The 71,529-nt window shown below is 48.6% G+C and overlaps 1 protein-coding gene across 2 annotated transcripts; it reads left to right on the top strand.

Annotated features, from left to right (window-relative positions):
• Positions 1 to 28,213: 28,213 nt before the first annotated feature.
• CD4 (CD4 molecule) lies at positions 28,214 to 67,299 on the top strand. Of its 2 annotated transcripts, XM_044983649.1 has the most exons (11): positions 28,214 to 28,306; positions 32,477 to 32,557; positions 50,307 to 50,431; positions 62,111 to 62,266; positions 62,372 to 62,515; positions 62,760 to 63,014; positions 63,550 to 63,906; positions 64,082 to 64,318; positions 64,411 to 64,529; positions 64,825 to 64,892; positions 66,925 to 67,299. In XM_044983649.1, the coding sequence occupies exons 3-11, from the start codon at positions 50,371 to 50,373 to the stop codon at positions 66,953 to 66,955; spliced, it is 1,428 nt and encodes a 475-aa protein (XP_044839584.1). In that variant the 5' UTR covers positions 28,214 to 28,306; positions 32,477 to 32,557; positions 50,307 to 50,370; the 3' UTR covers positions 66,956 to 67,299. The 2 variants fall into 2 exon arrangements, with proteins under 2 accessions (XP_044839584.1, XP_044839577.1); XM_044983642.1 differs by lacking the exon at positions 28,214 to 28,306 and having other exon boundaries at positions 32,430 to 32,557.
• The last annotated feature ends 4,230 nt before the right edge of the window (positions 67,300 to 71,529 follow it).

The following is a 71,529-nucleotide window of genomic DNA, read 5'->3' as shown; positions in this document are numbered from 1 at the left end:
TAATAAAAATACTGTAATAATAAATAGTAATTAATAATAAACTGTTTAATAAGCATGTCATAAAAACAAATTTTATATTTCCAAGATCACTGCTTTTATAATTTATACTCAGGTAAAGGAGAAAATCCCTGGAAATATTCATTTTTAGGAGCAGGTTCGCGAGACTTGACATTTTAGTGAAAGGGGTTCGCAGGTTGTTAAAGTTTGGGAACCACTGATATATAGGTATGATCCCTCTGTGAATCTTGATATGTTCTTGGCCTCAACAACATCTGATTACCCTAAAATATTTCCTTTTATTGATCTCAAATTTCCCAACTTTCAATGTCACTGACAGTCCCTTTGTTCTTGTGTTAGGGGCTAGGGAGAACACAGGTTCCCATTCTCCCTTCTCTAGACCAATCGTTACTGTGTAGACTTTCTTTATGTCCCCTCTTATTCTCCTCCTTTCTAAGTGTAACCCTTCTGCCAGATGGAGGCTGAGCCAGCAGCAACCAGGGCTGGGTTCAATATCTAGGGCTTCCTTTTCAACAAAACAACACAGAACCAGCTCAAGCCCCCACCCAGTGACCTGGGACAATTACACACCACCCCTGGGTGCCTCTGAGAGGCAATACTTCCCCACTCGCAAGCACAGAGTCTGAGTGAGGAAAATAAACTTTTAATGAAATGAGGGAAGTCACCTGATATTAGTTAGAGAAAATACCACAAGCAGGATTCATAATCATAAAATTGTGAGCAGGCCCACCAACAGCAATTCCAGGCCCCAGGGCAGAACAGTCAATGGGCCCCTGCTGGTGCCCAGCAAGCTGCTGGCTGCTCTTCCAGCACAGCCAGGGCTTCCACATGCCTGTCCATTGGCCTTCGCGGCCGCCGGTACCACCCTGTGCGTTCCTAGGAGCATAGGCTCCAGATTTCCTGGGGGGTGCTCGACCCCGCGCTCTGTCCTAGGCTCATGGGTGGCAGGTGAACGCACCATTGGGGAAGGCTAGCCCCCGGCCCCTCCCGCTCTGCCTGAGGGCCCATCCCTTCTGCTCCCTCGCTGGAGCCCAGAGCACACTGCCCCCACACTGTTGCTGGCTCCCCTGCACATCCTCCCGGCCCCAGTCTGGCAGGTGGTGCAGCTGGAGCACATCCAGCCCCAGCATTGGATGGGTTGGCGGGGAGGGCCCATGGCCACAGCACTGGGCAGGCGGGCGGCACAGTCGGAACATCCCCAGCACCGGGAGGATGGCGTGGTTTTGTCTATCATGGCCCCCAGCTGCTTGGCCACAGAGGGGAGCAGCAGGCAGGAGGGGGCCTGGTGGAGGGTGGGCGGGGCCTCTCCCTGCCTATGATACCTACCACCCATGCCTAAGCCCCTTCCCCCAATGCCCCATCCCACCTCTTCCCACCCTTGTTCCACTCTCTCCCCTGAGGGCGCCCCATATACAACTTGTGCCTTCCCCTAGTGGAGGGGAGGGAGCATGATCTAAAGGGCAGGTCATGTGTTCCCCCCCCCCAGCCCAGGCTCTCTCAGGCAGCCACTGCGCAGGGCTGCAGAGCAGTGTCTCAGCGGCTGGACGGGGCTCATACCACCCCTTCCACTCCCGGCATCTGGGCCATGTGTCACCCAGGCCAGGCCCACCTCTTCCCACCTCCCGCTCCTCCCCCTCCCCCCAGCGCCTCCTGCATGCCACCAAACAGCTGATGGCAGCGGGTGGGAGGCACTGGGGGTGGTACAGCCACGTCAGAGGAGCTGCCAGCACAGGGCGCTGGCTCCTGGGAGTGGCAGCCCCACATTCTGCTCCTTTTGTCGCTGCGGTTCCCAGGAGAGCCGCGCAGCAGATACTGATTTCTATCCGCAGATATCCGCATCCGTGGGTATAAATTTTTATCCGCGCAGGGCTTTACAATTCGTTCTTGAAAATGTGTCTTTCCGGTATGGTGTATCAGTAATAAAGGTCTTAATGGTAAGTTGTGCCTGATCGTACCAACTTGCACTACTGTTCACCTCTCCAGCTTTTTGCCCAGACTCATATTTGGCCAATTTTAGAAACATGTCCTAGGCTGACAGTCTCTGCTTATTTAGTTTGTCCCATGGCTCATACTGAGACAATCTTTTTAGCATAAGCTTTTTAAAAATCCTCATTTCATCTCCAGTTCCTCTGAACATAACATTTCTCTTGTCCATGGGTTTAGTAGTGGGGGAACTTTGTCCTGTGTTGCTGCTTTTACCATTTGTTGTCTCCTTGCTGCTACTGTCCTTTTTACTGATGTTCCTTGATGGGCTAGTTGTTGGAGTTCAAAAATCTCCCATGCTCTTGCTTCTAATAAAGGCAGCCGAGTGTTACATATATCTATTGGCCCTATAGCTAGCTGTAGGCTAGGAGCTAAACTCTGCACATAAAGTTGTCTTAACTCGGGTGTATCGTAAGTGATTACCCTATTTCGGTTCACCCCTAGTCTAGCCAACCAGAATAACAATTTTTTCCTCAGAAAATATTTTTCTGGCCTTTCATCGACACTCTGCTTTTCTGAATATGCCTTGCCCATTATATTATCATGTGGATAAAACAGTCAAAATACACATGAATAAATAGTAGCTGGTTCATTATTTGCATCAATTAGTACATTATAAGGAAGAGCTGCAAAATTATCATTAGACATACTTTCCCTTAGTATACCTATCACATCATCTTGAGTCAAATGTGGTGTAACAGATAATTTGGCTAGCCAGTTAAGCTGCTCTGTATCTCGGTTACAAGGGCCCATGTGCTTTCCCGTGGCTCTAGCCTGCTCTGGTGTAAGAGCTTTACTTTCATGTTTTACCAAGGCGGGGTTCCCAGTGTTTTCAAACTGGGTAACTGTGGTCACCACAGGAGCCAACGGGCATCCTTTCTGTGCAGTTTCCACCTCCCCCCAGCTTGGAGGTGCAGAGAGTAGCTGCTCTTTCCCACAACAATTTTCCTGTGGATGTTCCTCACAGCAATCCATCGTTAAGGCAGCCAGGGGATTAGTATCAACTGCCTTCATTAACCCCTGTGCTAACTATAGCTGGTCTTGCAATTGGCTGATGTGGCGTTGACACTCCACATGGGAGATGGGCATTTCCCGATTGTCCACAGCCTCCTTAATTAGCTGTCTAACCACTGCCTGAGGTTCCAGCAGTTTTTGTCTTTTTTTCCAGCAACTGCAGCTTTAGCACTCGGGTCTCTTAGCTGCTGTTCAAGCTGAGCCACCTGTAATGTTAGAATGGTCTCAGCTCAGCTGCTTGCTGTTCAGCCTGCTGGATTTGCTGCTGACACTTCTCAAGTCCCTGGTCTGCATGCTCTTTCAGCAGCACCACTTGCGAATTGAACTCACGGCCGACCATGGCCAGGCTGTAAATTAGAACTAATTTTTGCTCCTTTTTACTGGGCTTAGGCTTGCTAGTGTGGTAGTGAGCCCACAAGATGGAAAATTTGCTCAGGGAATCACCTCCTGCTAATGATTCCTGCTGCCACAGATTTCCTTCCTTCCTAAAAGAATTGACAGCATGATCCAAAGAGTATTTATTAGACTCGGGAGTCCATCTTTGCAGACTAAAAATTTGGTCTATCGTGCTGTAAGGAGTTGCTTACCCAACTCTGGAATTGAAAGGGTAACTTAAGTGAACACAGAAGGGCCCTGGTAAGAAACCGTGCCTTTATACGTGGCACCTTGGCCCGGGCTAGGCTAGCCTCATATGCTGCCTTCTGCCAAAGAAAAAGTGGCCACCCTTTTGGGGCCCGGGCCACTCCGTACCTACCCTTTACAGGGAATGGCACTAACGACACTGGATGGGGCAACCAGTAACTGCTACCTGTTACTGAAGGAGGGGCCCAGGCATCCCTGCAACCCTGGTCCCTGGTCCACAATAACAGGATTTCAACGGGTTAGGATAAAATCCCACCCTTTGCCAAAGGAAGGGAAACGGAGCCAGCTGGTTCACTTGCCCTTTGTCTAATGCAATAATATCCCAGTAAGAACTCCCTCCCCAAGTCTCAAGGACCGAAACTGCTGCTGTTCAGGTGAAATAAAATAGCCTAACAGGACCCTAAGAAGATGGCTAATCCAGTCCCCAGAGAGTCCTGCCGGGGTCGCCAGGAATGTTATCTCAAAGGGGAACCAAGATAACTCTAATTGTGTAAACAGTGTAGGTAACAGAATAGGAACAAGCCCCTTTTTCTCAGAAGAGCAGATTCACCCTCTGCCATATCTGTCACCGGTGGACTGGTGCAGATCTCCTCCCCTCTCCCTTGTGTGGTGTGTAATAAATAAAAGACTGACAAAAGATAAGGGTTAAAACCAACAGGTAAGTATTGGGGGATAAAATTACACATGAAGGAGGAGTAAATGTAAATGACTAATAGCTAATAAACAACAAAACAGCAAACCCAGTGATACAGCAGCTCTTCCCTGTGAGCATGAAGCTCAGGCCCACAAATTAAACCAAACCCACTCTGGCATTGGAGAAATATAACCCCAACTTAGAAACCCTAATTATTCTCTCCAGGGCCGCCCAGAGGATTCCGGGGGCCCGGGGTCTTCGGCGGCGGGGGGCCCTTCCATTCTTGGACCCGCCGCCGAAGTGCCCCGAAGACCTGCGGCGGGGCCCCCCCACCGCCGAATTACCGCCGAAGCGGGACCCGCCGCCGAAGCGCAGCCCGGTCTTCGGCGGTAATTCGGCGGTGGGGGGGCCCCACCGCGGGTCTTCGGGGCACTTCAGGCGGCGGGTCCTGGAACAGAAGGGCCCCCCGCCGCCGAAGACCGAGCTGAACTTCGGCGGCGGGTCCCGCTCCGTCTTCGGCGGTAATTCGCCAGCGGGGGGTCCTTCCGCTCCAGGGCGGAAGGACCCGCCGCCGGTGAAGACCGGGAGCGGCAGAAGCTCCTGCGCCCGGCCCCGCAAGAGTTTTCCGGGCCCCCCGGAGCGAGTGAGGGGCCCCACTCCAGGGGCCCCGAAAAACTCTGGTGGGGGCCACCGTGGGGCTCGGGGCCTGGGGCAAATTGCCCCTCTTGCCCCCCCCCGGGCGGCCCTGATTCTCTCACTATATTCCCAGCACTTCAGTGGCGGCAGTGGAGTCCAGGACCTCTACTCCATGGGTAATTGGAACTCATGGAGGAGGAGCGCTGAAGAGTCCCTTGATGTCTGTTGGGGCTGAAGAAGCGGACCAGGAACCCTCTGGATATTGCTGTTCTCCAGGTGCAGGACAAGTAAGGTGGAATGCATCTTCTTTTTTCTTCTCACCTCCAAATGAATGGCATGAGTGCCATGAAGACCTGAACCGCATATGCACAGTCGCTGTGATGGACTGCGCCACCAGTCTGTGATTACAGTTCTTTTAAAGAGTCTGTGGTGGGAAAACATGGTATGATCCCGGGAAAGGTGGGAAACAGTCTGACATGGTAGAATCTTGGGGATATCCCAGTGGTGGGAAAAAACAGTTCAGTCCAGTTACATCCAGATCCAGCTAACAGTGCACAGAGGGGTCACAAGATGGAGTCACAAGATGACAGTTCATCTTGGATTGCTGCAGTGTTCTTAAAAACTGATTATTGGGTCTGGTACACACATGTAACTCAATAAACCATTAACAATATAACATTTCATACCCAACATCACCCCCGAGACAACTTAGCTTCTTCAGTAGCCTCTTGTGCAGGACCTTGTCAACAGCGCCGGCTCTAGGCACCAGTGTTCCAAGCATGTGCTTGGGGCGGCACTTTCCAAGGGGTGGCACTACAGCTCCTTTTTTTTTTTTTTTTTGCTTGGGCCGCAAAAAGCTGGGTGCCGGCCCTGAGCGGAGGTGAGCTGCAGTGGTGGGGGGCGCGGGGAGGGCCTCAGGAAGTAACCCTGGGGGGGACCGAGATACCGCTCCCCCACCCCGCTCACCTCTGCTCCACTGCCGCCTGCTCCCCCAAGCGCGCCGCCGCTCTGCTGCTCCCCCCTCCCTCCCAGGCTTGCCTGGAAGGGAAGAGTAGGAGGGGAAATGCGGCATGCCTGGGGGAGGAGGCGGGGCCGGGGATTTGGGGAAGGGGTTGGAAGGGGCAGAGTTGGGGCGGGGCCAGAGGGCGCAGGAAAAATTTTTTGCTTGAGGCGGCAAAAAACTTGGAGCCGGCCCTGCTTGTCAAGGCCTTTTGAAAGTCTAAATAAATTATGTCAACTAGTTCTCCTTTAGCCCCTATTTTCCTGACATGTTCAAAAATTGTAAGAGATCAGAGAGACATGATTTTCCTTTCAGAATCCATGCTGGTTAGACCCTCTCAGTTTATGAGCATCCAGGCAATTTATTATTCTGTTGTTAATTGTCATTTCAGCCAATTTGCCAGGCACAAATGTAAGGTTCACTGGGCTGTAATTCCCCAGATCACCCGACAGCCTTTTTGACAAAATATATACAAGTAATATTTGCTGTCCTCCAGCATAGTAGCAGTTTTTAATTATTACATATTTTTCCTAGCAGTTCTGCAAATTCATACTTGAGCCTTCTGTATTCTTGGGTGTAACCATCTGAGCCTGCTTTTGATTATCATTTTTTTCCAGCAGCTCTTTTTCTGATACCTCAATCTCTGATAGTACCTCATCTTTCTTACCAGAAGAGGTCAGGTGTGGGCTAGATATCTCCCTAACATCCCCTGTGGTGAAGTCTGATGCAAAGAAATCATTACACTTCTCAGCAACCTCCTCATCATCTTTAATTGACTTCTTAAATCCCTAGTGATCCACTAAACCAACTTTCAGAGTAGCAGCCGTGTTAGTCTGTATCCACAAAAAGAACAGGAGTACTTGTGGCACCTTAGAGACTAACAAATTTATTTGAGCATAAGCTTTCATGGGCTAAAGCCCACTTCATCGGATGCGTAGACTGGAACATACAGCAAGAAGATATTTATACATACAGAGAACATGGGGCACGGGTCACTTAGTGGAGGATTCTCTGCACCTTGAGGTCTTTAAACCACGATTTGAGGACTTCAGTAACTCAGACATAGGTTAGGGGTTTGTTACAGGAGTGGGTGGGTGAGATTCTGTTGCCTGTGTTGTGCAGGAGGTCAGACTAGATGATCATAATGGTCCCTTCTGAGCTTAAGTCTATGAAAAAAAAAAGGTGTAAGTAGCCATACCAACTGTAAGAGGACAATCAACTGAGATGAGCTATCATCAGTAGGAGAAAAAAAACCTTTTGAAGTGATAATTGAGATGACCCATAGAGTTGTGAGGATATTTAACATGGGGAAATAGACCAACTGATTCTTTTGCAGGTTTCCAGCTTCTGACAGACTTAAATAATTTCTTCTTGTTTGTTTTTAAATCCTTTAGATATTTCCTCTTCCAAATCCATCTAACCCTCTTTATTTGTCTCTTACATATTGCCTCTGTATTTTATGCTCCTTTCTAGTCACTTCATTTGCGTTAAATTTCCAAATGTTGTAGGCTCTCCTGGTTGAATAGCCTCTCGACCCTTGCCAATCATAGAGGTTTGCTGCTTCCCTTCCTGGGTCCCTTTGCATTCAGAGGGCTTTCTTCTCTTTTTAGTGACATATTTATTTACTTTTTAAACTATAGCATTTTATGAAACAAAGTGAAAGTTTTTTGTCTGTGATTTACACAGCTATTTTTATAAGTGTGAAAGTAGGGTTTTTTAGTAATTTTCACATGCTTGCATAACAAAATAGCTAGAGGGATTGCATGTGTAATTTTTGTGGAACCTGTATTTTATCAGTAAAGTTTATCAGAGCTGCATGCTCTACCTCTACAAAGATAGAGTTCAGAACATCTGTGATGCTTCAGATGTGGTTCTCAGGTCCCCAGCACTGGCAGAATTTGTATTCAGCACAAGCACAACTTGGAGGCTTTGCAGCATTTGTAAATTTTGTTACTGTAACCTAAATAGAGCACAGCCACCGGGCACCATTGCTCTTTCTATCACAAGGGGCACAATCCCTTTCCACACACAAAAAAGCATCTGCAAGGTCTCTCAAGAAGTGATAATGTTTGTGGAGACAGTCACCTCATTCGCAGGTGCTCTAAAATTTGATTCTCAATAACTAAGAATGTCTGTATTTCAGCCTGTTCAAAACAGCGCCATGTGCCCTAGTTCATGTTGCAGACTAGTGCAGAGAGCAAGAGTGAAGTGTATTGCACTAACTGATTCCATTACCTTCATGGAGCTTCCAGACCTCAGATACATACTGAGAGGTTTCAGGTACTCCCTACCCCACAGTCATCGCTAGGCTGAAACAGCTGGATTGAGTGCTTTAAGCCACTTATCAGAGCTTGGCCCAAAACCACTATCTTCAAAAAGTGGAGATCCAGCACTTTTGCAAAGCCTCCTAGCTTGCAAATGGCTCACCTGATTATCCTTAAACTGCCCCCATAATCCTCCTTTGAGCTTAGTCTGCACATGCAAAATTTATGGCAAAAAGAAGCTTTTTTAAAGATAAAGTTAGAGGGTGTCAAAATCAGATTTCAAATGGAAACTGCCTTTTAGTCATGCCTATGGAATCTGTGTAACTGATGTTCCTAGTACTACAAAGGGGATGCAATGCAGATTTCTGCAGCAAGGGGACTGCATAAAGGGTGTGGATAATGGTTCTGAAACAGCCCTCAGGTTGTTGCCTCAAATGCTCCATCTGTTTTGTTCCATGTATTAAAATCTAAAACAGCAGGTGTAGTCCTTGCAGGGTTATTGACCCTGGTGTGACAGAGGAATTCTGCTATTGCCTATGTATATTCTGCTGAACTGACATTGCTTCTGGTGTTTCAGAAGACGTCACTGTCATGTTGCACTCTATATGATTTTATGAAAGTATGCTGATGAGTGTGAATATAATGTAACTAAAATATGCTTCATGCAAAAGGTCTCTTGTAAGGCATCATTACAAAGCTTATAATCTACTGGGTGTGATCATCCTATTTGTATGTATGTGTCATTCTTGTGTCTGAAACTAGAAATATGAAATACAACTCTGAGGTCCTATTGTAGTGTGGGCCATTAATGGTGGTTTGGAATCTTGATGGCGCCCATTAACCAGGACAATTGACTGTAGATGGCTCTGTTTTACTTTTAAGTCTTCCTATATGTGTGTGTGCTGGCAAGTGGGTAATGAAGTCTTTCAGTGACATGTGACCATGTCACCTGAACTGGAATCCATCCTTAACCTCGTGCTTTTCCATTTAGAAGGAGGGGTGGGAACATAAAGAGGGACAAAGGATTCCTGCCTTATGCAAAATACATATAAGTGGGTGGAACAGAACAAAGGGGGCTGCAATCATGAGAAATCCCCTAGCTACCACCTGAGCTGGAACAAGGACTGTACCAAGGAAAAGGATTGTGCCCGACTAGGAAGGCATCCAGTCTGTGATAGAAGCTTATTGAAACATCTCTGAGGGTGAGATTTTATCTGTATTCAGTTTTATTACTGTACTAGGCTTAAACTTGCGTGTTTTATTTTATTTTGCTTTGTAATTCACTTTGTTCTGTCTGCTATTACTTGGAACCACTTAAATCCTACTTTCTGTATTTAATAAAATCACTTTTTACTTATTAATTAACCCAGAGTGTGTATTAATACCTGGGGGGCCCCAAAACAACTATGCATATGACCTCTCGAGGTCCCTTCCAGTCCTAGAGTCCATGCATATCTCTCTATCAGTGTTATAGAGGGCGAACAATTTATGAGTTTGCCCTGTATAAGCTTTATACCGGGTAAAACAGATTTATTTGGGGTTTGGATCCCATTGGGAGTTGGGCATCTGAGTGTTAAATACAGGAACACTTCTTAAGTCGCTTTCAGTTAAGTCTGAAGCTTTGGGGCACTTGGTTCAGACCCTGGGTCTGTGTTGGAGCAGACTGGAGTGTCTGGCTCAGCAAGACAGGGTGCTGGAGTCCCAAACTGTCAGGGAAAGCAGTAGTCTTGGCGCATCAGTTGGCAGCCCCAAGGGGGTTTCTGTGATCTAAGCCACCTCAGTCACATTTCACCTCTCCAAAACTTTTGCATTGTGCACCTATGAGACAGTTGCGACACCCCACCAGAGTAGTGGCTCTGGATGGGAGAAGAGAAAGTAAGGTATCCCATTTACATATGAAAACTGCAAATGATAGAAAGTGCTAAATTAGTGGAAGTTTTATTAGTGCCTACTTTTTATTATTATTGAGATGTTTTCTCTTTCCCCACCCCCATGTCTTTGTCGTTCTCCTTCCATTGACACACACAGTCTCTCCTACTGACTCATCACTCCATTTTGTTAATTGCTGTACAGACATGCATGACGCCATGTAAAGAAGAGCATACCAAATCCAGCAGTGTCATAATGGGAGATGAGGAATTGGAGGTATTACTGAAGTATTCATACCGTCAGAGGTTCAGAGCTGGAGCCCACACCCTGTACAGTGGATTATGCCTGTCAGGGACTTCTTTTACACAGTAGGTTGCAGGACTGCTACTAGCATATCGGGCTCTTGTACAGGATATGGATTGGTTACAGCCTGTCCAACCCAGAGAGATACACCAGACATATGTTTAATACAAAAATCCTTTAATACATTACAGGGAATGACCATTGTGAGTTTTAAAAAGGTATGAGGAGTCCGGTGGCACCTTAAAGACTAACATTTATTTGGGCATTAGCTTTCGTGGGTAACCCCCCCGCAAATAAAGCTGTTAGTCCTTAAGGTCCCACCAGACTCCTCATTACTAACGGGGCTACCCCTTTGGTACTTAAAAAGGTATGTTACACATACCAAGTGGCTGAACAGTATAATACAGTTTAGCATTCCATTACTGTACAGTGTCCATAACATATTTAGGGGTTCATGCATCTGTCCAAGGAAAGGCACAGTCTGACACATTCTTGCAGTATCATGTCAGACAAGGAGTGATTTGCCATAACACCTCAGGGAATTCCCCACATTAACTCCATGGGGAACAGGCAAGGGGAATCCTGGCTATACCCCTAATTTGATCTCCTAGCTGTTTTCAGGTTCTGCTTCTCCCGGCCTGAGGTTATACTGCCACCTAGTGTCAGCACTCACAGACTACGTAGGGAAATAGAAAAAAAGATGTTCAGAGAGAGAGATGAAGGGAGTAAGGGACTGAGCAAAAGCCAGTAAGGAAAAGAGGGACTAGAACAAGAAGATACACACATAGCAACAGCTCCCCTTGTGGAGGTTGCGTGAGCCATGTGCTGCTTGCCCCTGATGGGGATTTTGTTTTTTTGCTCTGGAAACACCAATTCAAAGGCAAATACTGCAGATTCCTCTCACTCCAGCCCCTCAGAACGCCAGTAGCAATTTGGTCCCCAATATCCACTGACCACTAGATCAATGAGGAGTGCAGCTGAGTCTAGCAGAAATCACGGACAGAGCACACGTCTCTGGGCATGAAAATGAATGTGCTGCAATGAAGGATGTATAGTATAAGTGTAATTTCTAGCTAACCCCACTGGGGGCAGGATATCCTAGCCTCTTGGAAACCCTGAAGGCTAGCAAACTTGGGGAGACAGCTTCAGCACCCCACCTGGGACACTAAGCTTAAGCCTGGGCTCCTCAGTCCCAAAGGCTTCATGTCATAGACTCCAAGGCCAGAAGGGACCATCATGATCATCTAGCCGGATCTCCTGTAGAACACAGGCCATAGAACTGCCCCAAAATAATTCCCAGTGCAGATGATTATTTTTGTTTTCTTTCACACCATTGATACAAATGTTAAATATTGTATGGCCAAGAACTTATCCCTTAGGGCAGGGGTCCCCAACCTTTTCAGGACCACGGACCGGTCGGGAGCGCTCGTCCCGCGGCTGAGCTGGACCGCCCGCAGGCACGCCTGCGGCAGCTCAACCAGAGCCGGTGGACCTCCCGCAGGCGTGCCTGCGGGCGGTCCAGCTGAGCCGCGCGACCAGCGAACCGTCCGCAGTCATCCCTGCGGGAGGTCCACCGGAGCCCCGGGAGCAGCGGACCTCCCGCAGGCATGACTGCGGAGGGAGCGCTCGTCCCGCGGCTCGGGTAGACCTCCCGCAGGCACGCCTGCGGGAGGTCCACTGGGTCGGTTCGCGGCCCAGTTTCTAAGAGGCCGCGGCCCGGTACCGGGCCGCGGACCGGGGGTTGGGGACCCCTGCCTTAGGGACACCACTAGAGAGCCACCCACTCGATGATGATTTACCATTTACAGTTAAATTTTGGGACCTCTCAGTTAGCCAGTTTTTAATCCATTTAATGTGTCATTTTATTTTGTATCATTTTTGTGATACCAAATCAAATGCTTTACAGAAATACAATGGCTGTCCTGGAGTGGGGGGAGGGATAATTCCTCTCTATGTTGTCCTGGAGAAACCCACCTGGGATAATGCACTCAGCTCTGAGCCTTCAGTCTCAGCCCAGGTCTACACTATCGCAATAAATCGATCTAAGTTATGCTATGGGCTGAAGTCAATGTAGGTAGATCCACTTACAGCAATGTCTACAGTGCGCTGCGTCGACAGGAGATGCTCTCCCACCAACTTACCTGATGACTCTTCTCGGAGAGTATAGAAATCCACAGGCAAGTGCTCTGCCATCAATTTAGCATGTCTTCACCAGACCCGCTAAATCGATGCTGCTGCATCAATTGCAGCAGCCAATTTAGATCCATAGTGAAGACATGGCATCAGAAAGTGGCAAACTGAGGGACCTTAGAGAAGAGCCACAGAAACACTCAGGGGACCAAAGGGGTTGGGTTCTGAGGGCAGAGTCAAGGAGTGTCTGAACTGAGCAAGTTCTACCCCCCACATGGCTACTGACATCATGTGTTATAGGGGATTGTGCCTTTAAGGGCTGAACTTCCCAGACAGGCAGTCGGGGCGGGGAGCTATGAAGTGCTAGTTATGCCCAGGACAGCGAGTTGGAACCAGACACGTAATAAAGCAGAGCTTTTGTGAGCACCTTAAATACTGAGTGATGACTGAACACTTCACATAGCATCTCTTCCAAAGATACCCTGGCACAGTTCCGATCCTGCTGTAGAAATGTCAATATCTACGAGCAGATCACTCAGAGCATGGGGGAGAAGGGCTACAAGCGGGGCTGGATTTACATCTTACGCGCCCCTAGGCACAGCATCTTCAGAACACCCTCCCACCGACAGCTGATCTTTGTGTTTTCTGTAAAAAAATTAAATGAAAAGAAATATAAACACAGCCGCTCGGGGAAGGCATGAGACCCTCCGCCACACACAGCACTCCTAGCCCGAGCCAGGGTGCAGCCCACCCCTCACAGGCAAGGTGCAAGCGGGGGACTGTACCTCTCCCTGGGTGAGCAGTCCTCAGGTGAGCAGTCCTCGGGTGTCTTCCATCCCTCCTGCAGCCCGACACGGCAGCCGCGCTCCGGCTCTGCCAGTGCAAGTGAATGGGGCACCCGCCACACTCTCCCCTCTCCCTCTCCAGCATGGGGAGGAGGCAGCGGGTGGCCGAGATTGGGAATGGGCTGCGATGCTCCCAGCACCTTCAGCAGCCGCCCTGACCTGACATGGGTCACAGCTCCTGCAGGTAGGCTGAATCAGATGCTCCATTCCAGCCCCACACATTGGGCGGCTACCAACCTGCGCCAGAAGCCCACCTCTCTGCTGGAGAGCTCTATGTATTAACTTTCAACCCACCTTTAACTTTTAGGTGCCCTTAGAGAGCTGGCGACCCTAGGCACGTGCCTATTGTGCCTAATTGGAAATCCAGTCCTGGCTACAAGACAGATTAGCAGCAGTGCCACATGAAAACCAAGGAGCTGCAGCAGGCGTATCTAGGTTGCCAACTTTGTAATATTTAAAAATCGGACACTCCAGCAGAAGTGCCGGAACCTCCCTCACCCCGCATCTCCTCCCGAGGCCCCGCCTCTGCCCCCAAGCCCCTGCCCCTGCCCACCTTTTTTCCCCCAAGGCCCCAGCCCCCATTAGTTCATAGAATCATAGAAGATTAGGGTTGGAAGAGACCTCAGGAGGTCATCTAGTCCAACCCCCTGCTCAAAGCAGGACCAACTCCAACTAAATCATCCCAGCCAGGGCTTTGTCAAGCTGGGCCTTAAAAACCTCTAAGGATGAAGATTCCACCACCTCCAGAGGTAACCCATTCCAGTGCTTCACCACCATCCTAGTGAAATAGTTTTTCCTAATATCCAACTGTGGCAAATTGCCGGTACTGTTATGCTGGGTCTCACGCTTTCTCTTTTTTGGGGAAGGTTCAGGGCGCCATTGCTTGCCTCTGAACCGGTATTTTTAATTACCCCACTAGTGTCCTTGAGGAGGGGAGTGGAGAGGGAGGGACCTGGGCCCGCCTTCTTCTCCAGGTCCCAATCCAGGGGCCCTGAGGTTAGTGGTGAACCACTTGTACTGGTGGTTCCTTCCCCTGGGTTACTTCCCTCTCCTGCCCTTCAGCTTGTGGAGGGGCTTCTTGCCTTCCTTCTACACAAGCCAGGTGCCCATTACCTAGGGTTTTTGGACTTCTCAGCCCACCGCAGCACTCTTCCAAACTTTCCTTTTGTCTCTCTTCAAAACTGTTCTCTGCTTCAACTCCTTCAAACCACTCTCTGCTCCAACCAAACCTTCCTGCTCCAACAACCCACACTGTCTGACCTGAAGCAGGGGTTTATATCATGTGACTCACTGCTGGTACTCTAATTGGCTTCAGGTGCTCTAATTGGCTTCAGGTGCTCTAGTTAATCTATAGCAAACCTTCCACCCCTTGCAGGGAATAAGGCTCCCTGCTAACACTCTCCTGCTGCCCTCTGGCCATGCTGTATCACACCAGCCTAGACCTTCCCCAGTGCAGCTTGAGACCATTGCTTCTTGTTCTGTCATCTGTCACCACTGAGAACAGCCGAGCTCCATCCTCTTTGGAACCCCACTCCAGGTAGTTGATGGCTGCTATCAAATCCGCCCTCACTCTTCTTTTCTGCAGACTAAATAAGCCCAGTTCTCTCAGCATCTCCTCATAAGTCATGTGCCCCAGTCCCCTAGTCATTTTTGTTGCCCTCTGCTGGACTCTCTCCAATTTGTCCACATCCCTTCTGTAGTTGTGGGCCCAAAACTGGACGCAATACTCCAGAGGTGGCCTCACCAGTGCCGAATAGAGGGGAATAATCACTTCCCTCGATCTGCTGGCAACGCACCTCCTAATGCAGCACAATATGCTGTTAGCCTTCTCGGCAACAAGGGCACAATGCTGACTCATATCCAGCTTCTCATCCACTGTAATCCCCAGGTCCTTTTCTGCAGAACTGTTGCTTAGCCAGTCAATCCCCAACCTGGGATTCTTCCATCCTAAGTGCAGGACTCTGCACTTCTCCTTTTTGAACGTCATCAGATTTATTTTATCCCAATCCTCCAATTTTTCTAGGCCATTTTGGACCCCATCCCTACCCTCCAGCATATGTACCTCTCCCACCACCCATTGCTGAGGGTGCAATCCATCTGATCATCCAGATCATCAATGAATATGTTGAACAAAACTGGCCCCAGGACAGACCTCTGAGGCACTCCACTTGATACTGGCTGCCAACCAGACATGGAGCTGTTGATCACTACCTGTTAAGCCCAACAATCTAGCCAGGTTTCTATCCACCTTATAGTCCATTCATCCAATCCATATTTCTTTAACTTGCTGGCAAGTATACTGTGGGAGACTGAATCAAAAGCTTTGCTAAAGTCAAGATACATCATGTCCACTGTATCAGAGGGGTAGCCGTGTTACTCTGGTTCTGTAGAAGCAGCAAAGAATCCTGTGGCACCTTATAGACTAACAGACGTTTTGCAGCATGAGCTTTCGTGGGTGATGCATCCGAAGAAGTGGGTATTCACCCACGAAAGCTCATGCTGCAAAACGTCTGTTAGTCTATAAGGTGCCACAGCATCATGTCCACTGCTTTCCCCACATCCACAGAGCCTGTTATCTCATCATAGAAGGCAATCAGGTTGGTCAGGCATGACTTGCCCTTGGTGAATCCATGTTGACTGTTCCTGATCACCTTCCTCTCCTCCAAGTACTTCAAAATGGAGTCCTTGAGGACCTGCTCCATGATTTTTCCAGGGACTGAGGTCTGTAGTTCCCCGGATTCTCCTTCTTCCCTTTTTTAAAGATAGGCACTAGATTTGCCTTTTTCTACTTGTCCGGGGCCTCCCCCGATCACCACGAGTTTTCAAAGATAATGGCCAATGGCTCTGCAATCCCATCAGTCAATTCCCACAGCACCCTCAGATGCATTAGATCCAGACCCATGGACTTGTGCACAGGGCGGCTCCAGGCACCAGCCCAGCAAGCAGCTACTTGGGGCGGCCAGCAGTAAGGGGCAGCACGTCCGGGTCTTCGGTGGCAATTTGGTGGTGAGTGTCTCGGTCCCTCTCAGAGTGAAGGACCAGCCGCCAAAATTACCGCCGAAGACTAAAGCAGTGGCGGTAGAGCTGCAGATCGTGATCACGGCTTTTTTTTTTTTCCTTTTTGCTGCTTGGGGCAGCAAAAACCCTGGAGCCGGCCCTGCTTGTGCACGCCCAGCTTTTCTAAATAGTCCTTAACCTGTTCTTTCATCACTGAGGGCTGCTCACCTCCTCCCCATGCTGTGTTGCCCAGTGCAGCAGTCTGGGAGCTGACCTTGTCTGTGAAGACCAAGGCGAAAAAATCATTGAGTACTTCAGCTTTTTCCACATCATCTGGCACTAGGTTGCCTCCCCCATTCAGTAAGGGTCCCACACTTTCCCTGACCTTCTTCTTGTTGCTAACATACCTGTAGAAACCCTTCTTGTTACCCTTCACATCCCTTGCTAGCTGCAACTCCAATTGTGCTTTGGCTTTCCTGATTACACGCTTGCATGCTCAAGCAATATTTTTATACTCATCCTTAGTCATCTGTCCAAGTTTCCACTTCTTGTAAGCTTCCTTTTTGAACTGAAGCTCAAAGAAGATTTCTCTGTTAAGCCAAGCTGGTCGCCTGCCATATTTGCTACTCTTTCTGCACATTGAGATGGTTTGTTCCTGCACCCTCAATAAGGCTTCTTTAAAATACAGCCAGCTTTCCTGGACTCCTTTCTCCCTCATACTAGCCTCCCAGGGGATCCTGCTCATCAGTTTGCTGAGGGAGTCAAAGTCTGCTTTTCTAAAGTCCAGGGTCTGTATTCTGCTGCTCTCCTTTCTTCCTTTTGTCAGGATCCTGAAACTGACCATCTCATGGTCACTGCTGCCCAGGTTGCTACCCACTTACCCTACCACTTCTTCCCTGTTTGTGAGCAGCAGGTCAAGAGGAGCATGGCCCCTAGTTGGTTCCTCCAACACTTGCACCAGGAAGTTGTCCCCAACACTCTCCAAAAACTTCATGGATTGTCTGTGCACTGCTGTATTGCTCTCCCAGTAGATGTCAGGGTGATTGAAGTCCGCCATGAGAACCAGGGCCTGTGAACTGGAAACTTCTGTTAGTTGTCTGAAGAAAGTCTCGTCTATCTCATCCTCCTGGTCCAGTGGTCTATAGCAGATGCCCATCATGACATCACACTTGTTGCTCTCGCTTCTAAACTTAACCCAAAGACTCTCAACAGGTTTTTCTCCAGTTTCATACCGGAGCTCTGAGCGATCATACTGCTCCTTTACATACAGTGCAACTCCTCCACCTTTTCTTCCCCGCCTGTCCTTCCTGAACAGTTTATACCCGTCCATGACAGTGCTCCAGTCATGTGCGTTACCTCACTAAGTCTCTGTTATTCAATCACATCATAGTTCTTTGACTGTGCCAGGACTTTCAATCCTTCATGATACACTGAGTATTGTTGTTACAGTAATGTGATAGGTTGTAATTTCATGTATATAGTTATGAGGCTGAAATTGTGTCCTCATGGCTTAAAACAAGCCCAGGCAATAACTCTCCAAGAGCAGAGGGGCAGTTCACACCTCATCAGGGCATGTATGGGACAAATTGAGCTCAGCCTCACAGGAACAAAGGACGCTGGCCCAGGCAACAACAAAGAATCTGTTGGAATCTCAATTGACTCACCTCCTTCCTTTGGTCAGTTTGGGACTATGATGAGGTAATGCTCACCTGACTCAGAAGTGGGGGAGGCAAAGCCAAGAGGGAAGAGAGAACATGATAAAAGTGAGAGATGTTTGCTACGCTCTTCCTCTCTCTTCCACCTCCATCTACAGACATCGCCACTTTGTGACTGAAGCACTGACCAAAGGGGAGAGCCTGGCTGAAGGGCAACCAGCCAGCCTGTAGTGAGAAGCATCTAAGTTTGTAAGGGCACTGAAAGTGTTCAGATCAGCTTAGAATGCAGTTTTGCCTTTATTTCATTTGACCAAATCTGACTTGTTGTGCTTTGACTTATAATCACCTAAAATCTACCTCTGTAGTTAATAAATTTGTTTGTTTATTCTACCTGAAGCAGTGCATTTGGTTTGAAGCATGTCAGAGACTCCCCTTGGGATAACAAGCCTGGTGGATATAAATTTTTTTATTCAAATGATGAACTCATATAAGCTTGCCGTGTCCAGCATTCATAACTGGATACTGCAAGACAGAGGTTTCTAGGGTTGTATCTGGGATCGGAGATATTGGCTAGTGTCATTTGGTTCCACAATCCAAGGAGCAGCTCACATGCCAGAGGCTGTGTGTGAACAGCCCAGGAGTGGGGGTTCTCACAGCAGAGCAGGGTTAGCCTGGTCCCCAGAGTTGAGGATTGGAGTGACCTAGCAGATCACTGGTCTGGATAACACCAGGGGAATGTCACAGTGGCATAGTGAGCAGGGTGTATATGCAGCTTGTTACTCCAAGTGAAGTTCACACTTTAAGCACTGATATTTGTGGTTTTAAGTGCAGTGGCTAAGAAGAGTCAGGAGGAGGTCACAGTTTTGTTATTTTCTGTTTGCTTATTTTGGGAAAGGGAAGTAGGAACAGAAAAGCAGGAAAATGAGTAAAAGCAGTGAAGTGGTTGCAAAGTTGGAGCTTTTTAGGCTGCAGGTTGCAGAAAAGGAGAGGGAGCACCAGAGATTATTGCAACTGAAAGAACTGGAGATAAAAGAAAACGAGAGAGAGAGAAGAAAGAAAAAAAAAGAGAGAGAGAAAAACAGCTAGACCTGCTAGAGAAGCAGAACCTGAGGCCCCTGACCCCAAAGACGCCCATCACTCCGAAAATCCACGAGTGGGAACATTTATGTCTTGCATACAGTGAAGACAACGATATTGCTGCATATCTGACTACCTTTGAAAGACTGTGTGTAATACGTGAAATCCCTGATGATAAAAGAGTTCCTACCCTGATTGCAAAATTAACTGGTAAAGCTTGAAATGTATTCAATGGAATGCGTATTGAAGTTGCTTTAGACTATTGTAAATTTAAAGATACTCTCTTGCGAAGTTTTCAGATTACCCCTGAAACATATAGAGTTAAATTTAGGAATCTGAAGAGGGATATTGGTATGATTAATGGGGAATATGTAAACAAAATGAAAGATTTTCTTGGGAAGGTGGGTGAAGGGCAAAAGTGTTACAAACTTTGAGGAAATGTTGGATCTTGTTGCTCAAGAGCATTTCCTAGGCATATGTAAGGCCGAAGTAAAGCAGTGTCTATGGGATAAAGATGTAAAGACTGTGGATGAGATGGCTTTTTTAGCTGATGCCTTCGAACAGACTCAGGCATCTACTGAGGGCAGGTCACAGAAAGAGAGGTTTAAAACTGGTGGGAAGGGAGGATCCCATTTTACACCTGGGAAGAGAGAAGGAAGTTGGGAGTCTAAACATTCTCTTACCCAAAAACATCCCTCTACTGCTAACCCTCATCCCAAATCTCCTGTAAAAGCAGAAGAGCCCAAAAGGTGCTATCAGTGTAATTCCACTGATCACCTGAGGAATAAATGCCCTGTGCTAGGAGGAAGCAGGCAACCAATAGCTCATGTTAGTTCTGCTGTCCTCAACACAGAAACCCCCAAAGAAATTGAAACCTATCATATTGGTTTTGTGAGATTAGCCTCTGCAGAACCAGACATGGAGCATGTTAAGGTTGTTGAAATTAATGGCAGGGAGCATAGGCACCGACTCCGTGGGTGCTGTGGGGCTGCAGCACCCATGGGGAAAAATTAGCAGGTGCTCCGCACCCACTGGCAGCCAAGCTCCCTTGAGTGTGCCGCGTCCCCGATCCTCCCCCTTCCAGCGCTTCCTGCCCATCTCCTAACAGCTGTTTGGCAGTGCTTATGACTTTCCGGGAGGGAGAGGGAGGAGTGGGGATGCGGCGCGCTCGGGGGAGGAGGTGGTAAAGAGACGGGTCGGGGTGGGGACTTGGGAGAAGGGGGTTGAATTGGGGCAGGGCAAGGGTGGTGCAGGGGTGGGGCCAGGGGCGGGGGGGCGGTGTCAAGCACCCACGGGGCTGAGGGGAAGTTGGCACCTATGGCAGGGAGTACTTGGGGCAGAGGGATACAGGGGCCCAGATCTCTCTGGCTAAGCAGAGTGTGATCCCAAAGGCCAGTATGTTACCTGGCCAAAGGGCAGAGATTGTGGGGATGGGCAAAAGCAGATTCCTCGTACCACTAGCTAAAATCCAGGTGGTTTTGGAAAGTGTTTTGGCTGTGGGGGTAATGGAACACCTCCTAGTCAACCTGCTTCTTGGTAATGATTTTTCTGTGTAGCTCAGGTTAAAGTATTTGCCTGCAGCAGGAGGGAGCTTTATGCTGGGACCCCCGAGGGAAGGAAAGGGTAAGGGTCTCAGGAACTGCTGGGAGAATGGGAGAGAGTCTCCTTGATTCTTCAGCAGCAGGGGGAAGCCACATGCTTCCAGGTGGGAGGGTGGTTGAGACCAATTCCTGCACTGCAGCTGGAGGCAACACCACATCAGGAAGAGATGATAGTGTAATGCCTGCCAGGGGGAGAACTATCCAGGTTATTAGCTGCCAGCAGGTTGCAGCTGAACCAGAGGCAAAACCAGCTCTAGGGAGCATAGAGCAATGTGTGCCAGAGGAGAGCCCAGAGAAGGGGCAGGGAATCTCAGAAACCACTGAGGTGGGTGAGGATTCCTGTGACTCTGTAACACAGGGAAGCAGGGTGCTTCCAAATATGAGAGGGGCTGAGACTAGCTGCCCTCAGGCGCAGGGGCAGGAGAGGTGTTGTCAGTGATTAAGGAAACTGTCCCAGTTATTAACTGGCAGTTTTGGAGATGAACAAGAGACAGAACTGTTCCTAGGGAGCACAGAGAAATGTGTCTTAGGAGGGGGCCCAGAGGAGGAGATCGGGGAAGGAATAGTGGGGATGCAGGAATGTCTCCTCACTAGTCAGTTGGGGCAGGATGTCCAGGACACTAGGAGGATGGCTAGGTCAGCATCTGTGCACCCAGGCACTCAGTCTGTGACCCAGGTTCTGAGAAGGAACTGTGTAACTGACCTCCTGAAGGAGAGCAGTCACACAGCTGACTTCTCAGGGACAGAGAAAGGGGTGGCAGACGGTACCCCAATCCAGGTCCCAATTTTTCAGGATACAATTTCTGATAAGTTTTTGGAAAGTAACTGTGTCTCTTTACATCAAGATGCAGCTCCAACGCCTGTGACAGGAGGGGAGTTGAGACCAGGAAATTGCCGGGTGGTAGTTTGTGAGAACACAAATGAACCAACTGACAGAGAAGGGGGTATTTCCCCCCAGGCTGGTGAGACACAGAGAGCAGTTATGGGAAAGCTGCTGGGAATCTGATCAAGGGGTAAATACACCTATCCCAGAGAGCACAGAGCACAGCCCTCTATGGGGCAGGGAAGGACTCAGTGCTGGGAGGGGGAAATACAGGATAACCCCAAAAAGGGAGCTGGATTTTCTGCATATGTACAGTCCTGGGGTTGGGAGACCGCTCCCCAAAGGGCCAGCCAATGTGCAGGGTCCCCCTGAACACCTATCTTGCCAGTCCCTGAAGCACCAAAATTCCAGAAACATGATTAAATTAAGAGCCCACACAGAGGGGAACACTGGAGGGAAAGAAAAGCCAGTGACTGATTACATGGGAGAGAGTCAAAGGACACCAGGGGTAATGAACAAACTAACCTCAAACTACCCTATCTGAACAGAGGGTGTGGTATCATAAAGATACTTGTAAACACCTGTGACCATCTGTGACCAAAATTTTTGGTATTAATGTTGAGTTTTGGGGATAAGAATTTTGACACAGATGTGTCAAACCTTATGATAATGCTACTTTTCAATTAATACCTGTAAACACGTTTAAAGCTTATCACTGCAGAGAAACCATAAAAACCTGGTTTGTTGTGTGTGAATGGGTTAACTGAGGCACACCGCTTCATGGCCTTAATGGCTGGATGCCAAGAGAATATAACACAAACTGCCTTCAAGATATTCAGTGACTAACCCTCTTGCAGTAAACTAAGGTGGGAAGTGTGACGTTGTACCTTGAGGGAACACCTTGCACCACCATGTTCATCCTTCTAATATGATTATGTAGTATCCAATGCAGTTTGTGATGCCAGGTGTCCTCAGAAGGCTCATGATGCACTAAGCATTGTTGTTATAGTAATGTTATAAGTTGTAATTTCATGTATATAGTTATGAGGCAGAAAATGTGTCCTCACGGCTTAAAACAAGCCCAGGCAAAAAATCCCCAAGAGCAGAGGGGCAGTTCACACCTCATCAGGGCAGGTATGGGACAAACCCAGCCCAGCGTCACAGGAACAAGGGACACTTGCCTAGGCAGGAACAAAGGATCTGCTGGACTCTGGAGTGAGTCACCTCCCTTCCTTTGGTCAGTTTGGGAGTGCAATGAGGTAATGCTCACCTGACTCTGAAGTGGGGGGGGGACAAAGCCAAGAGAGAAGAAAGGACATGATAAAAGGGAGAAACATTGGCCATGCTCTTCCTCCTCCATCTACAGACATCACCACTACATGACTGAAGCGCTGACCAAAGGGGAGAGCCTGGCTGAAGGGCAACCAGCCAGCCTGTGGTGTGAAGCATCTAAGTTTGTAAGGGCACTGAAAGTGTTAAGATCAGCTTAGAATGTGTTTTGCTTTTATTTCACTTGACAAAACCTGACTTGTTGTGCTTTGACTTATAATCACTTAAAATCTACCTTTGTAGTTAATACATTTGTTTTATTCTACCAGAAGCAGTGCGTTTGGTTTGAAGCATGTCAGAGACTCCCCTTGGGATAACAAGCCTGGTGCATATCAATTTCTTTGGCCTGGTCTACACTACGGGGTTAGGTTGAATTTAGCCACGTTAGGTCAATTTTAAAATGACTGCATCCACACAACCAACCCCGTTTCGTCGACCTCTTAAAATTGACTTCTGTACTCCTCCCCGACGAGGGGAATATCCCTAAAATCAACTTTGCTGGGTCAAATTTGGGATAGTGTGGGCGCAAATCAATGGTATTAGCCTCTGGGAGCTATCCTAGAGTGCTCCATTGTGACCGCTCTGGACAGCACTTTGAACTCCGATGCACTAGCCAGGTACACAGGAAAAGCCCCAGAAACTTTTGAATTTCATTTCCTGTTTGATCAGCGTGGCAAACTCAGCAGCACTCAGTAGCACAGGTGACCATGCAGTCCCTCCAGAATTGTAGAGCGTAGAATGTTTCTACACTCCCCCTATCATCTCCGTCCCTGAGGTTATCGCAGAATAGAAGGCGGAAAAAACGCACTCACAATGACATGTTTTCCGAGCTCATGCAGTCCTCCCGCACTGATAGGGCCCAGCTTAATGCATGGAGGCATTCAGTGACAGAGGCCAGGAAAGAATTAAGTGAGCACGAAGAGCAGAGGCAGGATGCAATGCTGAGGCTAATGGGGGAGCAAACGACATGATGAAGCATCTGTTGAGGGAGCAAACAGACATGATGAAGCGTCTGTTGGAGCTGCAGGAAAGCCAACAAGAGCACAGACCCCTGCTGCATCCACTGTATAAATGTCTACCTCCTCCCCATGTTTCATAGCCTCCTCACCCAGACACCCAAGAATGCGGGGGGCTCTGGGCACCCAGCCAATCCATTCCAGAGAATGGTCCAAGCAACAGAAGGCTGTCATTCAAACAGTTTGATTTTTAGTGTGGCTACAATAAGCAATATGGCCTTGTCCTTCCCGCCTCCCCCACCCCACCCAGGCTACCTTGTCCATTATCTCTCTTTTATTTAATTAATAAAGAAAGAATGCATGGTTTCCAAACAATAGTTACTTTATTTTGAAGTGGGGAGGGTGGTTGGCTTATAAGGAATTAAAATCAACAAAGGGGGCGGCTTTGCGTCAAGGAGAAGCACACACAACTGTCACACCGAAGCCTGGCCAGTCATGAAACTGGTTTTCAAAGCCACTCTGATGCGCAGTGCACCTTGCTGTGCTCTTCTAATTGCCCTGGTGTCTGGCTGCTCAAAATCGGACGGCAAGTGATTTGCATCAACCACCCACCCCACCATAAATGTCTCCCCCTTACTCTCACAGATATTATGGAGCAACAAGCAGCAATAACAATGAGAATGTTGGTTGTGCTGAGGTCTGACCAACAGCACCAGCGAGCTTTTAAACGTCCAAAGGCACATTCTACCACCATTCTGCACTTGCTCGGCCTATCGTTGAACTGCTCCTTACTACTGTCCAGGATTCGTGAACAGATCCCCCAAACAGGAGAGCAGGAGAGCAGAGTTGCAGCAGAAGCAGTGGATGAGGACGGTTAGCAGTCCTACTGCACTGTCTGCTGCCAGCAGCACCCAGGTGAACCAGAACAGATCCCCCGACCTCGTCGCTGGGGAGCAGGAGAGTAGAGTTGCAGTGGAAGCAGTGGAGCCATACACCATGCCCTGGAGGTTGCTAGGAGCCGGGCAGGGAAGATGTTCCCAGAACCCCTGGCCAAGCTACATGTCTGACGAGGACAGTTAGCAGTCCTACTGCACCATCTGCTGCAAAGGCAAGGAGCTGCTGCTGTCGAGCAATGCCAGCTGCTGCAGGTGTTTCTGTGTCGAATGCTTGGAGGTCCAGGTAGGGCAAGGTACCTCGGCCAAGGCAAAAGAGCAAGAGCCTTGGAGCTGTTACCCGTGTCAACCACAGAAGTGCTATGGGATGTTACAGCGCAGAGCAGACTGGAATGTACGGCTGCAAGACTTCTTCATCAGCGACAAAGGACAGGAATATGATGCACCTAAAATCCCAGAGTCACTACCCTTGATAACAGAATGTCAATGATTGCATTGGCTACTTGGATCACAGCAGGACCCACAGTAGACTTGCCCACAACAACAGCGCTGTTTTTTCCCCATCAGGCATTGGGAGCTTAACCCAGAATTCCAATGGGCAGCGGGGACTGCAGGAACTGTGGGATAGCTACCCACAGTGCACCGCTCCGTAAGTCAATGCTAGACATGGTAGTGAGGATGCACTCCGCCGACTTAATGCGCTTAGTGTGGAAATATGCAATTGACTGTATAAAGTCGATTTCTAAAAATCGTCTTCTATAAAATCGACCTAATTTCATAGTGTAGACATACCCTCAGTTAAATTGACAAACTTATATAAGCTTGTAGCGTCCAGTGGGCATAACTGGATACTGCAAGACAGAGGTTCCTAGGGTTGTGTCTGGGACCAGACATATTTGCTGGTGTCATTCGGTTGCACAATCCAAGGAGCAGCTTACATGCCAGAGGCTGTGCGTGAACAGCCCAGGACTGGGGGTTCTCACAGCAGAGCAGGGTAAGGCTGGCTCCCAGAGTTGAGAATTGGAGTGACCTAGCAGATCACCAGTCTTGATAACACCAGGGGAACATCACAGAGGGGACTCCAGCTGAGTAGAGGCTGGCATGGGTGATCTCCCAGCTTCCCCCGCCTGCAGTAACCAGATTTTGGGTGTCCTGGCCTATAGAATCTGACTGGACATGGTCAGGTCCTCTTTTTGAGCAGACTTTCCAGTCAAAAAATGGCCACTTTAGACATACCAGTCTAACAAGTGCGCTAACAGTCACTCTAGTGTGGAGCCGCCAGGGCTGGCTCCAGGCACCAACAAAGGAAGCAGGTGCCTGGGGAAGCCAATGGAAAGGGGTGGCAGTGCGGCTGCTGTCAGGGTGGCAAGTCCGGAGCGGCGGCGGCCACGGCACTTTGGTGGCAGCTCAATCGGCCGACTCCGGATCGGCGGCCGGTCCTCCACTCGCTGTCTTGCTCCTCAGCGGCACTTCGGCGGCAGCTTGATTGGGTTCTTTTTTTTTCCCCCCCACTGCTTGGGGCAGCTAAAAAGCTGGAACCGGCACTGGGAGCCGCAGACCTGCTGCTTTTGCAAAGGGCTGCATGCCATCCTTGGCCAAAAGCCCATCACCCCCAAGAGCCCCGGGGGTACTTTGCGGGATCTGTAGTTACAGGCTTAAGGAGTGAACAGTGAGGAGGAGGTGTTGGACTAGAAGAGGAGGGCAGGTGACCAAGGGATTGGCCAGCAAGCTAGGACCCATTTTTTACTCCAGAGCAGTCGAGCTAGTCCCTATAATCCAGCATGGATGAGACTGATGCAGGGGAAGGAACCTCTGGTAAGTACACTGTTTTGCTTTGGCATTGTCACAGGTAAATACAAGGTGGAACAGATTGTTTTTCATAAGTAGTTAACATCTTGTCAGAGAGTATTCAAGTTGGAAGTGTCTTGTTAACACTTCTGCAGTCACAGTACCCACTATGCAGCTGTATGGCTGAGGGAGGCCTTAAAAGGGCATTTTAATAGTCTGGCACACGAATGTGGTATGAACATTTGGTCGGAGAAAAACTTAGTTCTCACTTTTTGGTTGGATGCAGCAGAGTCAGATACTTTATTTTCTCTTACAATTGTATAGAGGGAGGGAGTGCCCTAGGACACAGGGTTGCCCCAGTCCCAGGCAGGTCTCTTCACAGGTAAACAATTACAGCAGCATTTATACTTTTTGTTACATACAATAATAAGCAACAGCTGCATATTGTTTATACATAGGCCATCTTGATATCTTATTTTTCTCACTTCTATAGAGACGCCAGTCTACATTCCTCTTTATCGACACAAGGTCGCAACAACTTCTCCCATAGTTCTTTCCCACTCGCCTCACACAATCCTCGCTTCTACAAATCTCGTGATAGTAGGGTTACAGCGAGCCTAACTCTTGCTAACAGAGACTGTCATGCATTGAAATCCCTGTCAGTTCTTGCTCTACTTCCACAACTTCATGGACCAGCATTCGTGCATGTTATTCCCTCTCGCTGTGAATTTTGTAAAACTTGATGTAAACTATTAAATAGGGGTGGGCTGCTGGCCCCTGCTATGAATTCTGTACTATTTTGAGTAACCTAAAGACATTCTGAGTTTCCACAAATAGAATTTTATGGTATGCAAACAAACAGGGCAACAAAAGTAAAGTGCAAACAAATATACACATTAAAAACAGTGCATCAGCATGAACCATACTCTGAAACCCCAAGTTCAAAACAAGAGTGAACAGCAATTGTCTGAGCCTGCGGTTTCACAGATTGGAGTAAGTGTAGCTCTAGTTCAAAATTGTGACCAGTGCTAGCACTGTCGCAGGGACTGGGGGATTGTGAGACAGCTGCTGGAGACTGTTAGAGTTGGCACAGGTCATGCACTGTCTGTGCTTGCACTGCATCAACCTAAGTAGGTCAGCCCTGGCTCTGTGTTGCTCAGGGAGGTGGTTTTATTGCATCACTGTAACAGGACACGTACATCAGCGCCAGGCAAAATTCTGGTGTATACACGTGCACAACTGGGTCAGTGCAAGTCAACTTAGGCCGACCTAACTGGGCCTATGCATGGTTCCCGTGAACCATATGTGACACAGTGGCTCTGGGTCTTGTTCCCTCCAGTTGCTGATGCACAGAAAGAAAAGCCTCCTACTGCTCCCAGAGTTATTCTTTTAGCTCAAGTGACAAAGGCTTGTAGTTAGGAACTCAAGACACCCCTAGTTTCCACCCCCACTGATGAACCTGGGGAGTTTTACAAGGCACTGTCTGGGGAATGCCGTGGGTAAGGAGGTCTCTGAGGTAGCTTATTATTATAGGCTTTCCTACATCCATGTCTGGTAAGAGCACCTCACAAACATGAGTGAATCTAGCCTGACAACACCCCTGTGAGGTAGGGAAGTATTATTATCCCATTGTGTAGCTGGGGAAACTGAGGTACAGGGGGAGGAAGTGACTTGTCCCAAGGTCATACAGGAATATCGGTGGCAGAGCTCTTAGCTTTCTAGAGTTTCAGTCCAGTGCCTTAACACAGCCACCTTTCCCGCTGCCTTACCCCACAGCTAAGTAAGTCTCAGGCCAGTGAAATTGGGACCAGGAATTTGAAGACTGCTTTGGAATGAATGGAGAGCTCAGGTGGGACATGTTTGCCTTGGCTGTAGCTGCTAATAAGGTTAGGTTTCTGGTTTTCAAAGCCCTACCTTGATCTCCCTGTGTCCACAATCAAGGGTTAAGGTGGTAGAGTTTCTTGTTTACCTGTTAAAAGGCCTCTCTTCCCCAGGGGCTGTTGCTGGGGTCCCCTCAGAGGTTCAGAAAAAAACCAAGCCCCGATAAGAGTGACCAGATTTTCTTTGTGATTCCAAATGATCATGAAGTCATCCTGATATAAAATATGATTCCTAAGACAGGGCTTGCCCTACACTGATCTCTGTGTGATCCTACATGGGTTTGAACTGGGGCTGGTTCCTCTGGAAGTTTAACATCAGTGGGAGGAAGTAATGAAAGTCTCATTAGTAAAGGCAGCAAAGAATCCTGTGGCACCTTATAGACTAACAGACGTTTTGCAGCATGAGCTTTCGTGGGTGAATACCCACTTCTTCGGATGCAAGACTTGCATCCGAAGAAGTGGGTATTCACCCACGAAAGCTCATGCTGCAAAACGTCTGTTAGTCTATAAGGTGCCACAGGATTCTTTGCTGCTTCTACAGAACCAGACTAACACGGCTACCCCTCTGATACTCATTAGTAAAGGGCTCCTTAAAGGCGTATGTTTGTCTGTGTCTGGCAGCTGAAATGCCCCTCCAAGAGCTACAACAGGTGTCAACTGTTCTACCGCAGAGAGAAATCTTCTGGTCTTTGAAGTTGTTGACATTTTGTTGCTCAAAGGTGTAATTTTTGAGCTACTATTGTTGACAGGGTTTTCTTCCTCCTCATTATGGCTTGTGGGCATCCCCCTAGTCTCCATTATATCTCTGGGCATTCATTCAGTTCCCAATTAAATCTCTGGGAAACTGGGTTCTTCTCTTGCCGTTAAAGAATTAGGTCGGGGTGGCCAACCTGTGGCTCCGGAGCCACATGCGGCTCTTCAGAAGTTAATATGCGGCTCTTTGTATAGGCACCAACTCCAGGGCTGGAGCTACAGGCGCCAACTTTCCAGTGTGCCGGGGGATGCTCACTGCTCAACCCCTGGCTCTGCCACAGGCCCTGCCCCCACTCCACCCCTTCCCGCCCCCTCCCCTGAGCCTGCCGTGCTCTCGCTCTTTCTCCTCCCCCTTCCCCCCGAGCTTCCTGCATGCCACAAAACAGCTGATTGGAGGTGTGGGGAAGGAGGCAGAGGCACTGATCAGCAGGGCTGCCGGTAGGTGGGAGGCACTGGGAGCTGATGGGGGGCTGCTGATGTAGTACGGTGGCTCTTTGGCAATGTACATTGGTAAATTCTGGCTCCTTCTCAGGCTCAGGTTGAAGTAGGTCATTCCTCCAGTCTCCAGTGAATTCTAGGAGCATTCTGTCTCCCCATTAAAGTCTATGAACAATCCTCTCTCTCCACTAAAGTGTTTAGGAATTTGCTACTCAGAAATGTACGTTTCAAAAACACAATTGTTGACTGGGTTAGAACAAGGAGGGCTGGGATCAAGGGGTTAATGCAACACTGACTAGGAGCCAGGACTCCTGGGTTCCATATCTTCCTCTGGGAGGGAAGTGGGGCTTAGGCACTAGTTGGCTAGAGCCAGGGGGACTTGGAATCAGGATCCTTGGCTTTTGTTCCTCACTTTGCTATTGACTCATCGTGTGACCTCAGATGAATCACATGCCCTGTCTATGCCTCAGGTTCCTCAATAATGGCAAATACTCCCAAGAGAGTTGGGAGCAATTTTGCATGACATTAAAAAAAGTTTAATAATTTATGAGAAAGATGTGAAATTCATCAAAGAAACCTTTTGACTAATATTATTCACCTAGCTCTGTTTCTGATGTTTAATCAATGTTTGTAAATGGCTTTGAGGTGCTCAGATGAAAGTGTTACAGACAGTCCACCCTGGGCTGCGAGCCCAATTCCATGGGTTCTCACATGCTGAATAGGGTCTGGTGAGTATCTGGATAGGAGATTTCCTAGGAAAACCCTGCCAAATGAACAGATGAGGAAAAGCTCCCTACTGACTCACCTCACCACAGTACCCCTAGGTCACTGCTCTCAGTGCCCCTGCACAGAGCAGGAGGGTGCTGTGCTGCTGGGAGTGGAGTGAGTGACTCAGTAGGGAGCTCTTCCCTTTTAATCTGTCTAGGTCTGCCCGCCTCCCCCCAGCTTCCCCACATACACTGCGTTGGGGGGGGGGGGCGGGGGAGGTATCTTGTTTCACCCAACAGTGAGTTCCATAGGCTTGATCCAGCTGCTGTGACTGTTCTGGCTCCTGCGCATACAACTCTTTCCCTGTTTGTGAACAGCTTTATTTGTCCAGAAACCTGTATGAGTGAGCAGATGAGCCGCTGCATATTGGACCCTCTCAGTCCTGTCCCCAGTGCGTCAGCCTAGCAGTGGCATGCCACACACTGTATTTCAGACATGGCTCTGTGACATGCTGTGGGTGACATGACGAACGTCACCACTGTAACTTGCTGTCCCCACTCCTCCAGAAGCACCCAAAACCTGGCTCTGTCACCCCCTGAGATGGGGGATGAGTGGCTGTGTGGAGGAGATGGAGTGGGTGGCAGAGAGATGAAATCTCAGCTATGTCTGGGGGCTCAGTGGGTTTCCGCTCTGTTGGCTGAGGCTGAGATTCAGAGAAAGAGACCAACAGAGTGTGGGTGGGAAACCACAAAAGCCCCCTCCTCCCCCCGAGGGGAAATTGCTGAAATTCAGCAGCAGCAGAGACTCTTATCTACCTTAGCATCCTGAGGGCATTGATACATGCAGTGTACCCCTCTTCTCCTTGCTCACCCCTAATCCCAGCCACGCCCTCTAGAGATTTACCCCCCTCCCGCTCAGGATCCTCTTCTGCCTGCTCACCCCTAATCCCAAACCTTTAGGCCTAGTGATCAAAAATAATTTCCATCTGACAGCTGTTCAGTACCTATGTGAAATGGGTTTGTGGTTTCTCAGCCCAGTTCCTAGCGGATAGGACAGGAACTGTGCCTACCAGCAGAATGGGCAGTAATTGGTTTCCTCTTTAGCAGCATCACAAGTGAAGCCAAGGAGGCTAAGATTTTGTCAAAGGTATTTTTAGTAAAAGTCACGGGCAGGATATGGGCAGTAAACAATAAATCATGGAAGCCCAATCCCCGCTGCCCGGGGCTGAAGCCCAAGCCCCACCAGCCAGGGCTGACAGCCCAATCCCCGCTGCCCAGGGCTGAAACCAGAGCCCCACCAGCCAGGGCTGACAGCCCAATCCCCGCTTCCCAGGGCTGAAACCAGAGCCCCACCAGCCAGGGCTGACAGCCCAATCCCCGCTGCCCAGGGCTGAAACCAGAGCCCCACCGGCCAGGGCTGACAGCCCAATCCCCGCTGCCCAGGGCTGAAGCCTGAGGCCCACTGCCCAGGGCTGACAGCTCAATTTCCGCTGCCCAGGGCTAAAACCAGAGCCCCACCAGCCAGGGCTGACAGCCCAATCCCCGCCACATGGTGCTGGAGTCACAGAGGACACGTAATCTGTGACCAACTTGGAGCCTTATGAATGGGCCATGGAGTGTCCTCAGCCCCTAGGATTTCCTGTGTCTGGGTGGGGGCACATTGGTGGGGGACAGTTCATGGGGGAATTGCTGCAGAAGGCTTGCCCTGCCGCTGCCCAGGCTGTACTCACTCAGGGAGGGGGGGGGGGACGACACAGGGTTTGTATAGATCAGGAACCGCGGTTGTGATTATTAACCCCGACTTAACCTTGACATATTCCAAATCTACAAACCCACAGAGAATCCCCTGGGCCTGCTACCACACAACCCCATAAACGCACACGCACCCTGAAACCATGCAGGTTTCCACTCACTGACCTTTCAAAGCCCCTGCCCAGTCATGGCATCCTATACACGCGTGTACAGCCAGCAGGCCCTCGCGGCTTTGCATAGTCGCTTCCGCGTAAGACAAGCACTGTTTTCAATAACCCCCTTCTATAGTCAACTTTTCCCTCGATACCAAGAATTGTGTTGAAATGCTTATGAGAAACCACCATTCAAATAAGAAGGAAGTGCATGGACCCTGAGCAGAACTTGAACCGTCATCAAGCCCTTGTTGGAACTGTTGTATGAGAGGAGGAGCCAGAAAGGCCAACATCTGAGCAGCTTTCTGAAAATCATCATTTTTCTCTGCTGTGTCAGTTGTTGTTTCTCTGAGATCATGTACACCTGGTGACGAACACAGCACGCAAGAGAGGCAGAGAGAAAGAGCGAGAAAAAGTGGTAAGGAAAATATTTTACTAAATATTGATCATTCTTTCTTTCAATGTGACCAGAACAAGGAAATCTATTTTTTCGTACTTTTCTTATTTTTGGCCCATTTTACTGATAACATTCTACTGTCCCAAAGAGCATGCAGTACTGGCCAGGGACAAGTGCTGCTTTTGCTGCTCTTATGGTCTATTTTCTAGGCTGACAAAAGCATTTAGAACTGAACTGTTGCCGACACCCATCTTTGCCCTGCTCGCCAAAAAATATTTTCTCCTGAAAAAACTGCCCAGGCTCTGGGATAGTGGCACAGGAGCTGCTCAAGATCTCGGCTGGCACAAAGCATGGTGTTACTGCAGCCAGGATCTACAATGGAGTCATTTGTTCATTAGAAGTTTTCTCTTTCCCTTTCTGTTCTTTTCCCTCTGTATTTATACATGTCTTTGCTCTGATTTTCATCCTGTTTTTTCACTGGATCCATCTCTCTTTACTCCATTTATGTTTCTAGAACTTTCTTTTTATATAGCTATCGAGTTCATTTTATTTTTCCTGTTTTGTTAAGACAGCTCTCACAGTAGTACAATACCTCTCCCTCTTTCCACTCCTTTTTTCACCCGAGGTTGCTGCTGTTCCTCTGCTCCCTTTTCTGTCTCTCTCTCCAAAGTAGCATGAATATCTGAGTCTAACTTTTGATGCAACACTGTCCACACAGATTCAGAATTAGATTGGATGGGATTGTGGGTCACTAAGAGATGGCCTGAGAAATTTGGTTATGTAAAACAGTAGAAAGAAAGAAAGAAAGACCACATTGGGTCAGAGCAATGGTCCATCTAGACCAGTATCCTGTCTCTGATGGTGACCCATGCCAGATACTTCAGAGGGAATGAACAGAACAGGGAAATCATCAAGTGATCTATCCCCCGCTGTCCACTCTCAGCTCCTGCCAGTTGGAGGGTTAAGGACACCCGGGGCATGGGGGAAAAGAAAGCAAGCAAAAGATGAAGATGTAGTGAGAGAGGGAGGGAGAGATACACACTCAACCCATATTGACCAAGATGTCTAGTAAAACCCAGATACACTGGGAGGTCCCAAGATGAGTCCTCTACAAGACCCTGACATTGACTTCCCCCTCACTCACAATATTACACATGAACTTTTTTCCATATTGCCCTGGGCAGTAAGGGCAGCATGTGTGTGGTTGGGGGGCAGGGGGAAGGGGGCAGTGGTTCTCCCTGTTACCAGCCACCTGTTGTCATCATCCCCAAACACCCTCCAAGGAGTGGAATTTTATCATCAAACCAAAGTGCAGGACAATGAGATGGCAGCTCCCGGCCAGATGTCTGTGTGTGCGTGTGTTGTATGTCCATTTCATAAATTTTAAGGCCAGAAGGCACCATTGTGATCATCTAGTCTGTCCGCCTGTATTATACAGGCCATAGAGGGTCTCAGTGATTCTACGACAAGTCCAATAACTTGTGGTTGAGCTAATTCAGGTCTTCTGGAATGACACCCAGTCTTCATTTAAAATGCCTAAGTGACGGGAAATTTACCACGTCCTTTGATAAATTGTTCCACTGTTAAAAACTTGGATTTTATGTTCAGCTTGAATTTTTCTCACTTGAGCTTCCAGCCACTGGGTCTTGTTAAGCCTTTGCTTGCTACAAAGAAGGTAGTTATAGACTGAGTTCAAGTTGCCTCTTTGATAAGCTAAATAGATCGAGCTCCTTATGTCTCTCACTGTAAGGCAGATTTTTCAGATCTTGAATAATTTTATGTAGCTCTTCTCTGCACACTCTCCAATTATTCAACATCCTTTTAGAAATATGGACATGAGCACTGGATGCCGTATTTCATTATCGGTCTCACCATTGCCATATACACAGGTGGAATCACCTCCCCCCTGCTTCTACGGACTAGTCCCTTCTTTATGCATCCAAAAATCCCATTAGCCCTTTTTGCAACAGCATCACACTGGGGTCTCATGTTCATAAATGCCAAAATCCCAGAAAATGTCAAATGGAAACCGCCTTGTGCACTGGCCACAGCTAGTATGTTTCTTAGATCTTTTTTTAGAACATCATTCTCTTTATTACTGTAGGTATCATAGCTGTCTGTCTAATAATCCACCTGTCTCTACCATGCACTCCTCATTGTGGGAATGGATGGCCGGGTCTGTCGTTGGAGAGCACTTCACAAGGGCAATATCCGATTACTTGCTCGGGCTTCAAATATCTTCAGCTCAGTATTCATAGTTTGCAAGTGGGCAGGAATTAAACTGGGGCTGGGGGATTGTTTTGGGAGCCAAGGAGAGATAAAATTCAGGAGAAAGGACTGAGTCTGAGCTAAGAGAAAGTCACACAGGAGCCGTCCCCAGGCTGAAGTGTTTGTGAACCTGGGGAGCCATGTCTCCAAAGGAAGGGCCTGGACTCCAATATTCAGGACACTGGAGGATAGAAGCCCTATAGAACTGATGGCGGGAGCAGAGGTGGGACAGGCTCTTGGCCCCAAGTGGGTAAAGAGATGGGATTCGGAGGGGCTTCTCCAGCTCAGATTTCATGGACTTTTTATAGCTGCAATTTGATGTACGTTTTAAAATTGTTTGGAGGGATTTTAGCACTGACCTGAGGGACTTATTTAGCATCCCTTCTGTGTAACCCCAGCCAAAGGCAGAGAGAGCTCCCCCTGCCACACGTAGATGCACAGCACCCCTCAGCAGTGTACCTGACCCTCTCCTGGGGGGTCCCATCTCTGGCTGAGTGGGAGCTTCAGTCTCCATAGCCCGCTCCGTCCTGGCCATGAGGACATTCAAGTCAGAGCAGCTCCGTGGGGTAACAACTCCTCTCAGTGGTGGAGTGGCAATCAGAGGCATCGTGGTGGGAGATCAAAGCAGGGTCAGCACCTGTAGCTTGTGTCTGTGTGAGAACTGGGCCCTCAGGCCCACAGATAACGGGGGCGTGCTGAAAGTGCCTGAATCCTGTCTCTCTTTGCTCTCTGGCTCTGTCAGACTCCTTCGTCTTGCTCTTCTTCTTACACTGCCCTTGCCCATTGTTACAGTTGTACAAATTTGTTGCTTTTATGAAAACTTTCAAAGCATTTATCATTTAATAAAACAGCTTCTTCCTGGCCTGCTCAGCTTAAAGCCTGGTCTACATGAGGAAATTAGGTCAATCTCAGAAAAATCCACATCCCTGAGTAACACGGTAAATCTGTAGACAGCACTAGGTCGATGGGAGAATTCTCCTGTTGACCTAGCTACCGCCTCTCAGAAAGGTGGATTTTCTACGCAGGTAGAAGAAGCCCTCCTATTGGCATGGGTCATTTTTTCACTGTAGCACTACAGTGGCGCAGCTGCAGCTGTGCTGCTGCAATGTTTTAAGTGTAGACAAGCCTCTACTTTAGCTTTCTAGATCATTTGAGAGAGATAACAAGAGATTAATCTGATGAAGGAGCTAAACATTCTGAGCCCCAAATTCAAATCAAACTGAAGTGAAGTTTAGAAACAAGAAGCTGTAGGATGCTTCGGTTCCTGTTCTGGGACAAAATAGCCAAGAGTAGGGGAAACCCAGTGCTTGGGGAGGGGCTGGGGATGGAAATCTTTCTGCAGAGGACTGGTGGCCTGCGCCATCTCTTAAGAAACAAGCTGCCTCCAGATCAAAAACACAGCCACAAGCAAGAGCGAGAACAAAACAAGGAAACCGCACAGCCTGAAAGAAAGAAAGAAAGAGGAACACACGCACACACAGATGTCTTGTTTGCACTAGGGACCTTTTCTAATGATTTCCCATTGTTACTAACTCCAGTGCTAGCTGTGCTGGGAACCCTAGACTGATGGGCCACCATCTGCCATTACCATTTGCAGTGCCATGTCATCAAACCTTCCTGAGAGCCAGTTTAAGGGACATAGTGCTGATCTAATCAACAGCTGCTGGAGCAGACAGCTGTCTATACTGGGGTACCTAAGGGTACTATCCCAGTCAAGGCTGGAGAGAGTGAGAAAAGCTCCCAGACCAGAGCTGGTGGCAGACATTGTTTGGCATCTGTTGACACTTCCCATGGCCTCTTTTCTCCACTGATTGTTTCTTGGCAGTATTTGACCTGCTCTGTGAGCTATGGAAACTAACACAGCCAGATGTTTTGGGGGAGGGGAGGAAAAGGGAACTCAGTGCTGGGGGAGGAAGCAGCTTGGCAGCCCCTAGAGACTAACTCCTGTATCTCCAGAGGGTGTATAGCCCAGGCAGGAGCAGAGCAAACTCCCTCTGACACAAACACAGCACCTGCCCACTGTGCTTCACCCTGCCCTGATGTGCTCCTGAGGGGATTCCAGTCTCCTGACCTGTTCAGTCCATGGTTTCTCTGCTGAGGCTGCCATCAAGTGGCCAGTTAGACCCTACAGTGCTCATAGAATCATAGGATTGGAAGGGATCTTGAGAGGTCATCTACTCCCGTCCCCTGAACTCATGGCAGGACTCAGTGTATCTAGACCATCCCTGACAGGTATTTGTCTAACCTGCTCCTAAAAATCTCCGATGATGGAGATTCCACAACCTCCTTAGGCAACTTATTGCAGTGCTTAACCACCCTTGCTGCAATCTAAGCCCATTGCTTCTTGTCCTATCCTCAGGACAATTTACCTCCCTCCTCCTTGTAACAACATTTTATGTACTTGAAAACTCTTATCATGTCCCCCCCGCCAGTCTTCTCTTCTCCAGACTAAACAAACCCAGTTTTTTCAATCTTCCCTCATAGGTCATGTTTTCTAGACCTTTAATCATTTTTGTTGCTCTTTGGACTTTCACCAGTTTGTTCACATATTTCCTGAAATGTGGCTCCCAGAACTGGACATAATACTCCAGCTGAGGCCTAAAGTTTGCTTTTTTTGCAACAGTGTTATACTGGCAACTCATATTTAGCTTGTGATCCACTGTAACCCCCAGATTCCTTTCCACAATACTCCTTCTTAGGCCAGTGGTCCCCAGTGCAGTGCCCACGGGTGCCATGGCACCCGCCGGGGCATCTATGTGTGCCCGCGTACTGGCCGGCGGACAGGCATCTGCCGAAATGCCGCCGAAAAGCGGCGTCATCAAGAGGCGTCGCTGCTGAAATGCCGCTGATTTTCGGTGGCATTTCGGCGGTGACACCTCTTGATGACACTATTTAGGCAGCGATGCGTCTTGACGTTGCTGCTTCTCGGTGGATGCTTGTCCACCAGCCATGGTCCTCGGTGGCTCGTCGTCCAGCGCCCACCACCTGGAAAAGGTTGGGGACCACTGTCCTAGGCAGTCATTTCCCATTTGGCATGTGCACAACTGATTGTTTCTTCCTAAGTGGAGTACTTTGCATATGTCCTTATTGAATTTCATCCTATTTACTTCAGACCATTTCTCCAGTTTGTCCAGATCATTTGGAATTTTAATCCTATCCTCCAAAGCACTTGCAACCCTCCCCTGCTTGGTATCGTCCACAAACTTTATAAGTGTACTCTCTCTACCATTATCTAAATCATTGCTGAAGATATTGAACAGAATCAGATCCAAGACCAATCCCTGCAGGACCCCAGTTGATATGCCCTTCCAGCTTGACTGTGAACCACTGATAACTACTCTCTGGGAATAGTTTCCAACCAGTTATGCCCCCACCTTATAGTAGCTCCATCTAGGTTGTATTTCCCTAGTTTGTTTATGAGAAGCCCATGCGAGACAGTATTAAAAGTCTTACTAAAGTCAAGATATACCACATCTACTGCTTCCCCCATGAGAGAATAATGAGGGCACCTGTCCTACAGGAATGGGCCTGTTACACACAATTTATTTCATAAATGTCACCCATTCCAATCCAGCCCCGAGCTGAGGGTGACTGGCTGGCTCAGGAGAATCAGGCCTGGTACATGGTGCCTTGTACCGCTCAACATTGGTTCCAGTCCAACCCAGGATGACAGTGAATGAAAGTTATTCCCTTGATTGTGAAGCCCCTTCAATGGGCACATTTGGAATAAAGTCCTCTCTCTCTTTCTCTCTAATTCCCAGTGGGACAAGTGTCCTAATCGGAAAAATCAGCTGAGGAATTGGCACTGAGTAGTTTACAGCTGGCACAGAGGCAAAGGACTGAATGGGCCACAGAGACTGAACTCCCTACTGCCCATGGGAGGGAGATTCCAGAGGAAGATCAGGAACACTCAGTCAGGGGCTGGAACTTCAACCATAATTGTGTGGGTAGGGGCTGCTGATCCACCCCTTCATCAATACTGGATATACCACATCTAGACTTTGACTTTATTTCCTGGTGAACCTTAGAGTGAATCATCTGTGCCACTCAGTGACAAATAAATAATATATAACAAATGGAAGAAAGAGGAATTTTATAGTAATTAATATAAATCAGCAGTTAGGAATTGTAGAAAATTGATAAGGGAAGCAAAGGGACACAAAGCAAACTCTATGGCTGACAGAGTTAAGGATAATAAGAAGGAGATTTTCAAAATATTAGGACAAAAAGAATCATGACAATCATACTGGTCCGTTACTAGATGGAAATGATAGAATTATCAATAATAATCCAGAAAGGGCATATATGTTCAATAAATATTTTTGTTCTATATTTGAGGAAAAATAGATGATATAGTCTCATCCTATGGTGATGATAATACTCTTTCCTTTCCATTACTATCTCTGGACAATGTTAAATAGAAGCTACTAAAGTTAGACATTTTTAGCTCAGCAGGTCCAGATAATTTGCATCCAGTTAAAAGAGCTGGTGAAGAGCTTGCTGGACCGTTAATGTAGATTTTTCCATAAATCTTGGAGCACTGGGGAAGTTCCAGAAGACTGGAAGAAAATTAATGGTGTGCCAATTTTTAAAAAGGGTAAACAGGATGACCCAGATAATAATAGGCCTGTCAGCCTTACATGGCTAATATAAGACTCGAATAATTAAGAATTAAAAGAGATAATGTAATTAATGCACCTCAACATATGTTTATGGAAAATGGATCCTATCAAACTAACTTGCTATATTTTTATGAGATTACAAGTTTGGGTGATAAAGGTAATAGTGCAGGCATAATATTCTTAGATTTTTGTAAGGTATTTGACTTGGTACTACGTGACATTTTGATTAAAAAATCAGAATGATATAAAATTACATGGCATACATTAAATGGATTTAAAACTGGGTGATAGGTCTCAAAATGTCATTTTAAATTGGGAATCATCACTGAGTAGGTGTGTTACCAGGGGGGTTCTGCATGGATCAGTTCTTCGCTCGATGCTATTTAACATTTTTATTAATTACCTGGAAGAAAACAAAAAATCATCACTGATAAAGGTTGCAGATGACATAAAAATTGGGAAAATGGTAAACAATGAAGAGGACAGGTCACTGATTCATAGTGGTAAACTGGGTGCAAGCTAACACTAGGCATTTTACTATGGCTAAATGTAAATGTATACATCTTGGAACAAAGACTATAGGCCTCACTTACGCTATCCTGGGAATCAGTGTCTCTGAAAAAGATTTGGTGCATAATCAGCTGAACATGAGCTCCCAGTGTGACTCTGTGAGCAAAAGAGCTAATGCAATCCTGGGATGTATTAACAGAGGACTCTCGAGTACGAGCAGAGAGGTCATTTTATCTCTACATTCGGCACTCATGTGACCACTGCTGTAATATTTTGACCAGTTCTGGTGCCTACAATTCAAAAAGGATGTTACTAAATTGGAGAAGTTCAGAGAAGAGGCATGAGAATGATTTTTGGATTAGAAATCATGCCTTGTAGTGACAGATTCAAAGAGCTCAATCTGTTTAATTTAACAAAGAGAAGGTTAAGGGGTGATCTGATATCAGTCTATAAGTATGTGCATAGGAAAATATTTAATAATGAGCTTTTCAGTCTAGCAGACAAAAATAGAACATGATTCAGGGTTTGGAAGTTGAAGCTAGACAAATTCAGACAGGAAATAAGGCATAAATTGTATCAGTAAAGGGTTACTAGCTATTGAAACAGTTTACCAAGAGTCACAGTGAATTTTCCATCACTGACAATTTTAAATTAAGATTGGGTGTTTTGCTAAAAGCTATGCTCTTGGAATTATTCTGGAGAAGTATTATGGCCTATATTCTACAAGAGATCAGTCTAAATGATCACAATGGTCCCTTCTAGCCTGGAAATTTGTGAATCTATGAAAAAAATTATGTATGAATGGACAGAGACTGCCAGCTCCTCAGGGCCGGCTCCAGGCACCAGCTCAGCAAGCAGGTGCTTGGGGCAGCCAAGGGGAAGGGGCAGCAGGTTGGGCTCTTTGGCAGCAATTTGGCGGCGGGTCCCTCGGTCCCTCTCGGAGGGAAGGACCTGCTGCCAAATTGCCTCTGAAGAAGAAAGCAGCGTGGTGGAGCTGCCGCTGATCACAATCGCGGCTTTTTTTTTTTCCGCAGCTTGGGGCGGCAAAAACCCTGGGGCCAGCCCTGCAGCTCCTTGTGACTCAGTGCTCCTGTGGCAGCCCTCACTGGAAATACCAAGGTCAAAGCAGGCTGCAAAAGGGAGAGCAAATATTCCCAAGACTGATGAGTAACACTGAAGTTAAACTCCCCAACCAGTCACAAACTGTGATTCTGATCCCCCACACTGATTATCAAGAAGCTGAAAAAAAGAAATCACACAGCCCCCTTCATTGCATTCCATTTCTCTGGCTCCCAATCAGCACCTACGTCCAGTAAGGTGAGGAGTGATTTAAAAAACTTGGCTCACTATACAACATGTTCGTCTGAACCCCAAAGGGCCAGACACACTGCCAGGTCAATATTAGGTTGGATCTTACCCAAATACCACGCTGCCAGCCAACCCTTTAGCTTCCAAAACTAAAGGTTTATTATAAAGAAAAAAGAAAGAACAAGAAGGGAGTTTTTAAATGGTAAAGCAATCAAATACATACAGAGACTATCAAAGTCCATAGTAATAATGGTGAGTTTGCTGGCTTAAAAGTCCCTCTGGAGTACATCCACAGCTTGGATGGGTCATTCAGTTCTTTGTTCAGAGCTTCAGTTTGTAGAAAAGTCACTCCAGAGGTAAGAAGCAGGATTGAAGACAAAATGGGGATGATGCAGCTGCCTTTTATAGTCTTTTGCTATGTGGCTTGTACTTCCTGTGTCCTAAACGCAAGCTTCACAGCACTTGGCATGGAAGCTTTTGCATTCTCTGTCCACAAACATACCACATGCCTTGATGACTTAGAAGGTGTCTTCCCTGGCTCCTTTCAATGGTTCATTGTACAGTTGATGGCCCTTGATGGGCCGTCAAACAGGCTAGGCAGCGCTGATGCCAATCTGTCAGGGGGTGGGGGGTACAACCCAGAAACACAGCACAGGTTTGGAAATACAGATATACCTACATATCCATAGTTCGTGATACAAACATATAAACAAGATTATCATATTTGGCAAAATGTAACTTTTTCGCAGATATCTCACCCAGCATAACTGGTCAGATTCCTTGCAATTTTATTATATTGGTGTCAACAATATCATAAAGTATCCCACATATTCCATACAGTGTCACACTACTCACTGAGGGTCATTTACTACAGATGCAGCCTTGGGCCTCTTCAGTAACAGATTAGGGGTAAACAGGCCTATCTCAGGCCTGGTCTACACCTAAAACTTAGGTTGATCTAGCTACATTGCTCAGGGCTGTGAAAAGTTTTACACCCTGTACAGTGTAGTTAGGTTGCCCAAACCTCCGACACAGGTAGGACAACAGAAGAAGTATTCTGTCAACCGAGCTACTGCCTCTTGGAGAGGTGGATGTACGATAGTGACAGAAAACCTCCTTCTGTCAATGGAGTAGGTGTCTACACTACAGTGGCATAGCTGCAGATGTGCTGCTCTAGTGCTTAGTGTAGAACAGGGGTAGGCAACCTATGGCACATGATTTTCAGTGGCACTCACACTGCCCAGGTCCTGGCCACCGGTCTGGGGTCTCTATATTTTAATTTAATTTTAAATGAAGCTTCTTAAACATTTTAAAAACCTTATTTACTTTATATACAAGCATAGTTTAGTTATATATTATAGACTTATAGAAAGAGACCTTCTAAAAATGTTAAAATATATGACTGGCACCCGAAACCTTAAATTAGAGTGAATAAATGAAAACTCGGCACATCACTTCTGAAAGGTTGCCGACCCCTGGTGTAGACACTACAGCGATGAGAGGAGTTCTCCAGTCACTGCAGTAAATCCACCTCCCCAAGAGGCAATAGCTAGACTGATGGAAGAATTCTTTCGGTAACGTAATGTTGTCTACACAAGGATTTAGGCTGTCTATACTTGCAGAGTTTTTGCGCTGTCAGTTTCAACGTTGATAGTGAACCGGTGAAAGAAAAGCACTGGTTTGTGTACTCACTTACTTCCACAGGCGTCAGAGGGTGTTTACATTTGCAGCACTTCCATGATGGATGAGATCAGCGCACTGAGGGCAGCTAGCCCACATGGCAGCTCTCTCCATTTTGATGATGGGTCTTGTGGGAAGGGGTATGTGTGATCGCAGGGCATCCTGGGTCCCTGCACAGCCTCCTCCTCCTCAAACAGTGATCAGCTCCAGAAGCTCATCTTTTCTCCAAGCAGGGGATCCTTTCCTCCATGGAGCAGGCATTGTCACCTGGCCAGATGATAAGTGAGCTCTTGCCAGGAAAATAGGAAGGGGAGTTTCAAAGTTCCCAGGGTTTTACAGGGGGAGGGGTGGATGTCTGTTTACCTGGCATCCGAGCAGCAGAGCTGCTAGCCAGAGTGGTCACTTAGGCACTGTGGGATATCCTGAGGAGGCTAAAAGCTCTGTAAACAGGAAGAATGTGTCTTCACTTGCACATCACCGCAAAAGCATCCTCGGTAAGAGCTGTACGCCTCTCATGGAGGTGTTTTGGGGTTTTTTGCGATGAAACTTCTGAGTTTCACTGCAAAAAGTCACTGGCAAGTGCAGACACTCCCACAATTTTTGCGCAAAAACAGGACTTTTTCCACTTTAAATGGCCCTTAGTTTGACTTAACTATAAGTTGCTCGGGGGTGTTGATTTTTCACCCCCCTGAGTGATGTAACTGAGTCAATCAACTTTTCTAGTGTAGACCAGCCATGAGAGGAGACTTGACTATAGTGTATGATTATCTTCATGAGGAGAAAATGCCAGATACTAAATAGCTTTTTAATCTAGCAGAGACAGCCAGAACAAGAACCAATGCTTGCAATGTACATCTAAGCAAATTCACATTAGAAATAATGCATAGGTTGGAACAAACTACCCAGGGAGTGGTGGAGTCTCCATCTCTTGATGTTTTCAAATCAAGGTTGGATGCCTTTCTGGAAGATAGACTTTAGCCAACCACAAGTTACAGGGTCCAATACAGGGATAATGGTGAAATTTAAAGACCTGTGATGTACAGGAGGTCGGACTAGATGATCTAATGATCCCTTCTGGGCTTAAAAATCTATGAAAAAACAGCTCTTATTGTTCCCACCTCCTCTGCTTCTGTACTGGGCAGCTCTCGGCACATACTATATCTTCAATGGTAAAAAAATATATACCTTTCCCTCCTTAGTGCCTCATGGAGCCTCCACAGGTCTACGCAGACACAGGTTTTACTGATTACTGGAATCACAGCAGTATGCCACACATGCCAGTTCAGTAATACATTCTGTTACACCATTCTCACCATCCTGTTCAGTTCTGCCTTTCGCTTTCAGAAGCAGCAGGATTGTCCCCCTCCAGCACAGAGTACACTCTCGGTAGAATAGCCACTCGCTCCCCTCTAAAAGACCACTTTTGCCAACTACTGTCCTATATTCCTCTATGCTATTTATAAGGTTCATTTTAATGGTTCTGCTTGGTCAAGGAAGTTACTTGGGGTGTCACCATTAATGAGAGGCATGTCAAACACATACTCTTTGCTTCTGTAGCTAGTATGGGCTTTGAACTGACCCAGACAATGTATTTATCCCATGGGCTACTGAGCACCACTATGGGCTTCTCCAGTGTAGGGCAAGGGTTCTTCTCCTTAAAGTCACCTTTGATCCTGAATCAATTTTAGATTAAACCAGAGGCTTGCACATCTTGAAACTAACACTCCCTGTCTATTCACAAAGGCTGACTTGGGAGGCAGATCTGAGGAAATAAGCAGACCTCACCCTTGCCAGATTCCTTTGCTTCAGCAAACATACTCCTCGTGCAGTTTTTTCATACATTTCCTTCACATGTTTCCACTGGTTGGACAGACTTAATCTGGCCTGTGGTCTCTCTTGCCACACCTGCCATTTTTGTTTCCCACAACTATGCTCTTTGGAGGCATATTTTTATGATGCTTCTCTTTTCACCATGGGAACTTTCCCTTGTTTACTTCTTGTATCAAACTCTGATTGCTTTCTTGCAAAGTGTCTTTCATTTTCACTAGCACAGACTGCTGGTGTAACGGTTGCACCTCCTGTTCCGGACGTCAATTGTTATTTTCTGGAAAGTCCCTTCTTTTGAGTTCCAGCTATTAGATGATCTCTTGTATGGTCTGCCTTATTGATACCAAAGTCGCAATGCTCTTCTAGTTCAGATAGGGCCCTTATACAAAAAAAGCCCACTCTTTCTCCAGGCCTCCACACCTTCCAGTATAAGAATTCCTATTTGTGTATGACACCCCTTTTGGAATTAATACTCAGCTCATTTTCTTTGAATAATGTAAATTGCTATTCTCACACTCTTCCTTCGTGAAAGCAAATGATTTCCAAGCATTTTCAGCGGCAAAGAGTTCTGTGGCACCTTATAGACTAACAAACGTATTGGAGCATGAGTTTTCATGGGTGAATGACAACTTCACCCACTTCACCCACGAAAGCTCATGCTCCAATACGTCTGTTAGTCTATAAGGTGCCACAGGACTCTTTGCCGCTTTTACAGATCCAGACTAACACGGCTACCCCTCTGATACTTGACAAGTATTTTCAGCTTCACTCCGCAGTGCATCAATTAATGAGCTGACCTATGGTGCCCCACTCTCTGTGAAGTGCTCCTTCTACTCGGGCTACTTCATGTACTTGGCAAACTAAAAGTCTTTGACACAGGCTGAACTTTGGCATTTAGTTTTCCCCTTATTTATGTTGATTCACAACCAGACTGCTTTTGATGCCACTGCATGTGCCAATGGTAAAGAATCACAGAAAAAGTTGCTTTCATCGAACACTGAACAAGGAACTTTATCTGAGTAGAGAAAGTAATATTACCTCTAAGGCCCAGTCTGCACTAGAAAATTAAGTTGGCATAACAACATCACTCAGGGGTATAAAAAATCCACACCCCTGAGTGGCATAGTTAAGATGACCTAAGTCCTTGAATAGCCAGTGCTAGGTCAACAGAAGAATTCTTCTATCAACCTAGCTACTGCCTCTTGGGGAGATGGATTACCTACACTGTCAAGAGAACACCTCCCATTGGGGTAAGCCGTGTCTACACTGAAGTCCTAAAGTGGTGCAACTGTGCCGCTGTCAGTGCCAGGTTTACAATGGGACCCTGACCTGCTCTGCTTGCACTGTGCCCTAAGACCCTGCCAGCTCCCCCTCCCTCCTCGCCCCACTCACCACTTGCTCCTCTCAGCCTGCCTGCTGGCCGGTCGAGGGCGCCTCTCCACCCCCTGGCCCCACCTGCCAGCTTCTCTCTGCCTCCTGGCTGGACCCCAGTGCACCTCAGGCTCTTGGCAGTCTCTTTTTCCCATCACCTGTGGGGCCCCGCCTGTCTCCCTGGAGCTGAGCCGCCTGAGACTGGTGCAGAAGCCTGGCCAGTCTCAGCCAGGTGGTGGAGGGGGACAGTGTGGGGGGCTTGGCTGGGCCCCTCCAGGCAAGTGGGTCCTGAGGGATCCCAGCCAGGGCAGGCCCTGGCCTGGCTGATAACACCACGCCTGAGGGGCCAGAGCGATTCCCCGCCCCAGGACCAGCCCTGGCTGCGCTGCCGGCTCAGCCAGGCAGACACAGTTGCCTCCCAGAGGGCCAGTGAGTGCAGCTGGGAGACAGGGCATGGGGGAGTGGGTCTCTGGGGTGCCTAGGGGGGAGTGCTGGGCTGTGAGGGGGCGGAGATGATCTTTGTGTGTTGGGGCACTGGGGAGTGGGGTTTCTGTGTGGGGTGCTGGGCAGTTGTGGTGGGGCTGTGGGCACGGGGGCGCAGGTCACAGGGAATCAGGGGGTGTTTTCTGGTGTTGGGTGGGTTGGCGGGGGGGATGTGTGGTGTGGCCTGGTCCCACCCCTGAGGGGAAGAGGCATGCTGGCTTCATAGGGCCGGGTGGGCCATTGTGTGTTTGGCAACTGCCGGTTTGTAAATAGTGCCCTCGCACTGGGCTGGGCGAAGCAGGGCCACCCCTGTCATGCCATACCCCTAGCCGGCCCCTCACTCTGGGGACCGACTCTCCCCCGCCCCACGCCATGCTCCATTGCCTCCATGGGGGCCCACAAATATGTTTGGCTCCAGGCCCACAAAAGGTTAATCCAGTCCTGGCCGCTGTAACTTTTTAAGTGCAGAGACTCCTAAAGCTAATCCAGGAGTAGGCAACCTATGGCATGCATGCAGAAGGCAGCAGGCAAGCTGATTTTCAGTGGCACTCACACTGCCCGGGTCCTGGTCACCGGTCTAGGGGGGGCTCTGCATTTTAATTTAATTTTAAATGAAGCTTCTTAAACATTTAAAAAACCTTGTTTACTTTACATACAACAATAGTTTAGTTATATATTATAGACATAGAAAGAGACCTTCTAAAAACATTAAAATGTATTACTGGCATGTGAAACCTTAAATTAGAGTGAATAAATGAAGACTCGGCACACGGCTTCTGAAAGGTTGCTGACCCCTGAGCTAATCTGTCCTCCTGTGTCTGTCTCTCTCCTACCTGCACTGCCAGGCTTCTGCCTCAGACCTTCCCTGCCCCTCCTGCTACAGACATAAAGAAGCAGAAAACATACGAGCTGCATAAGGAGGCCTGATCTCTATCTGAGACAGGAGAGCTCCTGGGACATAACAGTGTCGCCAATTTTCATGACTTTATCGTGAGTCTCATGATAGTTGTTCTTTGTCTTAAAGCTCCAGCTCCTGGAGTAAGTTTCTAGCCCTCATGGCTGGAGAGAAGCACTTGACAATGGGAGCCATAGAGGCCCACAAACCAGAAAACAAACAAAAAGAAACCAACATTTAGTATTTTTTAAAATCTCATGATCTTTAATCCAATCTCATGATTTTTGCAACGCTTGGGATTGGCAATAGTGGGACTGTAATGCTCCTTCCCCACCCCAACCCCAGACAGCCAAGCTTCCTGCCTTGAAGAGGAAATTCAGCGAGCTTAAATTTAGAAACAGGAACAACTCAAATTACCTGCCACCCCCTTACCTTCTGTCCCCAGAGCTCCTCTTCCTGCTCTGTATCCGGCCCTAACCACGACCACTGCAGTGCACTAAAGGGGTTGCAGATATCCTGCTTCGTGGAACTGAGGAAGCTAGAAGAGAAGGAAATGGTGAGGGGGCATGAAAGGAGCCAGAGGGAGGGTAGGGAGAGGTCTGATACGAGAGCAGGTTGGCCCCAACACCATCTCTGAAGCCACCTGAAGTATGGGGTTTGTGTTAGGGAAACACAGGGGGCTTTGCTCTCTGGCCCGTCTGTTCTTCACAAGTCCTGCTTCCCCCCACTGTCCTGTGGTTACATGGGTGACTTTGTCCTCCATCCCCATCCCTCCTGTTTCCTGCAAACCTGCACCATCCCAGGAATACCCAAGGGGGACTTTGCTCTCCTAGCCATGTCTGTCCCTCCTTTCTCCTGTGACTTGCAGCCCCCACATTCCATGGCTGTAGAATCACAAAACACAAGTGCTGCAGGTGAGAAAGATCGATCCAGGGAATGAGGAAGGATGGTAGCAGAGGAAGCAGGGCCAGGAAGAGGGGAGGCCCCCCCATCACTGCAGTGTATGACTGAACCTGTCCCTCTTCCTAGCTCTGCTGCCCCTGTACCATTCCTTCCCTTTCTCAGGATCCATCTGTATCACCTGTGGCCCTTTTTGTATTTTGTGATTCTGCAGCCATGGAGTGTGTCTTACATACAATCCACCCCTTGCTCCAGAACGTGAATGTTCATTTATGAAAATAAGGGCCAGGTTCTCTGGCCCACAAAGTTCATTTTGTACTGTGTAAAGCAGTGCAGGATGAACTTAAACAGGCTGCAGAGTCCCATAGGGCAATTTTCCCTACACCCAGAGAATCTCTGCCAGTGGAAAGCTGATGGAGGCAGTGAAGATGAGGGAGGGGGCATTTTGGTGACAGATTGATGCATGTTGAGAGTGGGAGAGGAAATGGTAGAGCCAGCAGTAGAAGTTAGAGTAACTGCTGCAAGGCAGCCACAGATCAGGGAGCCACAACCGGTTCCAATGGCCACTTCCCTGCACTACGGTCAAGCACGGGGGAGAATAGGACCCTACATATTTTTCTAGCTCTTACACTCAGGGTAGGTCTGCACCAGATATGCTACTGCAGCACAGCTACAGAGCAACAGCTGCCTCGCTGTAGTGCAGACATTTACTACAGCGATGTAGTTCTTCCACAGGCGTAGTTAATCCACCTCTCTAAGGCCAGGCCTAAACTACAGCCCTATGTAGGTATAACTATGTCACTCACAGGTGTGGAAAATCCACACCCCTGAGAAAAGTAATTATACCAACTTTAACCCCTGGTGTAGACAGCTCTATATTGACGAGAGAGCTTCTCCCACCGATATACCTACCTCTTCTCGGGGAGGAGTTTTAACTATGCCGACAGGAGAGCTCTCGTCCGTTGGCATAGGAGAGTCTTTACTTAAGTGCTATAGCAGTGTTTGAAGTGTAGACCTGCCCTGAGAGACAGTAGCTAGAATTCTTCCATCAACATAGCAGTGTCTACACTGGGTATTAGGTCATCTTAATTACATCACCCAGCGTGTGAAATTTATCAACTTTTTACTCAGACCTTAGTCCTTTGGGTTTTCTTTCCATGATTTTCAGTTAACACCTGTTTAATTCAAATGCTGCAAACACTTGGGAGAAAAACTCTCTTTACTACTATTTCTACTCCTTCCCTTCTTCCCTGCCCCACATTTCTGAGAATCCCAACGAGTCCTCCAGGGAACACCAGACTTGACAGTCATGAGATTTCTAAGGAAAAAAACAAAAACAAACTAACTAACCAAAAAACCCTTTAAAACGAGCTTTCCAGGCTGCCTGTATCCATCACAAAGAAGCAATTAAGGCCAGATTTTTGATCTGCCTTTGCAGGCCCTCTAGCCTCCCCTCTGCCCATTCCAGTTCAAAGTTTGCAACCCCTATCTGAGGCAAAGGTCTCCACTGCCACCTGGGTGCAGGAACCCCAAAGTGCCTTTCCAGGCGCAGAAAGGCCAACTGCTGCCGTGCTGCTGAAAATCCTCCAGCACCCCCCACTCCCACAACTTCGACAGGCAGCAGTTCCATGTGATAATACAGAAACCTGCAGCCCCAGGAGAACTGGAAATCTAGGGACAGTGTAAAATACACTGAATTCGATATCAAACTCCAGGGAGAACACACTGGTTGGCTTCTTCATTGTTATGTTGAATTCCCTTGATTCTGTGATAGAATTTCCACCTAGCTGTGCTGTAGCACAGCAGACACCAGGGGCATTGACCAAGTACATAGGCCCAGCCATGGAGCCACAAGACTTGGAAAATAAATCACTATTAATAGTTCATTTGGGTTTTTCCGCATTAGGATCCCTTTACCTGGATGGTATTTCCAGCTCACAGTTCACGGAGGGAAGGAACAATCCAAGAGGATGGACCCATTCAGCATCATGACAAACAGCATCCTGGCTGTCTTCATTGTGATGCAGCTCGGTGAGTCCCTGGCTGGGCAGGGTGTGGTGCAGCAGCGTGGGTATTTTTCGTCTCTTTACGATCTCCTGATTTCCTGCTTCAAACTAAACAAGTTTTGCCCTTTTTCAAAATGGCTGCCATCTCCGATTACTGACAATGGGACTGAATCCACAAGCCTAAGATGGCCTTATTAGGTAAAAGTGAGGCAACCACTATGCAGCTACATGTGATAATACAGAAACCTGCAGCTCCAGGAGAACTGGAAATCTAGGGACAGCGTAAAATAACTGAATTCGATATCAAACTCCAGGGAGAACACACTGGTTGAATCACCACACCAGGGAAGATGGCCCCTTTTAGGGTGTGTCTTCCCTGCACAGGTAACTCAGATGATCAGCACCCATGTTTGAGTACCTGGGTTAACCTAGCCTGGGTGTGAGCAGCCATACTTCAAAACCATAACCTATATGACTGTGACCTCACTGCCACTGCATTTACCCGCATATGTCTCTAGGACTCCTGGGGGCACATCCCAGGGTTCTTTATACTGCAGTAAGCTGAGCTGTTCCATAATTCTTTCCCAGTGAATTGTGGGAGGATACGGGGCGGAGGGGAGGAGAGGGGAGAATTGAGGAAAGGCAGTGGAGGTCTATAAATACTTGAGAGATTTAGCCTGTCTCCTCCCTGCAAAGTGGGTGGCTTACTTGGGCACTAGCCAGTACCCCTAGCCAGGCTAATTAGCCTATGCTGAAAGCACCACTAAACTTAGGTGAGAGGGTTTTGTGTTTAGACAGGAGAGGGGTTAGAAGCAGCACCTGGGTGAGAGCCTGGGTTAACTCTGCAGTGAAGATTTAATTCACCACTGAAGATCCATTAGATGGAAACAACCTTCAGTCTCCACTGAGATGCGCTGGAGTCAGACTGGTGACCGTCTCCGTAACCCATTGGCAATGGCCTGAGGCATCCATCCCTCAAGTAATGCTAGCATAGAGGGGGTCCCATAGGAAGACAAATATTACATACAAGAACATGGAGGTTTTAACATCAAACAGTTGGAGATGCTGGAACTAATGCTCGCTATGGAACCTAGCCCTTGTCTGCATATGTGTTATGAGACAGTCTTTCTCGTACTGAGCATTTTTTCCACATGGATTTTTTAGCAGGACTTGAACCCTTGGCTTTTCAGAGTCACAGCACAGATCACCTTGTGCTAAAGGAATACCTGGTAATAGAAGTAAGCTGGACATACACAAGTCCATGGGTCTAGATCTAATGCATCCGAGGGTTCTGAAGGAGTTGGCTGATGGGATTGCAGAGCCATTGGCCATTATCTTTGAAAACTTGTGGCGGTCAAGGGAGGTCCTGGACAATTGGAAAAAGGCAAATATAGTGCCCATCTTTAAAAAAGGGAAGAAGGAGAATCTGGGGAATTACCGACCAGTCAGTCTCATCTCAGTCCCTGAAAAAATCATGGAGCAGGATCTCAAGGAATCCATTTTGAAGCACTTGGAGGAGAGGAAGGTGATCAGGAACAGTCAACGTGGATTCACCAAGGGCAAGTCATGCCTGACCAACCTGATTGCCTTCTATGATCAGATAACTGGCTCTGTGGATAGGGGGAAAGCAGTGGACATAACATGATATATCTTGACTTTAGCAAAGCTCTTGATATGATCTCCCACAGTATTCTTGCCAGCAAGTTGAAGTATGGGCTGGATGAATGGACTATAAGGTGGTTAGAAAGCTGGCTAGATCGTTGGGCTCAATGAGTAGTGATCAATGGCTCAATGTCTAGTTGGCAGCCGGCATCAAGTGGAGGCCCCATGGGTTTGGTCCTAGGGTCGCTTTCATTCAGCAACTTCACTGATGATCTGGATGATGAGATGGATTGCACCCTCAGCAAGTTCGCAGATGACACTAAGCTTGGGGGAGAGGTAGATACACTGGAGGGTATGGATAGGGTCCAGAGTCACCTAGAAAAATTGGAGAATTAGGCCAAAAGAAATCTGATGAGGTTCAACAAGGACAAGTGCAGAGTCCTGCACTTAGGACAGAAGAATCCCATGCACTGCTACAGGCTGGGGATTGACTGGCTAAGCAGCAGCTCTGCAGAAAAGGACCTGGGGATTACAGTGGACGAGAAGCTGGATCTGAGTCAACAGTGTTCCCTCGTTGCCAAGAAGGCTAACGGCATATTGGGCTGCATTAGTAGGAGCATTGCCAGCAGATCGAGGGAAGTGATTGTTCCCCTCTATTCGGCACTGGTGAGGCCACATCTGGAGTATTGCATCCAGTTTTGGGCCCCCACTACAGAAAGGATGTGAACAAATTGGAGAGAGTTCAGCAGAGCGCAATGAAAATGATCAGGGGGCTGGGGCACATGGCTTTTGAGGAGAGGCTGAGGGAACTGGGCTTATTTAGTCTGCAGAAGAGAAGAGTGAGGGGGGATTTAATAGTAGCCTTCAATTACCTGAAGTGGGGTTCCAAAGAGGATGGAGCTCGGCTGTTCTCAGTGGTGGCAGATGACAGAACAAGGAGCAATGGTCTCAAGTTGCAGTGGGGGAGGTTTAGGTTGGATATTGGGAAACACTATTTCACTAGGAGGGTGGTGAAGCACTGGAATGGGTTAGCTAGGGAGGTGGTGGAATCTCCATGCTTTTTTAAGGCCCGGCTTGACAAAGCCCTGGTTGAGATGATTTAGTTGGGGATGGTCCTGCTTTGAGCAGGGGCTTGGACTAGATGAGCTCCTGAGGTCTCTTTCAACCCTAATTTTCTATGATTCTGTGAACTACCCAGATATTCCGCAGCTAGCTCTGGGAGGGGAGTACGGTCTAGTGTTTACAGACAGGCTGGCCAGACACATGGTGTATGACAGGTTTTTTTATTACTATTGTTTAACGAAAGGCAGTTTGCAGGATGGTTGATATTTGGGTCTCCTATGTTAGAGGCCTGGGTTCCATTCTCAATTCTGCTAGATATTACCTTATCTGTAAAGTGGGTGGGATAATAATTGCCTCTCCCATAGTGTAGAGGTATGAGGCCTTGGTGTCCCCTAGACTGTAGAGTATTTTTGTACGAAGGGTCTGTCTGCTCAGGGTACAGGCTGCGGCAGGGCCGGCTCCAGACCCCAGCGCGGCAAGCACGCGCGTGGGGCGGCCCTTTCCCGGGGGGGGTGGCAGGCTGGGCCGGCGGACCTGCCGCAGTCATGCCTGCGGGAGGTCCATCGGAGCCCCGGGACGACCGGACCTGCCGCAGGCATGACTGCGGAGGGGGCGCTCGTCCCGCGGCTCGGCTGGACCTCCCGCAGGCATGACTGCGGATGGTTCGCTGGTCCCGCGGCTCCGCTGGACCTCCCGCAGGCATGCCTGCGGCAGCTCAAGCGGAGCCGCCGGACCTGCGAACCGTCCGCAGCTGCGGGAGGTCCAGCCGAGCCGCGTGACCAGCGGACCCTCTGCAGTCATGCCCGCGGGAGGTCCGCTGCTCCCGCGGCTCCGGGGCGCCTCCCGCGCATGACTGCTTGGGGCGGCCAAAAAGGTAGAGCCGCCCCTGGGCTGCGGGCTGGCTCAAGGAGGTAGGACAGATTCCTAAATGTAGGACTGTCCTGCAAAATTTTAGATGAGTGCAAACCTATACAGTCAGTGATCAGCTCTCTGCCACCAAAAGTAGGAGAGGCCAGGGGGCTCTGCCCCCAAGCAGCCAAATGGGAGACCTCCTGCACTTTTGTGTGTATGTTTCAGTTTGAATATTGAACCTGAAATGACAACATACAGATTGGGGCTGGGCAACTTCCCTATAAAAACGAGAATGCAGGTGCAAACCAGTATGGTTTATTGTTTTTTTAAAAACCATAATTTTTAAGCCAATCTCATGATTTGCTGGGGAAGGGAGTCTGAGTTTGGAGTTTTGAATGCATGGAGTTGGCAATGCTGCAGCAGGGAGACTTTGCACTGACTGAAGTGATAAGATGTCATGATATTGGGGCAGGGGTGCCAAGACCAGTCCTGGTCCTGTGGGTCAGGACTCCCAATAACCTGCAAATCTGTGGAACTGTTTGTAAGGGACCTGACCTTCGGGCACTATCACATCAAATACAGCACCAATCCCAACCACTCACCACAAAGTGCAGGAAGGAAAATGCTGTCCCCTGCAGCACCCCACCCCAATCCCTGTGATGTTTCCTATGAAAGGATTTGCTGTGACAGACTCAATTTTGCCAGTTGTGATTTGATTGGCGCTCTTGCCATACGTGGTGTTTTTCTTAAAACCCCAGCTCCAGGAATGGAGAACGATTGCACAAGACTCTCAGCTTTCAATTAGAAAAAAGGAGGTTTTGCCTCTCCAGTTTAGAGAAAAGCTTGAAAACTTGACCCGAGTGTGGCCTGAAAACACCAAAACAGAAAACAAAGAAAAAGAACCGGTCACTGATTTTTTAAAAAAAAAATCTCATGATTTTTATTCTCATGACTTTTTGTGGCCTGACTCATGATTTTTGAAGGCCATGCTGCAGCCTTCTGGAGACACGGGCCCAGGGAGAAGTTTGTATATATGTGTAAAACAGAACAGAATCTCTGTCAGCTAGGGAAAGAGAGAGAAGGAAACGTAGGGAGGGTGTGCAGGAATGGGAAAAAATGGGGCTGAAAGAAGAGAGAGCCAGAGGAGAGAGAAATGAAGGGAGGAAATCCAAGCGGGAGAATGGAGAGTAAGGTCAGCAGGAGTGGGAAGAAAGGTAAGATAGAAAGACAAAGACAGAGATGGCTGTAACTCCAGGGTGGGACAGAAAATGTCAGAAACAGAGATAGAGACAAACACAAGCATACTAGGATTTAGGCGACACTCACTTAGGCCTTGTCTACACTACAAGACTATTTCGAATCTACTTAAGTCGAATTTGTGGATTCGACCTTATGAAGTCGAATTTGTGTATCCACAGTAAATACACTAATTCGAATTTCTGAGTCCACAGTAACGGGGCTGGCGTCGACTTTGGAAGTGGTGCACTGTGGGAAGCTATCCCACAGTTCCTGCAGTCCCCGCTGCCCATTGGAATGCTGGGTAGAGCTCCCAATGCCTCCTGGGGGAAAAATGTGTCGAGGGTGCTTTTGGGTAACTGTTGTCATTGAACCGTCAATCACGCCCTCCCTCCCTGAAAGCTCCGGCGGGAAATCTGTTCGCGCCCTTCTCTGGTCGGTTACAGCGCGGACGCCACAGCACTGCGAGCATGGAGCCCGCTGCGATCATCGCTGCACTTATGGCCGTTGTCAACTCCTCGCACCTTATCGTCCACCTCTTCCACAGTCAGCTGCTGAGAAATCGGGCTAGGAGGCTCCGGCAGCGCGGTGAGGACAGGAATTCACAGAGTGGCGCAGACCTCTCACAAAGCAGGGTACACCGCGCCGTGGAGATCATGGTGGCAATGGGTCAAGTTCATGGTGTGGAACGGCGATTCTGGGCCTGGGAAACAAGCACGGACTGGTGGGACCGCATAGTGCTGCAGGTCTGGGATGAATCACAGTGGCTGCGAAACTTCAGGATGCGTAAGGGCACTTTCCTTGAACTCTGTGACTTGCTGGCCCCTGCCCTGAAGCGCCAGGACACCCGGATGCGAGCAGCCCTGAGTGTGCAGAAGCGAGTGGCCATAGCCCTCTGGAAACTTGCCACGCCAGACAGCTACCGGTCAGTAGCGAACCACTTTGGCGTGGGCAAATCTACCGTGGGGGTTGCTGTGATTCAAGTAGCCCACGCAATCGTTGAGCAACTTCTCTCAAAGGTAGTGACTCTCGGAAACGTCCAGAACATCATAGATGGCTTCGCCGCGATGGGATTCCCAAACTGCGGTGGGGCTATAGATGGGACTCACATCCCTATCCTGGCACCAGCCCACCAGGCCAGCGAGTACATTAACCGAAAGGGCTACTTTTCAATGGTGCTGCAAGCACTGGTAGACCATAGGGGACGTTTTACCAACATCTTCGTTGGGTGGGCGGGCAAGGTTCATGACGCACGTGTGTTCAGGAACTCTGGTTTGTTTAAACGCCTCCAGGCAGGTACTTTCTTCCCGGACCACAAACTAACGGTTGGGGATGTGCAGATGCCTACAGTGATCCTCGGGGACCCAGCCTACCCGCTAATGCCCTGGCTCATGAAGCCCTATACAGGCGCCTTGGACAGAGAGAAGGAACTCTTCAACTACCGGCTGAGCAAGTGCAGAATGGTGGTGGAGTGTGCTTTCGGACGTCTCAAGGGGAGATGGCGGAGCTTACTGACTCGCTCGGACATCAGTGAAAAGAATATCCCCGTAGTTATTGCTGCTTGCTGTGTGCTACACAATCTCTGTGAGAGCAAGGGCGAGACCTTTTTGTCCGGATGGGAGGTTGAGGCAAATCGCCTGGCTGCAGTTTACGCTCAGCCAGACACCCGTGCCGAGAGAATATCCCAGCGGGAAGCGCTGTGTATCCGGGAGGCTTTGAAAGCAAGTTTCCTCGGAGAGCAGGGTAACCTATGACTCTCCACTTGCTTTCAAGAGAAACTGACCCTGGGCCTGTGTCTGTATGTGTCGATTTCGATCTGCGGTTACATACCCCGTTCTCCAAGTTTCCCCCACTTCCAAAGCACGTTTTAAAGCAAATTAATTGTTACACTCATTATTAATAAATCTTTGTTTTACTTTGCATTTCTGTTCAGGTGTTGAAACATGGACGCATACTGTGCTGGGCATGGTGTGCACTGATGTACAGACCGCTTGTTCCATAGAGGAATGACATCCTCCTGCTCCTACATAGGTCTCTGGGGTGGGGGACGGTTGCAAGTGGTTGTGCATGAAGGGGAGGGATTGCAGGAAGGGGTGGGTTTGCAGGAAGGGGCGAGTGGTGCCTTCTTTGGATAGGGGTTTGGATGACGGCAGTGGGCTGCGGGTTTGGGCGTAGGAAGGGGTGAGGGGTGTGGGGGAAGGGTGAGTATCTGTCCGTGGATGAGGGCTCTTGTTGGGGCTCAGGGCAGCGGAGAGGCTCGGTGCTACGGTGGAAGTGCATGGTAAGGGCAGCGTGCCTTAACATTAAGGGGGTGGCAGGCGCTAGGACCCTGGACAAGCATACACATCACAGAATGACCCGGGGCAGCATACACCACATAGAGTGACCCTGGTGCCTACTGACTGCAGTGTGTGTGTGCCCTGCAGTTGATCATGCCCCCAAGTCTGTACCCTGGTAATGTAGGCTATACCGTGCAATTATAAATCCCCTCCCCCCCCCATACACAAAAAAATCCTCTGACACGAAAGACGTGACCGAAACAGTGAATAACAGCAAACAGCTTTTAATAATCTAATACACAGTGGGGGGATGAAACTCGGATTTGGGACTGGGTGAGCCTGTAAGGGAAGCACTTCTACAAATGTATAGCGTGAGAGGTGTGTGGTACATTAGCGCTATGCAGTGGTGCAGTGACAGTTCTCACGGCCCCTACCGCCCCTCCGTCTTGTACTTTTGGGTGAGGGGGGGGCAGGACTTCTTGGCAGGGGAGGGCGGTTGCAGATACACTGCACGGGGCTCTGTCCTCCTGCCTGCGGTCCTGCAGAACATCAACAAGGCGCCGGAGCGTGTCCGTTTGCTCCCTCATTAGGCCAAGCAGCGTTTGAGTCGCCTGCTGGTCTTCCTGCCGCCAGCTATCCTCCCGTTCGATGTGTGTGCGATGCTGTTGACATAGGGTCTCCCTCCACTGTCTCTGCTCTGCCGCCTCGGCTCTGGAGCAGGCCATCAGTTCCGCAAACATCTCGTCCCTAGTCTTTTTCTTTCGCCGCCTAATCTGCGCCAGCCTCTGCGAGGGGGATGCCGGGGCAGTCCGGGAAAGAGCCGAAGCTGTGTGATGGGAAAAGTAACTGATTTCCTTGAACAGATACATGTTTGCGAACAGTGAACACAGTCTAGTCAGTTTCTCTGAACAAGACCATACAGGGCAACAAGTCTCACGAGATCTCAGGACAAGTTCGAGATTTCGGAATACGCTCTCATTGGCTGCGGCATTGCACAGGAGAGCGGACAAGTGGGGAGAGACAGCTGAATCCGTCTAGCAGACAGTCCTGGTAAGCCTTACAGTACATTCTGCTTATCAGTTAATGGATAGCTGTGCCCTCCCGCTAAAGGCAATCTGGAAATCATATACTCTGACCCTTTTCCAGCCACTCCCGCCAGTGCACGGGAAAGATCAATGTATGCTTTTCCTATGTGGCCTACAACATGTGGCTGTTAAGCGAGGGTCATTGTTATGCAAAGTAAAAGTCAACCATTCACAACAGTAACAATACACTAATTGCCCTAATTAGATGCAACATTTCATGAACGAGATCACCCTGATGCGGGTCCCTCGGAGTCACAAAGAGTGGATGCTAAGGGAAGCCCTGCAGAGACCAGGACCATATGCGGCCATGCTTGTGGAGGCGATGATTCCCATCTACATAAGGATGTCCTGGCGCGGAAGAGTGTGCTTCCACGGAGCACCCAACAAGGCACCTCTCCCCAGGAACCTCCTGCGGAGGCTTTTCGAGGACCTAAATGAGACCTTTCTTGAATTGTCCATGGAGGATTATTGTTCAATCCCTATATGTGTGGACCTACTTTTCGTATAGTTTTTCATTGAAAATTTTATATATAGCATTTCTATTTTTTTATACCTGTTTTATAAAAAATAAATGTTTACATGTTTATAGCACTTACCGCCTGATCCTTCCCCTGATTCAGAGTCCGGGTTAACGGCCGGGGAGGGTTGGTAGGGGATCTCTGTGAGGGTGATGAAGAGATCCTGGCTGTCAGGGAAAGCGGTTTTGTGTTCGCTGTCGCCTGCGCCGTCCTCCACAGACCCTTCCTCATCTTCCCCATCGGCGAACATCGAGGAGGAACTGTCCAGGTTCACTATGCCATCCACTGAGTCCACGGTCACTGGTGGGGCAGTGGTGGCAGACCCACCTAGAATGGCATGCAGTGCCTCGTAGAAGCGGCATGTCTGGGGCTGGGCTCCGGAGCGTCCGTTTGCCGCTCTGACTTTTTGGTAGCCTTGTCTCAGGTCCTTGATTTTCACGCGGCACTGCATTGCATCCCGGCTGTATCCTTTCTCTATCATTGCTTTGGAGACCTTCTCGAAGGTCTTTGCATTCCGCTTGCTGGAGCGCAGCTCCGACAGCACAGACTCCTCGCCCCACACACCGATCAGATCCAGGACTTCCCGGTCTGTCCATGCTGGGGACCTCTTTCTATTCTTGGATTGGCCGGACTCCTCTGCTGGAGAGCTCTGCATCGTTGCAGGTGCTGCGGAGCTCGCCCCGATGTCCAGCCAGGACGTCAGATTCAAAGTGCCCAGACAGGAAAATGAATTCAAATTTTCCCGGGTCATTTCCTGTGTGGCTGGTCAGAGAATCCAAGCTCCGACTGCTGTCCAGAGCGTCAACAGAGTGGTGCACTGTGGGATAGCTCCCGGAGCTACTAAGTTCGATTTGCATCCACACCTAGCCTAATTCGAGCTAGCCATGTCGAATTTAGTGTTACTCCACCTGTCGGGGTGGAGTACCAAATTCGAACTAAAGAGCCCTCTAGTTCGAATTAAATGGCTTCCTGGTGTGGACGGTTGAGCGGTTAGTTCGAATTAACGCTGCTAAATTCGAATTAAAGTCCTAGTGTAGACCAGGCCTTAGGCTTTCAGCTCCCCAGCCATCACCTCTCTTGGACGAAGACCCATGTCTCTCTTCCTCCTGACTGTGGTATTCCCAGTGATGAGCTGCCAAAATCTTAACAACCGGTTCCCTATAAAAAGTTCTGATTTAAGCGGGGGGAGCAGGGGCTGGGGTGGGGGGAGACATACCCGTGGGACTGGGGGCAAATTGCCCCACTTGCCCCCCCTGGCAGCCCTAGAGCTTGCAGCTCCCTCCTCCCCTTACCTTCCCGGCAGCTCAAAGCAGCAGGACGACTCAGGAGCTCAGCTGAGCTGCCCAGCTGCTGGCCATGCTGTGGCTCTTCGGGGTGGGGGGAGTGGGGGAGGGCCTGGGGGAGACATCCTCATGGGGCCAGGGACCCCTGCAGGGCCCGGGCCAATTGCCCTACTTGCCTCCTCCCTTCCCCTCTGGCCAGCCCTGGAGCTTGCAGCAGGAACCCACCCCCACCTTGCTGGGCCTCTCAAAAAGCAGCAGCAGGACAATTGGGGAGCTCAGCTGAGCTGCCCAGCTGATGCTGGCAGCTGGCCATGCTGCAGCTGGGGGGAAGAGCCGGGGGAGCCTCAGCCTCAGCCTCCCGAGCTGGGAATCCTGGGAGCAACAGGATGGTCCAGCCCGCGGACCGGAGTTCTTTGCCCACCCCCTGGCCCTTTAACAACCGGTTCTCCACGGAGGTCTAATTTTAGCAACCAGTTCTTGGGAACCTGTGGGAACCGGCTCCAGCTCACCACTGGGTATTCCCAGGCTGCACAGTTCCCTACCTACACCATGAATTCCCCAGTAAGGACTGCCTACAAGAACAATGTCTGCACTGTGCTTTCTCTCCAGAGGATATGAACAGGGTAATTGCTAGCAGTTAGAAGTTACCACACAGGTCTTTCTAAGCCAACACATTTATTCATAAGGCAAAAGCAATACAGAAAAAACATGCTAAAAACAAAAGAAGTATTTAGCAGTGATCATCCCACCTCTAACAAGGGATCTGGTAGGAGTCTGTCCTTCAAACCCCACACAGGGTTTTCCCTGTGGTTACAAGTTCATAACTGTCCCAGAGTCAGACCCAGAACACCATGAATAGGTCAGTCTCTTCTTTATACACTTTGGGCCTTTCATCTTGAGATTCCAGGGGCAGATGATCAGCAAACAATGGTCCCCTCTTCAGGGCACAGCTTCATAAGGCTGGGTTTTCACATTCACCTCCCCCGGAGACAGGGCCGGCTCCAGAGCCCAGCGCGCCAAACGCGCGCTTGGGGCAGCATTTTACCAGGAGGGCGGCAGGCAGCTCTGACGGACCTTCCGCAGGCATGACTGCGGATGCTCCACCAGAGCCGCAGGACCAGCGGACCCTCCGCAGGCACGTCTGCAGGAGGTCCACCAGAGCCGCGGGACCGGCGACTGCCAGAGCGACCCGCGCGGCGTGCCACCCTGCTTGGGGCGGCACAATTCCTAGAGCCGCCCCTGCCCGGAGAGTTCCCAGACAAACCACTGGACACTGTTTGTCCCCAGAAATCCATTCTTGTCTGGCACATTGTTCAATACAGTCCTTTGAAGTTCATAACAGTTCCCAGGGTTCACATCACAGCTCACCCCTAGAGAGGTTACATACATCCCGGCCCACAATAATACATAACCTTTGCATTTAATTCAATATATTTAAATGTAATCCAGATATATGTACACTTAATTCAGTAAGGTTTTTCATGGATATTGCAGGAAAATGCCACATCTGTCACCATTTGTTAGAGATAGATAGATAGATAGATAGATAGATAGATAGATAGATAGATAGATTTTATGGAAGAGAGTTGAGGTGGTTGGAATGAGGAGACTAGAGATTTTGGAAAGACTACAAGAAGAAAAAGAGCAAGTAAAAATGGGGTAGACTCCCAGGAAGGAGTGTGGGGGAATAGGAAGTTTGGGGTCCATTTTGATGGAGACAGGATATTAATTTTGCCACTGTAATGACTGTTCCTTCCCCCCATTATTTTTGGGGGAGTCTCTTTCAGGTCTGATCCCCATTATGGCTGAGGGAGAGACAACAGTGTTTGGTGCTGTTGGGGAACAGGTGATTCTGCCCTGTACTGACAAATCCCCGAGTGATAAGGTGACCTGGAAATACAATGACCGAGTTGTGATCCAGTATCTGGACCGTCTCTTGAGAGGTAGAATTCCAAATTCACCACACCCTTGTCCCTCATACAGGGCTAGAGAATCCCCGCTCTCTTGGGGAACAGCTTTCACCCACAGCCTTTTTATTTTCCCCAAAGGCCTAAACTTCAAGGATCGGTATGAATTAAATACGCAGGGGAACTTCTCCCTGAAACTGTCACAACTGGAGCACTCTGATGCTGGCAAGTACGTCTGTGAAGTTGGTTCCAGAATTTTCAAGGTCGAGTTGCAGGTGTTTGAAGGTGAGCGATCCGGGACAGTGAGATGAGAGTGCAAGGAGCTTTGAGACAACACTTTGCTGAGGTCCCTGTCCTTTGTTCATCTCCTCTGGCCTGAGCTATCGCAGATCCCTTTCCTCCAGCTAGCCCTACCTCCTCAGATTGCCCTTCTGCTGAGATTCCCATGCTCACCTTCATCCCAGTCCCTCGCCTGGAGGAAGCTGGTGGAGGACAGGACTCACTGGATGGGCTCTCTCTCTCTTCACAGTTACAGGCTCTCCTAGTGGCTACCTCCTGCAGGATAAAAATCTCATGCTGAGCATACAAGGTTCCTCAAGTGCCAGTGTCACCTGGTCCAACAACCGCAAGGATAAAGTGACAGCCACTCAGTCAACAGAACTGAAGAATGGTGGACGCACTCTGCAGATACACAACCTCCAGGTTGAGGACAGTGGGACCTGGACGTGCCACATCACATCCCTGCCTGCTAAGCTGGACATACCCTATAAGGTGCTGGTGATAGGTAAGAGAAGCATGGATCCGATCTCAGAACTTTGCAGCTGCCTAGAAAATGCAGAAGATGGTGGATAAATCTAAACATATCCCATCTCCTCCTCACACACAAGCCCAGGGAAAGGTCACAGCCCATTACCTGGGTTCCTAGTTCCCAGTGTCCTGAGCAATGCAGCACCAGGGCCTTCCTCACAAGATCTCCAGGCTCACAGACCTCTCAGCACTGGAGGTTGGCTCCTGAGCTCCTGTTCCTTGGCCCAGTCTCACCCTGTTCCCCCTTGTTCTCCTAAACAGTGCCCCTCCCCCAGGGATTTGTGAATCTCAGACTCATGCAGATGATTCTCACCCTTCTGGCCTCCTGAACTGTTGTGGCTCTTCTCTGAGCTCCTCCAGAACTGAGCACAATAACCCAGATGGGATCTCCCTAGAGCTAGACAGAGGGACGGACTATCTCCTCCCTGCTCCATGGTGAAGTTGCAAAACTGATGATGAGACTATTGCTCCCTACACTTCTGTATGTTCTCCTCTTTCTGCTCTGAATTCAGGTTTTCATAATTTGAAGCGGGAGACGCTCTACGAAGCTGTTAATTCCACTGTGTCCATCTCCTATTCTCTGAGCACTCACCTGCTGCAGATAAGAGAGCTGGAGTACGTCAGGGTAGCCTGGGAGTGGAAATCAAAGACAGACAGCAAGTACCAGGAGAAGTTTAACTTCAGTGTCACCTCTAAAGAGCTGCTTTTGCCTAACCAAATGGCCAACATGCAGGTTACATGGAAACCCAGCCATACCCTGGAAGTGAAACTGTCCAAAGTCCAGGTCAAGGATGCTGGATGGTATAAGTGCCAGCTCACAGTCAGCCGTGGCCATGTGGAGAAGGCCATCCACCTGGTGGTGATGACAGGTGAGAGGAAGTTGTGGCCCCTATGGACACTACAGAGGAAGTCAGGCAGGAGTATGGGAGGTGCCTCCCAAAAAGATGCCTACAATCTGGAGACCCCTGAGACTCTGTCACAGACCCTATGGAAAGGTTGTTCCCATCCCCTCATTTGCATGTCCCCCTCTTGTTCTCTTTGCAGTCTCTGCTGACCCTGTTGGGCCGCTCTCCAAATGGGCTAACGTGACTCTGCTCTGCAAGCTCTCAGCTCCTATCCCACCTAATGCCCAGCTGTTCTGGGAGCATGTGAACGGGACGGAGAAGAAATTAAATATGTCGGGTCACAATGAGGTGATGGTGAAGACCAAGACTGTGGGGCTGTGGAGATGCAGCCTTAAGGTGGAGAATAACACGATAACCAGAATTGACTACACTGTGGGTAGGGAGACCACCACCGCTTCCTCCATTCAAAGCCCCATGCTGTCTCTCTCTATGTCTGTCTCTCCAATTCTCTCACTTCTCTCTCCACAGTGAAGGCTGCTGAATGGAATGTGCTGATCGTGGTAGTGGTTGGACTTGGAGCCAGCATAGTGCTGCTTCTCCTTGCAAGCCTATTTATTTTCATCTTTACTGCCCGGCAGCGGAGGAGGGTGAGTTCCCAAGTCCCAGCAGACAGCAAAGGAGGAAAGTCCCTCCATTGAACTCAGGATGAGTCTCGGAGGATTCCCCACTTCAGAGAAGCAAGTGGGAGGGAACTAGGAACCACCACCCCTGGGGAAGGGACTCTTAAAATAGCCATATCCCAGTTAAATCTCTGAGGAGTGAGGCAGATAAAATCTGTACTGTCATGGCAGGCACAGGGTTTGAAACCACCAGCCACTTTGGAGGGTAAAACTTTAAACACAGAAATGTGGGTTCATGCCACACTCCTTTCTCTCCTGGCAGCGACGGGCTGAAAAGATGGCACAAGCCAGGCAAGACTTGATTGAAAGGAGAATATGTCAGTGTCAACGGTAAGTACAAATCCAGGCCCCTCTGACTAGGGAGAGATTCTGGCCTCAAGAAAATGAGGCTGGCTGCTAGCTCAGGGATGGGGGAATAGGACATGGGGCCTTTCACTTCAGGCTGTGTCTAGACTGTAATTCCCTCAGTTGCAATTAGTGACCTCAGTTGTGATAAACACAAATCAGTGCATCCTCACAGTATTCACACTCATGTTAAGTGGCTTTACGGTTACATGCCAAATCTACACTATCACTGCATTGGCTTGTTAGCAGCAATTTCTTCTGGGCATTCATCCCAGAATTCCTAGCGTTGTTCCAAACTGCAGTATGTTATGAGTGATTGCCAATAGCCTTCTGGGAGGCCTCAAAGGTGCCCAGAGGGATTGTGGGAGGAGAAGACAAATTCCCAGAATCCCTATAACAATGTCCAAGTAAACCAACACATGCTGCTTCACTTGCTGACTGCTTTCATGAGAACAAGGGTTTCTCACTGAGTGAAGAGCTGGCATTTCCTAGGATTTGGTGATTCTATGCTCTGAGGCAGCAGAAGCAGCTGTGGAGAGACAGTGACAGCTGTGCAGTCATCAGGGCCGGCTCCAGACCCCAGCGCGGCAAGCACGCGCGTGGGGCGGCCCTTTCCCGGGGGGGGCGGCAGACTGGGCCGGCGGACCTGCCGCAGTCATGCCTGTGGGAGGTCCACCGGAGCCCCGGGACGACCGGACCTGCCGCAGGCATGACTGCGGAGGGGGCGCTCGTCCCGCGGCTCGGCTGGACCTCCCGCAGGCATACCTGCGGCAGCTCAAGCGGAGCCGCCGGACCTGCGAACCGTCCGCAGCTGCGGGAGGTCCAGCCGAGCCGCGCGACCAGCGGACCCTCTGCAGTCATGCCCGCGGGAGGTCCGCTGCTCCCGCGGCTCCGGGGCGCCTCCCGCGCATGACTGCGTGGGGCGGCCAAAAAGGTAGAGCCGCCCCTGGCAGTCATTACTAGCAGAGAGCCATGTAGTGGCAATCTTAGCTGGAAGAGACTGTTGTGTGTTGATCCCCGTAGAGGGGCAACAGACCTAATCTATCAGAATTGCCCAGGCGATGGCATGTACTAGTGAGTGATGTAGAGTCTCTGGACAAGCACTCAGTGTTCAAAAGCTATTTTGGGCCAAACCCATAAGTACAGAGTGGTGGGGGCGGCATCATTGTTCTCCAGTCCTGGGATGACCAACTGGGAGAACATCCGATCGAGGAAGGCCGTGTTTCTGAAAGCCCCGGGAAATGCCTCCTTATGCACAATGATTGCTCTGTGAGGAAGATGATTGCTGTTATGGTTGCACCTTTCACATTTGCAAAAGCAGCAGTGAGCTTTCTAGGCCTGCCTGGATTGCCAAGATTGAACTGCTTGCTTCAGTCTTTAGGTGGCCAGAAACTAGACCTCTTGAACCCCATAATAGGAAAACAGGTGCCAACAACATAAGAGATCCTGTCATATGCTGGATTTATATGCAGAGTACACTAGTGAACTTTAAGGGTTTTATTTGCCTTCTTATCATTTGTCATTAAATATTACTAAGTTCCTAGTAAATGTTATTTTAGGTGGCAGTGAGGGCTGAGTGAAAGAAACATAGTGGTGATTATGTGCTAGGTGACAGAAACGTAGCTCTGCTTTCATCTGTTTTTATGTGAGTGCAGGTAGCACAGTTATTTATGATTCTAAAGAAGCCCTTATTAGAAAAAGACAAAACAGTACAACTACATCTGAAAACAGAACAAGCTGTGCAAAACGTGAAGCAATACAGTCACTCTGTAACTCCCCTACAGAGCTCAGTGCAGCCACATTGGAAATGAAGAGCATTACGTCACACAAATGCATAATCAACGTTGTATAAATATTGCACTTCCCCCCAGCTATGTAAAGTATTCTGTGTTCTATGCCTTCCAGTCTGGCCAGAGGTCAGGAGACTGGCAGGCTCAGTGGGGTCACAGCATAGAGTAGGGGGCATTTCACCTCTACAATACCAGAGCTCATGCTGTTTAATTTCTTTCTCTTGCAGTCAGCTGAAGAATGACTATTCCGATGCTTGAGACAGAAGGGTGAATGAAGTCTCTGCCAGTGATAAGCCACCTTGCAGCCCACCTTGCTTGCTTGGATCCAACTCACCTTTCCTTCCTCAAGTGCGATGCTTTGTTCTTTCATCTTTCTCCCAGCCTCATTGCCAAGAAGAGATTTTATCAGGTGTGGATGGGATAGAGTGAGCAGGACAAGCACCCACCCACGGTGATGGCTCAGCCCCAACTCCATCAGGGAATGTACTGAATGTAAGGTATACACAGATGTATTTTGTGCATATGCTTGATTTGACTTCCTGGATTTTATCTCAGATGTTTCCTATATCTGCTCCAAATGCAATAAATCACTTTAGAGTTTTCATTGCAAAATCTGACTTTATTTGCCTGATGCACCAAACAACTCCCTCTAATGATAACCCCTACAACTGGCCTTCCCAAACACCCCCGGCCTGCCCTGTCCCCAGAACCCACCTGCCCTGCTGCCAGAAGCCCTCCCTGATTCCTGCATCCTGTGATTCCCTTCCTCACCTCCCTGCCCCAGCCGCCGCCTTCCCCAATCCAGCCCTCCAGCCAGTGACAAGGAATGCTGGAGACTTTCCCTTAACTTGGTATTTCCATGCTTCCAAGGATTTGGGGTGGGTCCTGAGGTATCCTTACTGTCACTAACCATAGGTTTTGCTTGTTAATTTACTGGTTTTTACAGAATGTTGGTTACCAGGTTGAGTAGCTCCCTGGGGAGAGGGATTAAACAGGAGCTGCACAGTGGAAGCTGCCCCTGGTTGTGCTGACCCTTCTGAGAGGTGCCCCAGGAAGGTCTGTGTCTCCAGAACATGTATGTCTCCACTGAAGGGATAGTGGCCATAATCATGCCAAGTAAACCTGCTGTATTTAGCCTTACCCCTAACAGTCCACCCTGGAGGACATTAAGGACAACCACAGCTTCACATACAGTGACCTTCAAGAGCCACAGTTGGGGTGTGTGTGGCTAAATTGGACATTAATATTCTTTCCCCTTGATCATTTTTAATTAATAATTGGAGATATACCAATTTCCTAGAACTGGAAGGGACCTTGAAAGGTCATTGAGTCCAGCCCCCTGCCTTCACTAGTAGGACCAAGTACTGATTTTTGCCCCTGATCCCTAAGTGGCCCCCGCAAGAACTGAACTCACAACCCTGGGTTTAGCAGGCCAATGCTCAAACCACTGAGCTATCCCCACCCCTATTCTGGTCTATACTGTATTATCCAGCACTTTACCCACCGGAAAGCTCTAGAAACGGGCATTTTGGATATCTCCCAATACATATCTTCAATAGGTTGGCAGGTGTCCGGTTTTCAACCAGAACACCTGGTCGAAAGGGGACCCTGGCGGCTCCAGTCAGCACTGCTGACCAGGCCATTAAAAGTCCAGTTGGTGCGGGGCCAGCAGGCTTCTTACTTGGCTTCGCGTGGCTCCCCAGAAGTGGTGACATGTCCCTGCTGCTCCTGGGTGAGGGAATGGCCACGGGGGGTCCGTGCACTGCCCCCACCCTCTGAGTGCTGGCTCCACAGCTCCTATTGGCCAGGAACCATGGCCAATGGGAGATGTGGGGGCAGCGCCTGCGGGCAGAGGCAGCACACAGAGTCACTTGGCCGCACTTCTGCCTAGGAGCAGAGGGACAAGTCACCGCTTGCAGGGAGCCACCCAAGGTGAGCGCTGCCTGGATCCAGTACCCCAAAACCCCTCCCACACCCCAATCCCCTGCTCCAAGCCCTCTTCCACACTCAAAATCCCTCCCAGAGCCTGCACCTCGCACCCCCTCCCATGCCCCACCCCCCAGTCCTGAGCCCCCTCCTGCACTCAAACTCTCTCCCAGAGCCCAAACCCTGCACCACCTTCCCCATTCTGAACCCCTTGGCCCCACCCTGGAGTCCCCTCCTGCACCCCAAACCCCTCATCCCCAGTCCCACCCCAGAACCTGCACCCCCAGATGAAGCCTTCACCCCCTCTTAGTTAACCAGAACTTTTGACTAACCAGCACCCCCCATGCTCCCAACATGCTGGGTAAAACATTAAAAACTTAATACAGTAAACACTTTATTTGCTTTAAAATTTTACAGATTTTTCTTTTCACGGATCTTGTTACCGAATAAAATTCTATTATTTGGAACATAATTCATCCTTATTAGTTCACACAAGTCTTTTTTCTTTTTCTTATTTATTTATTTGCAATGAAGCTGTTCCTTGAATCATTCTGGAAAATTTTTCATCCAAGGCCATATAGGAAATATGTGGCAGATCAGGGAACTGAACCCATATCAGCTAAGCTTCCAGTTACCTCCCCATAAACATACAAAATATGTTGCGACTTTTAACACACTTTCTTCCCTACTACTCAGAGCCGATTCAAATGTATTTAACTTCATATCTCAGACTGCTCTGGTATGTTGTAAAAAGATGTTTTTAAAAAAGGTAGACATTGGACATTTTTAGTCATATAGTGCTTTTTGAAATGGTTAAAACTGACCTCAAAATGATCTCATGTTGGGTCTTTCCCCCCTTTCAAGATTCCTTAGAAATTCATCAGTTCCCAAACTACAACGTCGCATTTGAAATTGCTCCTCTAACTCCAAAAACAGATTTCTATAGAATGTTTTCACCTCCATTAAATGAAAAGCTAGATACAACCTTAACAGTGATGTTAAACAACCACAACACTAAACACAAGCATAAATACATGTTAGTACACCAAAATACAAGACACAACCACAATAAATTAAAAATACAATACACCATGTTTAAAACAACCATAATAATTCACAATAAAACTCAAACAAATTGACATACAATGGCAAAATAGTGGTGTATAATAGTTGACAGACCACCACAATAGTACACAACCACAAACACAGTGATAACAACCATTATACCCAACTCTGAAAAGCTGCAACATACAATGACAAACCACCACAATTTATGAACCATCACACAGAATGACGGAACCACACTGATAACATACCACTAAAAAATAGGAATAAAAGCAAAATGAAACCACATTGATATGAAATTGCACAAAAGGATCCAAATAAACAACGCACAACAGTATCTGCAATGAAAAAATAATTAAAACAGCTAGAACGCTGCCCAATGGCATATGACCACAAAAGGCAATGGTTTTGAAAAAAAGCTGGACATATTGTAGGCTTTCCATAATTGTTTGGATTACTATTATCGATGCTGCTCCTGGGCTGTAGTGAGGAACCAGCATTTCCATAAAGTATCAGAGGGGTAGCCGTGTTAGTCTGGTTCTGTAGAAGCAGCAAAGAATCCTGTGGCACCTTATAGACTAACAGACGTTTTGCAGCATGAGCTTTCGTGGGTGAATACCCACTTCTTCGGATGCAAGATTTCCATAAACACACTCATATCCCTTCCTCTAGTGGCTGGGTCAAGCCCCAGGACCCATCCCACATCCCCTGGGAGGTCCCAGAGACTGTGCCCCACCTCAGCTCCAGAAGGAAACATGGAGAGAGCTGGAACACCATGGAGGGGCTTTAGGGGCACTGGCAGTGCTGTGCATTCTGTGACTAGATTGTGCTGCCCAGCCCTGCTGAGCTAGAAATACGTGTGCCAAGATAACCCCAGTTCATGGTCACATCTCCCCAGGTCCCTTCTGCATCCTAGTTTATTTCTGTCCCTCGACTCAACGGCGTGAGGCTGTGATTCTGGTGGAGTCTGTCAGACCCAATCTGCTCAGTTGCCCAGCATGACTCATCCTCCCTAAGGGCTGTGCAGGGCAGTGGTCCTGTTCCTCAGCACTGTCTCTTGTCCTTTTAATTTCTTCCTACATTCCTGAGGTCTGAGGGAAGGCACCCAACACCTCTTTTCATTTCTCTTTATCTCACAGAGAAAATTTAATGTTTCCAGCTGTTGCTTTCCACTTTACTGGCTCATCAGCCAAGTTCAGCAGTGACAGAGGAGCAGCCTGCTGCTGCCCAGCTCTGGCCTCCACAGTAGTAGTGGGCACCATGATGGTGCATGAGACAGGGAGCTCTGCACTGGCTATTTTCTTAAGGTTTACACCTATCATGGTGAATGTCTGCAAATGGGAATTTGCTAGGAAAAAACCCAGGTTGTATGTGTGCTTGCATCCAACCCTCTCCCCATGATTATGGGAATCTGCAACAGCTGGGCTCCTCCACACAGGCTTTCATTGTCTGCTCCAGTACCTCTGCTCTCTTGGTGTGTTAGCATCTCCCAAACAGAGGGAGAGGAACAGAGCTCCCCAAAGCTTTACAATTATCATTAGTGATGTCTCTTCTCTGGAACTCTAAGCCCCTCTCTAGAGGGGTGTAGGAGCCTGCCATTCTGAGTACCCCTAAATCCCCTTTGTGTATATTTTTCAAGAAATCTCTGCTCCAGAGCTCTCAGCCCTTCTCTATAGGATTGCCAGCTCTTCTGTAGATATGCCCCAGAGAGGCCTCTCTCTAGAGCATTCCGCTCACTCTTTTCTTGCTGTTCCTCTTGTTCACCATGAGGAAGTGCTCTGCTTTAAATCCCAGGGCAAGGGCTGGGCCTTGGATTGGAACAAATTTCTCAGTCATGGCTG

The sequence above is a fragment of the Mauremys mutica genome, chromosome 1 (genome assembly GCF_020497125.1).
Source record: "Mauremys mutica isolate MM-2020 ecotype Southern chromosome 1, ASM2049712v1, whole genome shotgun sequence".
NCBI lineage: Eukaryota > Metazoa > Chordata > Testudines > Geoemydidae > Mauremys > Mauremys mutica.
Note: the sequence above shows the minus strand (reverse complement) of the source record. Positions and strands in the feature narration are given on the sequence as shown.

Bases quoted from the DNA above. Each gene is read 5' to 3' on its own strand.
- CD4 (XM_044983649.1), top strand. From the start codon at position 50,371: ATGGACCCATTCAGCATCATGACAAACAGCATCCTGGCTGTCTTCATT. The intron at 63,015-63,549 runs GTAAGAGAAGCA...CTCTGAATTCAG, and splicing joins CTATAAGGTGCTGGTGATAG to GTTTTCATAATTTGAAGCGG. The intron at 64,893-66,924 runs GTAAGTACAAAT...TTTCTCTTGCAG, and splicing joins AGAATATGTCAGTGTCAACG to TCAGCTGAAGAATGACTATT.